We start from the raw sequence: 72,089 nt of genomic DNA, 5'->3' as shown, positions 1-72,089 counted from the left end.
AAACAGGTCCACGAGCTGGGCGTCATTTAGCGCTCCCAGATGACAACACGCCAAAAAGTCCCTCACATACCTCTCCAAGGGCTGGCCATCTTGAGACAGAGATGATAGGAATTTCCTTAAGGCCTGGTTGCTAACAACTGCTGGATCCATTGGTGGTGAGTTCTTCTGTTATGATGAGGTGGAAGCAAGGAGGAAGCAGGATCCAATTGCAGCACACTTTATTTAATAAACTCAAACTACATAATAAAGACTCTGGCTAGGGCACAAGACTCAGGAACAGAACCACCAACATCAAGGTACAACAACACAACATTAAGAACTCACAAAGACTGAACAAGACACAGGGCTTAAATACATACTGGACTAACAACGAGACAAGGGACACCTGTGAACATTTAAACAATCAACCAATGACACAACAGACAGGGGAACACAAGGCAAGATCACATGACTAGAACAGGGGATCACATGACAGACAAGAACCAGGAACAAGAAACAAAACCCAAACTGTGACAGTTCCAATGTCAGCTATTTCAAACTAATGATTCCTTAACTTTAAAATATGTATGATAAAATGTATTGGCCTACTTTAAAAAATAATACTTTATAATAAATTTATGGAAAAAGACTATTTTCTTTTCAAGATGTTTCCAACTCTAACTTTGAACATATTCTGTAGAATGGCCCATATAGCCTATTCGAACAGGATTTGTTTCCAGGTATGACTATGTACTAAAATACACACACACACACACACACACACACACACACACACACACACACACACACACACACACACACACACACACATATATATATATATATATATACTGCTGTTGAAAAGTTTGGGGTCGGTACGATTTTTAATATTTTTAAAAGAAGTCACTTATGCTCATCAATGCTGTATCTATTTAATTAAAAATACAACAAAAACAGTAATATTGTGAAATATTATTAGAATTTAAAATAACCATTTTCGATTTTAATATATTTTAAAATATCATTTATTCCTGTGATCAAAGCTGAATTTTCAGCATCATTACTCCAGTCTTCAGTGTCACATGATCCTTCAGAAATCATTCTAATATGATGATTTGATCCTCAAGAAACATTTGTGATTATTATCAATGTTGAAAACAGTTGTGTACCATTTTTTTTAGTATTCATTGATGAAAACAAAGTTAAAAACAACAGCATTTATTTGAAATAGAATCTTTTGTAACACTATAAACGTATTTACTGTCACTTTTGATCAATTTAATTCCTCCTTGATGAATAAAAATACTGATTTATTTTATTTATTTCCCCCAAAAATTAAAATAATTTTTTTACTGACCCCAAAATATTGAAAGGTAGTGTATAATGTTATAAAAGATTCTAGTTCAGATAAATGTTGTTCTTTTGAACTTTCTATTCATCAAAGAATCCTGAAATAAAAATTTAAATAACTGTTTTCAACATTGATAATAATGTAAAAGGTTTCTTGAGGATCAAATCATCATATTAGAATGATTTCTGAAGGATCGTGTGACACTGAAGACTGGAGTAATGATGCTGAAAATTCAGCTTTAAAATCACAGGAATAAATTATATTTTAAAATATATTAAAATCGAAAACAGTTATTTTAAATTGTAATAATATTTCACAATTCTGTCTCTCTGTCTCCGTGAACCTTTTTTCTGGAGCACGTCTCTAAACTTAAACAAAACTCAGCGAATACTATTCACCCAGGCATGAGCAATGTATCTTATAATTATTTAAGTTTGTACTTTTAAATGATCTAACTCAAAACTAAAATGAATATTCTCTGTTTATGTAATCTATATAAAAAGAGAGAGATGTCAGCCGTTCTCATTATCGTTCCCTTTCAAGGGAACTTCGAGCTGCGTCAAACGCTGCGGGAACGCCCCTGCGTTGTGCGTCATGAAGCACGTATGGAATCAGCCCAATGGAGAGATGAAACGTCATAGGCGGGTGACGTCATCGACCAGGAAACTATAAAGCACCCCAAAAACACAAGCGCATTAGCTTCTGTGCTTTCAGTCGCGCTACATGTGAATCTGTCCCTGTGTGATATTGTCTGTCTTACATACCCTGCACCACACAAACAATTTATCCCTATATATATATATATTGAGAGATTATGGCGGACGAACAGCAGTTTAGAAAGTGTGTTCCTCCCTGCTCGCGTTATTTAACGAGCGGGGATACACATGATCTTTGTGTTGTTTGTTTGGGAGTTCAGCATGCCCAGTTTGCTCTCGAGGGAGCAGACTGTGAGCATTGCGAGCGTTTGCCGTTAAGGACGCTCCGCTCCCGCCGGTCGCTCTTTGAGGAGAGCGGTTCGGTGCGCGCTCCCCGCGGTTCGGGTCCCGCTTCTGCCGAGGCAGAGCGGCGGCGCTTATCGTGGGGATCGCAGATGGATCTCACAGCGGGGTTTGAGACGGGCTCTGCCTTATCTCTCCCTTCACCTGTGAGATCCAGTGCCTCAGTCCCGGGTTCGGAAGCACGCGCTGCGGTTTCTTCCGCTCGGGCTGAGGCACCAATGCTGCAGCTATCCAGTTCTGAGGAACTTGATGTTGTTAGTGTTGAGGGAGATGTGGAGGATTCGCCACCCCACACTCCTAAGAGTGATGAGCTTATGGAGGTGTTAACAAGAGCTGTTGAAAAACTTAATATTGAATGGCCAGTGACTAGACAGGAGTCTGTTTCTAAATCAAAGTTGGATGAGAGATTTTTGCCGTCACGTGTGCAGCCTCCACGCCGGTGCCTGCCGTTTTTCCATGATCTCCACACCGAGGTGTCGAAATCATGGAGAAAACCGGTGTCATATAGAGTGTTTAGTCCCCAGACTTCAACATACGCTAATATTATGGGAGCCAAGGCTCATGGTTATGGTGCTTTGCCTCGTGTGGAAGAGACGCTTGCGAGCCATCTCTCCCCCGAAGCAGCATCATCTTTTAAGGCACCGGCATTACCCACCAAGCCTTTAAGAAACACTTCGGCTTTAGTGGGTAAAGCATATTCGGCAGCAGGTCAGGCTGCGTCATGTCTGCATACTATGTCAATCTTGCAGGCATACCAGGCTGATCTGCTAAGGGACATGAGTGAGAGTGAGGAGGTCAGTACTGACGTAGTTCGTGAACTGCGTCAGGCTGCTGATTTATCCCTGCGTGCCACCAGAGAATCGGCCAAATTAATGGGTCGTTCTATGGCAGCTCTGGTGGCCGCAGAAAGACATTTGTGGTTAAATCAGACTAATATTAAAGAGAGAGAAAAAGCTTTTCTTTTAGATGCTCCTCTTTCTCCCATGGGGTTGTTTGGTGATGCTGTGAATTCAGTTATCGATAAATTCCAAGAAGAAAAGAAACAAACTGCAGCTTTTAAAAAGTTTCTTCCCCTTAAAGTTCATGTCCCTGGGGCTGCTGGGCGGGAGCAGCCCCGGCCGTCTTCGAGCTCATCACATAGAGCGCAGCAGAGGCAGAGTGTCGCGTCTCGTGCTCCCCCTGCTGGACAGTGGGCTCAGCCGCGACACTCTCAGCCGAAGCCTTCTCCCAGTAGAACTGATCTGAGGACAGTTATATTGGCTAAGAAGGCTTCGGCTAAGAAGAAGTCCTGACGCCAAGCCGTTCAGGATGCTGAGGGTGGTCCCCACCGAGGCGGAAAGGTGTTCACCTCTTTTTACGGTGCCCATTCCTCCTCGGTGCCCTCAGGGGCTCGTTCTGCCAACCCCGCCTTTATGCCGGGGCACAGACGATCCCAGCGAGCGCTTTCCCGAGGGACGCTCGCTCCCTCTGAGGAGGGTCTCAGAGCGGTCAGACCAGTTGTTCCCTGCCGGTGCGCCGTTACAGGGCGCTGCGTCTGCTGCTCAAGTTACACCAGAGGCCAGTCTCGAGAGGCTGGTACCCTTAGTAGAATTTCTGGCAGAGTGGAAAAGCCTTCCAAAAATATCTCATTGGGTCCTGCAGACAGTAGAAAAGGGTTATGCTATCCAGTTCAGGTGTCGTCCACCAAAATTCAGAGGGGTTCTGCACACAGTGGTGGGCCCCGAGCAGGCTCTGGTATTGGAACAAGAGGTGAAAACGCTCCTTCAAAAAGAGGCTATAGAACGGGTTCCTCCTCCCAGTTTGGAGTCAGGTTATTACAGCCGATATTTCATCGTTCCAAAGAAGGATGGGGGGTTGCGTCCAATTTTAGACCTGCGCATATTGAATCGCTCGGTAGGGAAGCTAAAATTCAAGATGCTCACTATCAAGCAGATCGTGTCTCAAATCAGGTCCGAGGACTGGTTTGTCACGATAGATCTGAAGGACGCATACTTCCATGTGTCCATCCTTCCACAACACAGGAAGTTCCTGAGGTTCGCCTTCGGGGGCGAGGCGTACCAGTACAAGGTTCTTCCGTTTGGCCTAGCTTTATCTCCCCGCACTTTCACGAAATGCATGGATGCAGCACTAGTGCCTCTGAGGCTTCAGGGCATTCGTATTCTCAATTACATCGACGATTGGTTGATTTTAGCTCAGACCGAGCAGATGGCGGTTCGGCATCGAGATGTCGTCCTCGCTCATATCAGAAAGTTGGGGTTGAGGCTGAACGCAAAGAAAAGTGTATTATCTCCTTCCCAGAAGACCACTTTTCTGGGTGTCGTTTGGGATTCGGTATCGATGCGGGCGCGACTCTCTCCGACCCGCATCGCTTCGATTCTCTCAGCTGTGAAACAAGTGAAGCTAGGCCAGCTACTCACTGTCAAGCAGTTTCAGAGACTGTTGGGTCTGATGGCAGCAGCGTCCAACGTTATACCTTGCGGCCTGTTGTACATGAGACCGCTACAGTGGTGGCTCAGGACCAAGGGATTCTCCCCGAGGGGAAATCCGCTCCGCACGTTCAAAGTCACGCGGCGCTGCCTTCGTGCTCTGGTCATGTGGAGAGAAACTTGGTTCCTATCCAAAGGTCCTGTGCTGGGGGCTCTTTGTCGTCGCATAACGCTAACGACGGATGCTTCCCTCACAGGGTGGGGGGCGGTCATGAGTGGTCGCCCAGCCCAAGGTCTGTGGCAGGATCATCATCTTTCGTGGCACATAAATTGTCTAGAGATGTTGGCTGTGTTTCAGGCTCTGAAACACTTCCTAACAGACCTGAGAGGCCATCATGTGTTAGTTCAATCAGACAACACGTCGGTGGTCTCTTATATAAATCATCAGGGGGGCCTGCGGTCTCGCCGGCTTTACAAGTTGGCCCGTCAGATCCTCCTGTGGTCCCAAGGGAAGCTACTATCTCTGAGAGCAATGTATCTCCCTGGGTATTTGAATGTGGTAGCAGACTCCCTGTCGAGGCAGGGGCCGAGGCCAGGGGAATGGAGACTCCACCCCGAGGTGGTGGAGCTCCTTTGGTTGAGTTTCGGTCGCGCCGAGGTGGACCTATTCGCTTCCAAGGAGACCACTCATTGTCATCGGTGGTTCTCCATCACTCTTCCAGCCCCCCTGGGGTTGGATGCTATGGTGCAGCCGTGGCCGAGGTCACGTCTGTACGCCTTTCCCCCGATTGCTCTGTTACCAGGAGTTCTGGAGAGGGTCCGCCGGGACGGGGTCAGTCTACTACTAGTAGCCCCGTTCTGGCCGGCCCGAGTATGGTTTGCGGACCTGATTTCTCTCCTGGACGGTTCTCCTTTGGAGCTCCCGGTCAGGAGGGATCTACTCTCCCAGGCGGGGGGCACGATACTTCACCCCCGCCCAGAATTGTGGAAACTGTGGGCTTGGCCTCTGAGGGGGCCCAGCTCATAGACTCCGGTCTCTCAACCGAGGTTGTTGAGACCATTCTTAACTCCAGAGCTCCATCCACGAGGAAGCTTTATGCCTTGAAGTGGAAACTTTTCACTTCTTGGTGTGGAGAACACCTGCAGGACCCAGTTAACTGCCCAGTGGGTGCAGTGCTGGAATTCCTGCAGGAGCGCTTCTCCACAGGGTTATCCCCCTCCACACTAAAGGTGTATGTGGCGGCACTAGCTGCTTACCACGTCCCTTTCAGTGGAGTTTCTCTTGGGAGACACCCGCTTATAACTCGTTTCCTCCGTGGCACTTTGAGGCTGAGGCCAGCAGTTCGTACGAGGGTGCCGACTTGGGATCTGGCCATTGTATTAGAAGGTCTTTCCCTAGCTCCTTTTGAACCTATCGAAGAAGTTCCCGAGAAGTTTCTCACTTTTAAGACTATCTTTTTGCTTGCTATCTCTTCACTAAAAAGAATCGGAGATTTGCAGGCTCTGTCGGTTTCACCCTCGTGCCTGGAATTTGCACCTGGCATGGTTAAAGCTTTTCTGCATCCTAGACCAGGTTACGTTCCTAAGGTTCCTACTAATATTGTTAGACCTACGGTTCTGCAGGCTTTCTGTCCTCCTCCATTTATGTCATCGGACCAGGAGAAACTTAATTCACTCTGCCCTGTTAGGGCATTAGACGCTTATGTCCACAGAGCTGCCCTGTGGAGGAAATCAGAACAACTTTTTGTATGTTTCGGGCCACCCAGGAAAGGGTGTCCGGCGTCTAAACAGAGAATGAGCAAGTGGGTGGTTGAGGCTATCTCACTTGCTTATGAGTCGGCTGGCCAGCCTTCACCTTTGGTTGTCCGAGCTCACTCTACCAGGAGTATGGCTGCTTCTAAAGCTCTTTTGTCGGGGGTTTCCCTGAGTGATGTTTGTGATGCGGCTGGATGGTCTTCACCGCATACTTTTATTAAGTTCTATGACCTAGACTTAAGCTCTACCCCTGGGGCACAGGTGCTCTCGTCCTCTGTGCGCTAGTCTCACATGACGGTCATTTGGTCCTATGGCGACGTGGGTATTCGCGTTCCCGCAGCGTTTGACGCAGCTCGAAGTTCCCTTGAAAGGGAACGTCTCGGTTACGTATGTAACCCTAGTTCCCTGATAGGGAACGAGACGCTGCGTCGCTCCGCCATACTCCCGGCACTCCCGTTAGCGCTTCCTTCAAGCCTATCAGAAGCTAATGCGCTTGTGTTTTTGGGGTGCTTTATAGTTTCCTGGTCGATGACGTCACCCGCCTATGACGTTTCATCTCTCCATTGGGCTGATTCCATACGTGCTTCATGACGCACAACGCAGGGGCGTTCCCGCAGCGTTTGACGCAGCGTCTCGTTCCCTATCAGGGAACTAGGGTTACATACGTAACCGAGACGTTCTCACAGCTCATTAATCTGCTAATGTGACACGCCCACAGAAAGCACGCGCTATTCAAACGCAAATGATCTGAGGCAACACATGCACACGTGTAAATGCCCACATCAACTCGATAACACACCAAGTTTAATCATCAGATCAATGTACTATGTCGTCTTGCAAGGCTGTAAGGAATATCATGGGACATTTACCTCAGAAAAAGTGCTGGTTTATTTTCATTTCGAGGAGCAATGGATCTAGCCGAGAATTGTGAATAGTATGTTTTTTATTATTGTGCTTTGTTCTAATCGCGATATGGAATAGTGTCTGTAAACGCAAAAAGACTGTTTAAATTTGAATCAATTTTCTATGTGTGAATGAATTAAGGGCACATATGGGCGCTGTTGATTACTATGTTACAGATGAAATATGAAAGACAACATTTCGTAGTTTTGGATAGATTATAAAGTTTTAATTCTAAAATAGACATCAAATAAGCTTTTGTTAGCCAGTTTCTGCTCATATGTTAAATATATAGTATGTTCTGTCAAAAATAAACTCATAAACTAAAATGCTATTATAGTGTTTGTTCCAATGTCAGCTATTTCAAACTAATGATTCCTTAACTTTAAAATATGTATGATAAAATGTATTGGCCTACTTTAAAAAATAATACTTTATAATAAATTTATGGAAAAAGACTATTTTCTTTTCAAGATGTTTCCAACTCTAACTTTGAACATATTCTGTAGAATGGCCCATATAGCCTATTCGAACAGGATTTGTTTCCAGGTATGACTATGTACTAAAATACACACACACACACACACACACACACACACACACACACACACACACACACACACACACATATATATATATATATATATACTGCTGTTGAAAAGTTTGGGGTCGGTACGATTTTTAATATTTTTAAAAGAAGTCACTTATGCTCATCAATGCTGTATCTATTTAATTAAAAATACAACAAAAACAGTAATATTGTGAAATATTATTAGAATTTAAAATAACCATTTTCGATTTTAATATATTTTAAAATATCATTTATTCCTGTGATCAAAGCTGAATTTTCAGCATCATTACTCCAGTCTTCAGTGTCACATGATCCTTCAGAAATCATTCTAATATGATGATTTGATCCTCAAGAAACATTTGTGATTATTATCAATGTTGAAAACAGTTGTGTACCATTTTTTTTAGTATTCATTGATGAAAACAAAGTTAAAAACAACAGCATTTATTTGAAATAGAATCTTTTGTAACACTATAAACGTATTTACTGTCACTTTTGATCAATTTAATTCCTCCTTGATGAATAAAAATACTGATTTATTTTATTTATTTCCCCCAAAAATTAAAATAATTTTTTTACTGACCCCAAAATATTGAAAGGTAGTGTATAATGTTATAAAAGATTCTAGTTCAGATAAATGTTGTTCTTTTGAACTTTCTATTCATCAAAGAATCCTGAAATAAAAATTTAAATAACTGTTTTCAACATTGATAATAATGTAAAAGGTTTCTTGAGGATCAAATCATCATATTAGAATGATTTCTGAAGGATCGTGTGACACTGAAGACTGGAGTAATGATGCTGAAAATTCAGCTTTAAAATCACAGGAATAAATTATATTTTAAAATATATTAAAATCGAAAACAGTTATTTTAAATTGTAATAATATTTCACAATTCTGTCTCTCTGTCTCCGTGAACCTTTTTTCTGGAGCACGTCTCTAAACTTAAACAAAACTCAGCGAATACTATTCACCCAGGCATGAGCAATGTATCTTATAATTATTTAAGTTTGTACTTTTAAATGATCTAACTCAAAACTAAAATGAATATTCTCTGTTTATGTAATCTATATAAAAAGAGAGAGATGTCAGCCGTTCTCATTATCGTTCTCACAGCTCATTAATCTGCTAATGTGACACGCCCACAGAAAGCACGCGCTATTCAAACGCAAATGATCTGAGGCAACACATGCACACGTGTAAATGCCCACATCAACTCGATAACACACCAAGTTTAATCATCAGATCAATGTACTATGTCGTCTTGCAAGGCTGTAAGGAATATCATGGGACATTTACCTCAGAAAAAGTGCTGGTTTATTTTCATTTCGAGGAGCAATGGATCTAGCCGAGAATTGTGAATAGTATGTTTTTTATTATTGTGCTTTGTTCTAATCGCGATATGGAATAGTGTCTGTAAACGCAAAAAGACTGTTTAAATTTGAATCAATTTTCTATGTGTGAATGAATTAAGGGCACATATGGGCGCTGTTGATTACTATGTTACAGATGAAATATGAAAGACAACATTTCGTAGTTTTGGATAGATTATAAAGTTTTAATTCTAAAATAGACATCAAATAAGCTTTTGTTAGCCAGTTTCTGCTCATATGTTAAATATATAGTATGTTCTGTCAAAAATAAACTCATAAACTAAAATGCTATTATAGTGTTTGTTCCAATGTCAGCTATTTCAAACTAATGATTCCTTAACTTTAAAATATGTATGATAAAATGTATTGGCCTACTTTAAAAAATAATACTTTATAATAAATTTATGGAAAAAGACTATTTTCTTTTCAAGATGTTTCCAACTCTAACTTTGAACATATTCTGTAGAATGGCCCATATAGCCTATTCGAACAGGATTTGTTTCCAGGTATGACTATGTACTAAAATACACACACACACACACACACACACACACACACACACACACACACACACACACACACACACACACACACACACACACATATATATATATATACTGCTGTTGAAAAGTTTGGGGTCGGTACGATTTTTAATATTTTTAAAAGAAGTCACTTATGCTCATCAATGCTGTATCTATTTAATTAAAAATACAACAAAAACAGTAATATTGTGAAATATTATTAGAATTTAAAATAACCATTTTCGATTTTAATATATTTTAAAATATCATTTATTCCTGTGATCAAAGCTGAATTTTCAGCATCATTACTCCAGTCTTCAGTGTCACATGATCCTTCAGAAATCATTCTAATATGATGATTTGATCCTCAAGAAACATTTGTGATTATTATCAATGTTGAAAACAGTTGTGTACCATTTTTTTTAGTATTCATTGATGAAAACAAAGTTAAAAACAACAGCATTTATTTGAAATAGAATCTTTTGTAACACTATAAACGTATTTACTGTCACTTTTGATCAATTTAATTCCTCCTTGATGAATAAAAATACTGATTTATTTTATTTATTTCCCCCAAAAATTAAAATAATTTTTTTACTGACCCCAAAATATTGAAAGGTAGTGTATAATGTTATAAAAGATTCTAGTTCAGATAAATGTTGTTCTTTTGAACTTTCTATTCATCAAAGAATCCTGAAATAAAAATTTAAATAACTGTTTTCAACATTGATAATAATGTAAAAGGTTTCTTGAGGATCAAATCATCATATTAGAATGATTTCTGAAGGATCGTGTGACACTGAAGACTGGAGTAATGATGCTGAAAATTCAGCTTTAAAATCACAGGAATAAATTATATTTTAAAATATATTAAAATCGAAAACAGTTATTTTAAATTGTAATAATATTTCACAATTCTGTCTCTCTGTCTCCGTGAACCTTTTTTCTGGAGCACGTCTCTAAACTTAAACAAAACTCAGCGAATACTATTCACCCAGGCATGAGCAATGTATCTTATAATTATTTAAGTTTGTACTTTTAAATGATCTAACTCAAAACTAAAATGAATATTCTCTGTTTATGTAATCTATATAAAAAGAGAGAGATGTCAGCCGTTCTCATTATCGTTCTCACAGCTCATTAATCTGCTAATGTGACACGCCCACAGAAAGCACGCGCTATTCAAACGCAAATGATCTGAGGCAACACATGCACACGTGTAAATGCCCACATCAACTCGATAACACACCAAGTTTAATCATCAGATCAATGTACTATGTCGTCTTGCAAGGCTGTAAGGAATATCATGGGACATTTACCTCAGAAAAAGTGCTGGTTTATTTTCATTTCGAGGAGCAATGGATCTAGCCGAGAATTGTGAATAGTATGTTTTTTATTATTGTGCTTTGTTCTAATCGCGATATGGAATAGTGTCTGTAAACGCAAAAAGACTGTTTAAATTTGAATCAATTTTCTATGTGTGAATGAATTAAGGGCACATATGGGCGCTGTTGATTACTATGTTACAGATGAAATATGAAAGACAACATTTCGTAGTTTTGGATAGATTATAAAGTTTTAATTCTAAAATAGACATCAAATAAGCTTTTGTTAGCCAGTTTCTGCTCATATGTTAAATATATAGTATGTTCTGTCAAAAATAAACTCATAAACTAAAATGCTATTATAGTGTTTGTTCCAATGTCAGCTATTTCAAACTAATGATTCCTTAACTTTAAAATATGTATGATAAAATGTATTGGCCTACTTTAAAAAATAATACTTTATAATAAATTTATGGAAAAAGACTATTTTCTTTTCAAGATGTTTCCAACTCTAACTTTGAACATATTCTGTAGAATGGCCCATATAGCCTATTCGAACAGGATTTGTTTCCAGGTATGACTATGTACTAAAATACACACACACACACACACACACACACACACACACACACACACACACACACACACATATATATATATATATATACTGCTGTTGAAAAGTTTGGGGTCGGTACGATTTTTAATATTTTTAAAAGAAGTCACTTATGCTCATCAATGCTGTATCTATTTAATTAAAAATACAACAAAAACAGTAATATTGTGAAATATTATTAGAATTTAAAATAACCATTTTCGATTTTAATATATTTTAAAATATCATTTATTCCTGTGATCAAAGCTGAATTTTCAGCATCATTACTCCAGTCTTCAGTGTCACATGATCCTTCAGAAATCATTCTAATATGATGATTTGATCCTCAAGAAACATTTGTGATTATTATCAATGTTGAAAACAGTTGTGTACCATTTTTTTTAGTATTCATTGATGAAAACAAAGTTAAAAACAACAGCATTTATTTGAAATAGAATCTTTTGTAACACTATAAACGTATTTACTGTCACTTTTGATCAATTTAATTCCTCCTTGATGAATAAAAATACTGATTTATTTTATTTATTTCCCCCAAAAATTAAAATAATTTTTTTACTGACCCCAAAATATTGAAAGGTAGTGTATAATGTTATAAAAGATTCTAGTTCAGATAAATGTTGTTCTTTTGAACTTTCTATTCATCAAAGAATCCTGAAATAAAAATTTAAATAACTGTTTTCAACATTGATAATAATGTAAAAGGTTTCTTGAGGATCAAATCATCATATTAGAATGATTTCTGAAGGATCGTGTGACACTGAAGACTGGAGTAATGATGCTGAAAATTCAGCTTTAAAATCACAGGAATAAATTATATTTTAAAATATATTAAAATCGAAAACAGTTATTTTAAATTGTAATAATATTTCACAATTCTGTCTCTCTGTCTCCGTGAACCTTTTTTCTGGAGCACGTCTCTAAACTTAAACAAAACTCAGCGAATACTATTCACCCAGGCATGAGCAATGTATCTTATAATTATTTAAGTTTGTACTTTTAAATGATCTAACTCAAAACTAAAATGAATATTCTCTGTTTATGTAATCTATATAAAAAGAGAGAGATGTCAGCCGTTCTCATTATCGTTCTCACAGCTCATTAATCTGCTAATGTGACACGCCCACAGAAAGCACGCGCTATTCAAACGCAAATGATCTGAGGCAACACATGCACACGTGTAAATGCCCACATCAACTCGATAACACACCAAGTTTAATCATCAGATCAATGTACTATGTCGTCTTGCAAGGCTGTAAGGAATATCATGGGACATTTACCTCAGAAAAAGTGCTGGTTTATTTTCATTTCGAGGAGCAATGGATCTAGCCGAGAATTGTGAATAGTATGTTTTTTATTATTGTGCTTTGTTCTAATCGCGATATGGAATAGTGTCTGTAAACGCAAAAAGACTGTTTAAATTTGAATCAATTTTCTATGTGTGAATGAATTAAGGGCACATATGGGCGCTGTTGATTACTATGTTACAGATGAAATATGAAAGACAACATTTCGTAGTTTTGGATAGATTATAAAGTTTTAATTCTAAAATAGACATCAAATAAGCTTTTGTTAGCCAGTTTCTGCTCATATGTTAAATATATAGTATGTTCTGTCAAAAATAAACTCATAAACTAAAATGCTATTATAGTGTTTGTTCCAATGTCAGCTATTTCAAACTAATGATTCCTTAACTTTAAAATATGTATGATAAAATGTATTGGCCTACTTTAAAAAATAATACTTTATAATAAATTTATGGAAAAAGACTATTTTCTTTTCAAGATGTTTCCAACTCTAACTTTGAACATATTCTGTAGAATGGCCCATATAGCCTATTCGAACAGGATTTGTTTCCAGGTATGACTATGTACTAAAATACACACACACACACACACACACACACACACACACACACACACACACACACACACATATATATATATATATATACTGCTGTTGAAAAGTTTGGGGTCGGTACGATTTTTAATATTTTTAAAAGAAGTCACTTATGCTCATCAATGCTGTATCTATTTAATTAAAAATACAACAAAAACAGTAATATTGTGAAATATTATTAGAATTTAAAATAACCATTTTCGATTTTAATATATTTTAAAATATCATTTATTCCTGTGATCAAAGCTGAATTTTCAGCATCATTACTCCAGTCTTCAGTGTCACATGATCCTTCAGAAATCATTCTAATATGATGATTTGATCCTCAAGAAACATTTGTGATTATTATCAATGTTGAAAACAGTTGTGTACCATTTTTTTTAGTATTCATTGATGAAAACAAAGTTAAAAACAACAGCATTTATTTGAAATAGAATCTTTTGTAACACTATAAACGTATTTACTGTCACTTTTGATCAATTTAATTCCTCCTTGATGAATAAAAATACTGATTTATTTTATTTATTTCCCCCAAAAATTAAAATAATTTTTTTACTGACCCCAAAATATTGAAAGGTAGTGTATAATGTTATAAAAGATTCTAGTTCAGATAAATGTTGTTCTTTTGAACTTTCTATTCATCAAAGAATCCTGAAATAAAAATTTAAATAACTGTTTTCAACATTGATAATAATGTAAAAGGTTTCTTGAGGATCAAATCATCATATTAGAATGATTTCTGAAGGATCGTGTGACACTGAAGACTGGAGTAATGATGCTGAAAATTCAGCTTTAAAATCACAGGAATAAATTATATTTTAAAATATATTAAAATCGAAAACAGTTATTTTAAATTGTAATAATATTTCACAATTCTGTCTCTCTGTCTCCGTGAACCTTTTTTCTGGAGCACGTCTCTAAACTTAAACAAAACTCAGCGAATACTATTCACCCAGGCATGAGCAATGTATCTTATAATTATTTAAGTTTGTACTTTTAAATGATCTAACTCAAAACTAAAATGAATATTCTCTGTTTATGTAATCTATATAAAAAGAGAGAGATGTCAGCCGTTCTCATTATCGTTCTCACAGCTCATTAATCTGCTAATGTGACACGCCCACAGAAAGCACGCGCTATTCAAACGCAAATGATCTGAGGCAACACATGCACACGTGTAAATGCCCACATCAACTCGATAACACACCAAGTTTAATCATCAGATCAATGTACTATGTCGTCTTGCAAGGCTGTAAGGAATATCATGGGACATTTACCTCAGAAAAAGTGCTGGTTTATTTTCATTTCGAGGAGCAATGGATCTAGCCGAGAATTGTGAATAGTATGTTTTTTATTATTGTGCTTTGTTCTAATCGCGATATGGAATAGTGTCTGTAAACGCAAAAAGACTGTTTAAATTTGAATCAATTTTCTATGTGTGAATGAATTAAGGGCACATATGGGCGCTGTTGATTACTATGTTACAGATGAAATATGAAAGACAACATTTCGTAGTTTTGGATAGATTATAAAGTTTTAATTCTAAAATAGACATCAAATAAGCTTTTGTTAGCCAGTTTCTGCTCATATGTTAAATATATAGTATGTTCTGTCAAAAATAAACTCATAAACTAAAATGCTATTATAGTGTTTGTTCCAATGTCAGCTATTTCAAACTAATGATTCCTTAACTTTAAAATATGTATGATAAAATGTATTGGCCTACTTTAAAAAATAATACTTTATAATAAATTTATGGAAAAAGACTATTTTCTTTTCAAGATGTTTCCAACTCTAACTTTGAACATATTCTGTAGAATGGCCCATATAGCCTATTCGAACAGGATTTGTTTCCAGGTATGACTATGTACTAAAATACACACACACACACACACACACACACACACACACACACACACACACACACACACACACACATATATATATATATATATATATACTGCTGTTGAAAAGTTTGGGGTCGGTACGATTTTTAATATTTTTAAAAGAAGTCACTTATGCTCATCAATGCTGTATCTATTTAATTAAAAATACAACAAAAACAGTAATATTGTGAAATATTATTAGAATTTAAAATAACCATTTTCGATTTTAATATATTTTAAAATATCATTTATTCCTGTGATCAAAGCTGAATTTTCAGCATCATTACTCCAGTCTTCAGTGTCACATGATCCTTCAGAAATCATTCTAATATGATGATTTGATCCTCAAGAAACATTTGTGATTATTATCAATGTTGAAAACAGTTGTGTACCATTTTTTTTAGTATTCATTGATGAAAACAAAGTTAAAAACAACAGCATTTATTTGAAATAGAATCTTTTGTAACACTATAAACGTATTTACTGTCACTTTTGATCAATTTAATTCCTCCTTGATGAATAAAAATACTGATTTATTTTATTTATTTCCCCCAAAAATTAAAATAATTTTTTTACTGACCCCAAAATATTGAAAGGTAGTGTATAATGTTATAAAAGATTCTAGTTCAGATAAATGTTGTTCTTTTGAACTTTCTATTCATCAAAGAATCCTGAAATAAAAATTTAAATAACTGTTTTCAACATTGATAATAATGTAAAAGGTTTCTTGAGGATCAAATCATCATATTAGAATGATTTCTGAAGGATCGTGTGACACTGAAGACTGGAGTAATGATGCTGAAAATTCAGCTTTAAAATCACAGGAATAAATTATATTTTAAAATATATTAAAATCGAAAACAGTTATTTTAAATTGTAATAATATTTCATAATATTACTGTTTTTTGTTGTATTTGTAATGAAATAAATACAGCATTGGTGAGCACAAGTGACTTATTTTAAAAACATAAAAACCGAACCGACCCCAAACGTTTGAAGGCATATATATATATATATATATATATATATATATATATATATATTTTTTTTTTTCATTGCATTCTTTCTTGTGTGACACACCTGTGTGAAAGGCTCATTATGCAGCTCATTATGCGAGTCATTGTCTTCTTAGGTGTGAATCACATAATTATTCATGATCAGGTTGGAACATTCACGCCCACATGCATATTGCCTTACCAAACAAAACGTGTTTTACAAAGTTTAAATCATTGTATTGTTTTATGTGAATGATTAGGTAGGATGATTTTCAGATAATTTTGAAGCAAAAACGTCTCGGTTACGTATGTAACCCTCGTTCCCTGAGTAGGGAACGGAGACGTAACGTCGGATGACGACGAATGGGGTTTCGCTTAGAAAGCCTATCAACTTTGAGTATTACAAAACGAGCCAATGGCAAAGAAATGCCATGGGTTTGCAGAATTTGCATAGCGTAACTCCGCCCTACCTCGTGGGTATAAAAGGAGGACGCTGGCAACATGCAGATATGTTTCTTCGCTGTGGAGCCAAGACTGAGCTCAGGCGATCCCCGCGGTACAGCGGAAAGTGGCAGGAAGACGTAACGTCTCTGTTCCCTACTCAGGGAACGAGGGTAACATACGTAACCGAGAAGCTCCCTTTCATTGTAACTCCGAGTTACGTCGGATGAGACGAATGGGGTTACCAGTCTAATCACGCTACCTTCTCGGCTGTCTTCCAGTGCCCTGCTTAAATCTGAGATCAATCTGAGACAACCTTTGCTTGGAGAGAGCCTTTCCCGTCAGCTTCCCACCATAACAGACAAAGGTCCTGATACACTGCGTTCTGTCTACATAGGCGCGGAGAGCAAGTACTGGACAGACCATTGCCAAGACTGGGTCTGCCTCATCCAGGGGCAGCGCTTGCAGGTTCACCACCTGGTCCCGGAAGGAAGTGGTAGGAACCTTGTGCACATATCCAGGCCGGGGTCTCAGGATCACATGAGAGTAGGCCGGCCCGAATTCCAGGCACGCTTCGTCAACGGAGAATGCTTGCAGGTCCCTTACCCTCTTGATGGAGGCCAATTCAACCAGGAGCGCTGTCTTCATTGACAGGAAGTTAAGCTCCACTTATTGCAGAGGCTCAAAAGGAGCACTCTGCAGGGCAGTTAGAAGCACTGAGAGGTCCCAAGAGGGAACGAGAGGAGGCTGAGGAGGATTCAGTCTCCTCACTCCTCTCAGGAATCTGACGATCAGGTCGTGCTTTCCCAAGGACTTACCTTCGACAGGGTCATGGTCTGCGGAAATAGCGGCAACATAGACTTTCTGGGTGGAAGGAGACAGCCTTCGCTCCAACCCTTCTTGAAGGAAGGAAAGCATGACATTGATCGAACATCTCCGGGGGTCTTCTCGGTGAGAAGAGCACCAATTGACGAAGAGGTTCCACTTCAACGCATAGGCGTGTCTCGTGGACGACGCTCTAATTGAAGTGATGGTAGCCACCACCGCTGGTGGTAGGGTACTCAAACCTGCCTCGTCCCGTCCAGGAGCCACACGTGGAGGTTCCAAAGATCAGGATGAGGGTGCCATAGGGTGCCCGGTCCCTGAGAAAGGAGGTCATTCCTCAGAGGAATTGGCCAAGGAGGTGCTGTCGCGAGGAGTACAAGTTTGCAGAACCAGGTCCGGGTGGGGCGTTACAGCGCGACCAGAAAGACCTGCTCCTCGACCTCCCTGACCTTGCGCAAGGTCTGCGCAAGAAGGCTCACTGGGAGAAACGCATATTTGCGGCCCAGCAGCTAGTTATGCGCCAGTGCATCTGTGCCAAGCATGCCCTCGTCAGGGAATAATACAGGGCGCAATGGGTCGAGTCGTGAGAGGCAAACAGATCTATCTGTGTGTCCCCGAACTGGTCCCAAATCAGCTGAGCCGACTGGGGATGGAGTCGCCATTCTCCCGGGAGAGGCTGAAGCCGTGAGAGCTCATCAGCTGCACAGTTCAGCAACTCGAGGCAATTGACATGCCATAGGCGCTTGGGTCCTGTCCAGGAGCCCGCGGCAGCACGTCCATTGCACATGGCGCCCCAGCCCGTGGTGGAGGCATCTGTCGTTACTACAACATGCTGGGAAGCTCGTTCCAGGGTCACTCCGGCTGGTAGGAAACTGAGGTTCGACCACGGGGTGAAGGTCTGACGGCAGGTCGGAGTAACTGGTACTCGGAGGGTGCCGTGTTGCCATGCCCACCTCGGGACTCGGTCGCAAAGCCAAAGCTGAAGCGGTCTCATATGAAGCAATCCGAGTGGCGTTGCCGTGGCTGCAGATGCCATATGCCCCAGGAGCCTCTGAAATAGTTTCAGTGGAACCACACTCTTACCTGTCTCAGGCATGTCAGCAGTGACTGCGCGCGTTCGCTCATAAGCTGCGCGGACATGGCGACCGAGTCGATTTCCATACCGAGAAAAGAGATCCTCTGCATGGGGCAAAGTTTGCTCTTCTCCCAGTTGTCCCAAAGGCCCGGACGAGCTAGGTGCTGGAGCACTAGGTCCCTGTGTTCGCAAACCTGGTCTTGAGAGTGAGCTAGGATCAGCCAGTCGTCAAGATAGTTCAGGATGCAAACCCCGTGTTCCAGTAAAGGAACAAAGGCTGCCTCGACGACCTTCGTGAAGACGCGAGGAGACAGGGCTAGCCCGAATGGGTGAAAACGCGTACTGATATGCCTGCCCCTCAAAAGCAAACCCCAGGAACGGTCTGTGTCGAGTAGGGCTGGGACGGTTACCGCATTACCACGGTCACATTACCATGGATTCAAGGTTTTCTAAACAAAACTTATCATCAAAAGATGGATCAAATCCGATCTTTCGCGAGTTGGGGAGCGCAATGTTCCGTGACACATCATAACATTCCATTTGTATTAGAGATGTGCGGATGGGCTATTATTATTTCATCCTCAACCGCATCAAAAACTCATCATCTATCCGCACCAACGTTTTTTTAAATAAATTTTCGAAACCGCATCCAAGGTCTGACTGTTTTAAGGTCTGAGTGATGTAAGGCGCTGCTGCCGCGAGGCTAGAAAGATCTTGGCAGTTTTAGAAAGGAGAATGATCCAATGCAGCAAAGATATTTAAAGGCTAAAGTCCCTGATATAGCCTATTGGCTATGTTGTATCCCCAGAATATCAGCAGTGAACTTCGCCTCCAATCGGCGCACAGGGATAAAAAATAAATAATAAATAGCCTATAACGCACATCGGCAAACCTGACTAGGCTAAGGTAGCCTAAAATTGTATCATTTCGTTTTGAATTTTGTTTAAAAGTAGACATTTTAAGCTTTCTATTTATTTCTCATGTCTGTGACGCATAGCCGAGCCTGATCGTTCTTGCGATACACGGCTCTGGGGCGGCGCACCGTGTCGTCCGAGAACTCTGTGTACTCAGGGATGAACATGTCAACTCTTTCTTTAACCACTTTAGGGTGATGCTCACCTGGAGGTGAGCAGCAGGGAGTGGGGAACAAAATATTCTCCCCCGGCCCTCCATCCGGGGAAGGAGTGTTCCTGCTACCATCTCCTGAGAAGTGACCATCATCCCTGAGCAGCCCGTGTCAGGAGCGCTGCTTGGCCCGGCGTTTAGCGGGGGGCGGGCCGGAGAGGACTAGGGCACCTTCTTTCGGCTTCTTCCGCGACCGGGCCCGGGTGGAGGCTGCTGCTTGGGCCGGGTGGAAGGGGCGGGAGCCGCTGGAGAGCGGCCTCGAGAGAGAGGGCAACGTGAGGGCACGGACGGATAGTCGGCGCTTTGTTCCACACAATCACCCTCAGATCACCCTGGCCACCAGCCGAAGTAGAGCCTCTCATGGAGACGCTAGATCGGGGTGTGGATGAGGGGACTCTCACTCTTGTGAGATCACTGAGTCTCGATCGTAGTGTTGCGATGGTCATGTTCCCACAGAGAGAACATGAGTCATCCACGAGCGCTGCTCTAGCGTGATCAATGCCCAAACACACTAGACAACGCTCGTGCCCATTAGAGTCAGACACAAGTCGACCGCAACCAGAAGTGCACGGGCGAGGCATCTTTAAAAAGATGTGCCGCGTGCAAGCTCTTTTGTGAAAGGAAAAACTCAAGTGTTGAAGCGCACGGGGAGAAAACACACTCACTGGCAAACCACTGCACAGATAAGCAGGAAGTGTGCACTCACCGGGAGATCGCCATCAAACCAACACCGGAGAGTCTCGCTCGTCTTGTAAAAGCTGACAGTTCAGAGATGGCTTGTGGAGTGAAGAATTTACTTTGCTCCGAAGTGAAAACATATCTGCATATTGCCAGCGTCCTCCTTTTATACCCACGAGGTAGGGCGGAGTTACGCTATGCAAATTCCTCAGACCCATAGCATTTCTTTGCCATTGGCTCGTTTTGTAATACTCGAAGTTGATAGGCTTTCTAAGCGAAACCCCATTCGTCGTCATCCGACGTAACTCGGAGTGACAACGAAAGGGAACTCTAGGCGACAACACCCATTAGTCAATAGTCTTTTGGACACATATTTAGTATGTGTTTTGTGGCCTTATTTCAGAAACTTTAATTTCTAGTTTTTTCAATAACCATGGATTAACAATATTTTTTCAAAAATACAAACATGTACAGACATGTTGCTCACATATTATGGTATTCCTGTTTGTGCTGAATAGAGTATAATTACACCTTTTCCATTAATATGTTTATAAGCAACTGAAAAAAGCACAAATGTCAGGGCATTTCAAAACATCTCAAGGACCCCAAAAACACCTTAGACCCCAGAGGGTTAATGGCTGTGTTTCATCTTTATGGTGATCTGGACTGGATAAGCATGCAAAAATTTGACACATTTAGCTGTTAGATTCACATTAACCTGGGTGAGTCATATGACCAAAATCTTATATCATGATATGAGCGATTTTATTTCACGATAGCTATATTGATCACAATATAGTTATTTTTGCTTTAAATAAGGTTTTTATCATATAAAAATGTTTGATATCATAGAAATTTTATTATTCTTCTGACCAATTTTAATATCACCAAAAAAAAAACTACAACAGAAAAGACAACTGAAATCAACTTACCTGAAAAACTTTTAAGCACAGAAATAAAAATACTACATTGTACAAAGTAATCAAATGTACAAAAAACACTGAGTCTTTACTGTGTAAATTCAACATACATTTATTCATATTAAGGTTAACAAAGTGATTCATTCAAGGCCAGTGAGTGATTTCCTTTCTGTTGTTTGATTAACATTGTCACAGAGCGCTCATTTACCAAAAGGGGTTCTCCTCTGCTGTTTATTGCACTTGAGTGATTAAAAATCAATTATTTTTAAACTTCAAAGCTTAAAAAAAGCATTCAAATAATAAGCTTTCATCATCACGGCAACATCACATGTGGGTTACTGCGATACGACAAAAAAAAAAAAAAAACTCTACAGGACCGATTGATGAATATAGTTTATTCAAGTACAAAATACAAAATGCAATATACATCCATCAAGTTCCACTCCGTCATCAGCTTTAGTAAAATAATCGTAGCTTCAGGATTAGCTCTGTTATTTGTCTTTTAAGTTTTTATGTTTTTTGAGCCCCAATCTCAATTTTTTTTAGCTGACATTATAGAACAAGAAGAAGAAGAAGTTTTATCTATATAGCGCCTTATCTATATAGGCTCGGGACTGGACAGGACCAGCGGCAAGGACTCGGGACTGGACGGGACCAGCGGCGAGGGCTCTGGACTGGACGAGACCAGCGGTGAGGACTCTGGGCTGGACAGGCTCTGGCTGAATAGGCTCAGGCTGGACAGGATCTGGAAGATGGGACCCAGGAACGACGGTTTTCTTGGCCCTCCGCACCGACATCAGCGGCAGCTGTGCCACAGTGGACATCAGTCCTGGATGCCCATAGACCGATGCCATGGCTAGCTTGATGGCTGAAGTGACGAGAAGAACAGGCTGAGGGGGTCCTGCAGGTTCACTGAGCTCCTTTTCCTCCACGCCCACAGTAAACGGAGAACCGCTCAATAACAGGGCCAGGTCTACATATTGTTCCAACGTCGGGCATCATAGGCCATCTCTGCATTGGTGTGGTTCTGATAATCCTCCGTGGAAAAAGATTCAACAGGAATTCGGTGCTCATTTGCACAAATGTGCCAGTTCTACAAAATCTGCGACGTAGTCCTCAATGGATCGATCCTCCTGACGGAGACGCAAGATTTGGTTGTCTAGGCACAGGGTTGGCATGGCTGCTGGATCTCGGTGCGGTGAGTTCTTCTGTTTTGAAGAGTTCTTCTGTTTCTCTTGCTGCAGAGTTCTGAACATACTGTAATCTTGCAATGAGTTTTTTTGGAAAGAACAAGAAATAAGGCATTGCAATAGTCCGGGCGTGATGTGATTAATGAGAGAAGATCGTACACGAGCAATATTGCGAAGATGGAAAAAAGAGTTTTTAACAAGAGAAGAAATATGAGAGACAAAAGATAGAGTTGGATCGAATAAGACACCAAGGTTACAAATCGATGATCTCTTCACTTCTTGGTGTGGAGAGCACCTGCAGGACCCAGTTAACTGCCCATTGGGTGCAGTGCTGGAATTCCTGCAGGAGCGCTTCTCCACAGGGCTATCCCCCTCCACACTAAAGGTGTATGTGGCGGCACTGGCTGCTTACCACGTCCCTTTCAGTGGAGTTTCTCTTCGGAGACACCCGCTTATAACTCGTTTCCTTCGTGGCACACTGAGGCTGAGGCCAGCAGTTCGTACGAGGGTGCCGGCCTGGGATCTGGCCATCGTATTAGAAGGTCTTTCCCTAGCTCCTCTTGAACCTATCTAAGAAGTTCCTGAGAAGTTTCTCGTTTAAGACTATCTTTCTTCTTGCTATCTCCTCACTAAAGAGAATCGGATATTTGCAGGCTCTGTCGGTTTCACCCTCGTGCCTGGAATTTTCGCCTGGCATGGTTAAGGCTTTTCTGCATCCTAGACCAGGTTACGTTCCCAAGGTCCCTACTAATGTTGTTAGACCTACAGTTCTGCAGGCCTTTTTGCCCTCCTCCATTTCTGTCGTCTGACCATGAGAAACTTAATTTACTCTGCCCTTTTAGGGCGTTAGACGCCTATGTCCACAGAACTGCCCTGTGGAGGAAATTTGGGCCACCCGAGAAGGGGTGTCCCGCGTCTAAACAGAGAATGAGCAAGTGGGTGGTCGAGGCTATCTCACTTGCCTATGAGTCGGCTGGTCAGCCTTCACCTTTGGCTGTACGAGCCCACTCTACCAGGAGTATGGCGGCTTCTAAAGCCTTACTGTCAGGAGTTTCCCTCAGTGACGTTTGTGATGCGGCTGGATGGTCTTCACCGCATACTTTCATTAAGTTCTACGACCTAGACTTAAGGTCCTCTCGTCCTCTGTGCGCTAGTTCTCACATGGCGGTCACTTGGTCCTATGGCGACGTGGGTATTAGCGTTCCCACAGTGTTTGAGGCAGCTCAAGTTCCCTTGAAAGGGAACGTCTCGGTTACGTATGTAACCCTAGTTCCCTGATAGGGAACGAGACGCTGCGTCATTCCACCATACTCCCGGCATTCCCGCTAGCGCTTCCTTCAGACCTATCAGAAGCTGTTGCGCTTGTGTTTATGGGGTGCTTTATAGTTTCCTGGTCGATGACGTCACCCGCCTATGACGTTCCATCTCTCCATTGGGCTGATTCCATACGTGCTTCATGACGCACAACGCAGGGTCGTTCCCACAGCGTTTGACGCAGCGTCTCGTTCCCTATCAGGGAACTAGGGTTACATACGTAACCGAGACATTATTGAATTTATACCCAAATGGGTCGATGTAATCATTACGAGCGCTGGATACTCCAATGTAATGTGTTTTCAATCCATACTGGCAGCCTGAGGGCGCCCTGTGCACATGCAGTCCATATATGGAACACACGAAGAAGAGCCATAAACATGTGACATCCCAGTAAATCCCTGGCATAAACAAAGCTTCCAGAGATCGCTGTAACATGAAGATAAAGACATTTTGAAGACAATAAACATGATTGCTATTATATTTGATTTACTTGTGTTCTTCGAGCCATGTCAGGTTTTTTTTTATAATAATAGGTTATATTTATAATTTAATGCTAATCGATATAGACTTTATCATTGTGCAGAATACTATAAAATAATATATTTTCTGTCAGATTTTTATATATGAAGCTAAATTAGATCACAGAAGGTTATTTAAAACACTTGACTTGCGCTATAAAAGTAAGTTTGGAGGACAAACATGGTTTTAATCTCATAAATTGTCGTGTATTGATGTTGTGATAAGCTAACATGCTAGCTAGGCCTAGGTGCACCTGCCACCTAGCTGTTATTTTTAGGATTTTTTCTAAATAAGAATGCTTACTGAAATGTTTCTTTTTTCAAGTAGGTCATTTGATACAGTTTCAAATGTGAACTGAGAAATTTGAAAAAAGAAATTAGGGATTAAAACAGCGTGTATAGCCAGTCGTTAGTAATTATAATGAAGACAAAAGAAAAACATATTTAGAGCCATAACAAGGCCGGATAGGTGTGAATGTGTGCAGGGGAGACTGAGACTGAATGGGGCTCGTTTGCACCACAAAACAATATAGACAATAGACTGAATAGATGCTTAGAAGATGACAATAAACATCAGTTTGCATTTTAGAGTCTAATCAAAATAAAGTCATATGACATGATCTTGAAAAACATTTAATTAAATACAGAGTTTTAGACTCGTCATCTTCAGATTTTAAATATAACATGGTCAGACATGTGGCTTTAGCTGCAGTGCATTCATAGATTGATACAATGCCAACTTCAATATTATTTTTATGAAGATATTTCATAAAAAATAAATTTCTAATAACTTTACAAAAATTTGAAGCTACTTATAACTATTTTTTCATTATGACAATAATTAATTCTACATTTACAATAAACTGCCAGGTCTCAGCTTTCAAATGAGATCATACTTGTGCTTTTAGTACAAAGGGTTCATGAACTGTATGTGTTTTAGTTTGGGTATGCCATTCCTGGGGATTTTTCAAAAGTGGGGTTGCAGGCTAACAGGTTAAGCAAGTGTTCTTTAAGAGCCAATGAATGCACGATTAGTCTAGTTTTCCTGTATAGTCTTTCTAGGCGGCGACCCTCAGTTTTTATCGTTAGTAGTTCAGGAGTGAACCAGGGTGCGGCACGAGTAGATGGAACCAGTCTAGTTCTAAAAGGAGCATGCATCTCAAGTGTTTGAAACAAAGTATTATTGTATATACAGCAGAATTCTGACGGACAGTTAGATAGTAGACATTCTTACAATGTAGAGGCCCTTATTGAACCAGAGAAAGAAGATGGATTCACATAATTGATAATACGATAAGTCAGCATTTTCTTCTGTGGTGATATAGATATTGGAACACTAAAACTGAAGTTTATGAGTTTATGATCTGAGAAAGCAAAATCAGAACCATAACAGAGATATTATTTAAGCCAGATGTACATTTGAGATCCAGTATATGACCTCTGGAGTGAGTAGCAAAAGTTACATGTTGAGTTAGGTTAAAACAGTCCAGTACAGACATCAATTCATTGCATTGTGCAGTATTTTCATGTATATTAAAATCACCGAGCAGAATAACAGATGAATAAGCACCAATTTTGTTTTTTTTTGCCCCTTTTTGTACTTTGTAGGTCAGCTATGTCACCCAAGGAGAAGAAAGGGGACATACAAAGCTTTTTCATAAAGCAGAGTGTAAGTAGGCAAAAATAACTAGCCACACAAATAACTAGGATTAGTAGTGACTGACCAGCCTTTCAAATGCAGATTCTTCTGTGGAAAATAGTATTAACTGGTGATCCTGGTTACCCAGGATATTGTTACAGTTAAACCTAGCTTCTGCAATCTTTCAAGGTTAGGAGCATAAATTAGGGGTGTGCAGCACGGATAGACTCATAGAAGGGGCGCTATCATGATAGAATGCTACGTTAGCAAGTCACTGAATGTTAATTAGCCTACCTTAACTTAGAATCTTGCAGTCATAAACAGTGGATCATCTGAGACATTTTTTGTTTCTGCATTCTGTTTATGTAATGTATTTGTGAGTGTAGCCTACTTGCTAGACACATGTGCTGGAAAAACATGTTGGCAATGTTAAAAAGGCAAAAGTTAACACTGTTGGATATTCAAATATAATGAATCATTATTTGATTGATAATATCCAAATAACAATATCTGGTAGGTCGGTTAAACTTGCTAGCCATAGGATAGACTACAAAATGAATGTCCCCACCAGAGCTGAGACCAAACCTATGCCCATGCAATAGAGCTTAATGGCCAGGCAGTGCATAAAGACAAATAGTGATAGTCTCAGTGCTCTGATAAGTTTAACTTACAATAGAGAGAGCAGGGCAGACAGGAACAGGCAGGTTTGTGACATCAGATGAGAAGTAACAAAAAGATTAATGTCCTGTGTCTCAAAATGGTAAACACTTGTGTGAACTTTCTCAGTTAAAACACTGTTGAACCTAAATTAAAACATTTAATAAATTTGTAACACTACACATTCCACAATAAACAAGTATTTACATGATCTAGACATTCTAACAATCACAAATATATATATATATATATATTTCTGGGGTTTTACTTACTTCAATGTTGAGATATCCAGTCCAATGAAACAAGGAGATGCACTTCCAGGAAAGTTTTCAGGTTGTATGAGTTCATGGCCTTATGGCAAGACATATGCACATTTATCCAATGGCAATGCGAGGCTAAACAATTTGGCCCATTGGCTATGTAAATGTGGACTTTCAAAAAAAAATGCAGATCTAACAATCACAAATATATATATATATATATATATATATATATATATATATATATATATATATATATATATATATATATATATATATATATATATATATTTCTGGGGTTTTACTTATGCAGATGTGTGTTTGTAAGAGCTAAAAGTGATGTAATTTTACAACCACGGGTCTTACAGGGCTGTGACAATATTATTGACAGGCCAAGTTTACAGTGACAGGATGCATGTAACTACAGTCTGTTAAAGACACAAGTTAATTATGTGATAGTGTGTTCCAAAGCTTGTCTACTCTTTTGCAACACACTTAAAATTATGTAATATTTCTTCACAAAAAGAGTACATACCTTTAGGGCATAGTATAAATAGGTGAATTGGGATGCAGCAAGAGAGAGAGACGCTGAACAGATGCAGGTAATTAATTCACACACGCATCTATTCTCTCTCTCTCTCTCTCTCTCTCTCTCTCTCTCTCTCTCTCGATAGTTAATTCAAATTAATGCTATAATTCATTCATTCAAATAAATGTAATCGTTTGCCCTTTTTTTATCTCTGTGTCTGATTCAAAGCGGGCAGAATGCAGGGGCCCTATCATACACCCAGCACAATGCAGCGTCAGGCACGACGCAAGTGTTTTATGCTCATTTCAGCCTGATGCAGTTATAATTTTTACGTCCTGCGCCGCGTTGTTTAAATAGTGTAATGGTAATTTCTTTTGAATGTATCTTTTGAAACTTATATGTGCTTGTGTGTTTTACAAAACATAGATGTGTTGAGGAAGTTGCAGGATGCATTAATCTCCTTTGCAAATAGTTCAATAGTGTCTTCTTTGCAAAGAGGTCAAAGGGACAGTGGAAGGGGACAGAATGATTTGTTTTTCGTAGCAATAGATAACTTAGAGTGCATCAAGAGTGAGACATGTTTGGTTAGGTGTTTCTTAAAGTGACATTTGTGCTGACTGTGGAGATGCATAGATAATGGGTGTTAGAGAATAGGGGAACTGAAAACTGTCCATGTGCAGGGGCCTTAGTCCAAAGATCTTCAGAGGAGGGGTGATCTTTTGGGTATATAAAGGAGCCCGATCCTGTTGGCGGCCCGGGAAAGCATGGCCATCATCTCCGGGTCCGACTCGGGCACCGCTGGCACACCTGAAGGAGGCAGCGGCTCCGAGCCGTCGTCCGCGGAGAGGTCTGACCCACCCTCCGATGCAGCGATCGACATCTGGTCGTCGCAGGGAGCGCCGAACGAAACGACCGGTCCACATCTCGAGGACGGTCCAGAACGTTCCGTTGGCAGCTCAACTGGTTGCGGAGCATGAGAGGAGTGAGGGTTCCTAGGGGGTTGGTTCCCCGAAGGAAGCGCGCTCACTGTAATCCTCAGGTCACCCGTGTCACTGCCCGAAGCAACCCGCGAAGGGGGGTTGGAACGAGGTGCAGGCACGGGGACTCCGCCCCTTTGCAGGAACGTGAGTCTCGACCTCAGCTCCGAGGTGGTCATCTTCCCACAATGGGTACATGACTCATCCACGAACGCTGCCTGTGCGTGTTCGAGGCCCAGACACACAAGGCAGCGATCGTGACCATCCCGCGACCCCAGGTAACGACCGCATCCAGAAACACACAGATAGAATGTCATCTTGAAAAAGACGCAAACTATCTGTGTAAGCTCTTTTAGAGACTGCTCTCCTTGGTGCTGAAGCACGCAGGGGAACGGTCACAGCGAACACAGACAGGAATGTGCACCTGTCTGTGCGCGATTCTCTCTCGCTGGTCTTACCAGCCGTAAAAACGGCCGTTGAGCGCTTTAATCGCGCACCTTACCAGCCGTAAAAACGGCCGTTGAGCGCTTTAACCGCGCACCTTACCAGCCGTGAAAACAGCTTTTTTGTTTGCTCAGTTTTAAAACAACAAACAAAGAAGAGAGAGAGAGAAGAGAAAAAGACCGCTCGCGCTGTTGTGCCGTCACGCCCGCACCAAAGTGGAGAGATCCAGAAGAGGCTTGCTTTCAAATTCACTCTGTTCAGCATACGAAGTGCTTGGCTCCGAAGCAAAAAGCTAGTGTGCAATCACACCAGCTGCTCGTTTATACCCGCGCTAACGAGGGCGCGCAGCTGATGCAAATGATTGCACGCCAATGTGTATTGGCTTGTTTTAGTTTCACTCGAAGTAGATTGGCCTCTAGCGAGATTCCTATTGGTCAGTCATGACCTACGTTGTAGTGACTGACCGATAGGGAACCCCTGATATGATTGTAAAGCGCTTTGGGTGTACAGTAGTACATATGAAAGCGCTATATAAATGCCTCATTCATTCATTCATTCATTCATTCACCCCAAAGACAAAAAGTCTATGAATCCAAACCCCCAACTTTGAGGGACGGGAGAATTGTGGACACCAAGGAAGGCCTAGGTGGACGCGATCTTGACTAAAAGAAATCACGCTGCAAAAAGCACGGTGAGAAATTTTTTTTACATTAATAAGATATTTCTAAAAGGGCCAGTGAGACGTGCACATTTCCCAAAAGGGCCAGTGAGACGTGTGAGTCTCAGTAAAGACCAATAGTGTAAGGTCCACCCATTGGCCCAACACCGGAATCCAATGGTATGGTCGAAGGAATAATGCGTGTATGTCTTTTCAGCGCTCTAGTGAAGTTCACTTAATTTATTGGAATTTAGTTTAAATAATACTTTAGCTCTACGCTTAATCTGACTCCAATTTCAAATGTTAATCAAATTTACATTGTGTTTCTTATTAGAAAACAGTCATAAATACTGATTATGATTTAATTTAGATCTTTGATTATTCTGGCCATTTCATAATTTCAAATATTCGTTCATTAAGGACCTGGTGTCGCTTTGAGACGTCACGTCGCGAGTGTGCGCTCACGATCACAAACTAGCCAGTCCTAAAATAGTCAGAGGGTGCAGTGCAAACTATCTTACCCTACGCGGCCGCTCACTGCTGACTCATAGGTGTAATTTTCTCAATAGTTGCAGCGTACAACATGCTAAGTTAGGAGATAGTCAGGAATCAGAAGGTCTAATGATGTGCCCCATGCTCCATTCATTAGTGCCTTAGGTGTGATCTATCCTGGACAGAGATTTGCGGGAACAACAGACTACACATAATCTACTAGAAATAATGATTCCAGAAAACTTCAGAATAATCAAGGTTAACATTTATTTTTGTCAGGAAAAATGTACCGTGCCAATTTCACAAGTAAATGATTAAAAGCCAATTCAGAAATAATAAATGCATGACATCAATTACTCAAAGATGATTCTAAAAGTAAGCAATGCATTCCTGACAGAGACACACAGTAGTGTGTGAGAGCTTTCCAAGGGGATAACACTGACACATTACTGCATGGGGGTTTTCCTGGTTACAGGTCCCACAGATTGCTCTGTTACCTAGCCTTAAATACCCAGACCAGAAAAAGGGTTGTACCAATATTTTCCCAGTGTGTTTTGGGTCAGTTCCTGTACCCCAGGGGGTAGCACCTGGTCTCGGGGGAGAGGGGAGATGTCTTGAAGAAACATCACCCAAAGAGGAACACAGGATTCTCCTAAGTCCTCAATCCTTCTCATATTACCAATGACTGCAATGAAATTAAGACCATTTTACCAATCGCACCGAGACACTTACAATGATACCAAACACGAAAAGGAAAAACAATAGATTCCCAAGATACATCATATATGATATATAAGCATTCTTAGTGAACTTTTGGTGACTTGACTCAGGGGGAGAGGGAGAGGGGGATGCAGAGATAAGATAGGAGAAACGTTTGGACAAGACAATGTCCTGTGCTCTGTCTTTGCGATCTTCTGTCCAGGGTGCGTTTTATTGCTATATGGTGAGTTTTATCTCAGCTTTTGTCTTAGCAGGAAAATCGGTTCTTACAGACGACCCCTGGCCCCTTGGGACAGATTAAAATCAGACCTAAGGGGACATTTTTGGACATTTTCCTGTTTCCACATTCTCAGTGAAGTCGATGGGTGCAGGAATCAAGTAGTCACCTGAAATAACAGCATTAAGACAGGTTGAAAATTAAAAGGAATACACTGCAGAATACACCTCTGTGACACAGTCCCTTTAGGTGTAGGCGTACTGTGCTGAGTGGATGCTGCAGCAGCTGGACGGGGTGTCCCATGATCCTCTTGGCCGGGTTTGCTTTCACCTGCACTTGGTTGCGGTGGTATCCAGTCTGTGGAATGACTCGTTGTATCAAGTCTGTTTGCGTTGGTCAGCATGATCAGAAAGTGTCAGTGGAAAGTGTCATTTTAACGCTCTGAGGAAACATCCGTGTCCTCCCTAGGATGTTTTAACTGACCCTTTGAGGTCCTCGTTCACCTTCAAGCAGAAGGTTTTGTTTGCCGGGCAGGGCAGAACTTCATCGTTGAAGGAATCTTTTCACTGATGACACTCCATTGCGTGTAAGACACCTGAACAACTTCTGAATGACCATGCAATAATTGAATACTGATGTATGTGTGGTCATGAGAAAAATTTATTGGATAAACACAAGAACACAATATAACAAGACATGATGTACTCAAAAGTGCGAAAGACAAAAGTCAGAAGTGCGAGTGGTAAATTAGGTCTCTTTTTCAGAATCATATATTTATTGACCAGGTCTCATTTGTTCACCAAATTCTTCACTACCACAGTGATCTGGCAGTGGAATTTAGACTTGGTCTGGATAAATTAAGAAAGGGCAGCATAAAGTCCGTATAACTATATTTACCAGCAGTATGCATAATTGAAGTATATCACATAATTAAATATGGAAATACACAATTTCATAATGATAAAATTGTCTATATTAGCTATTTTAAGTGCAAATCATTAATGAAACCTAAGGTTTTAATATGTTCCATTTAGAGAATAAAATGTACAGAAACATAGATTTAAACTTTGTAGCTTAACTTTTGCAATCATCCTCTGTGCATTTGATGTACAGGCTATGTCACACTCAATAATGCAGATCTGACTGGGAATTGTATAGTTGACCAATAGAAATGGCTGCATTTTAGATCTGTTTAGATCATTTTTTATTGTCATTAGTCATTTGTAGAAAACCAGGGGGCCCTCCTGGTTTGCAACAACGCTAATGACTGGACATAATAAACATTTTGTCCAAAGACCAGTTGTATTGATACTTAGGTCTCAGTTAGATTTTATCTGTGGAATTTTAACTTATTGATGTGTGACCATAGCCATGCCCATTATGCCCATCAGTGTTTACATTCAGGAAAATTCTTGAAAGGAAATTATTAAAATAATTTCCCTGGTCCTATATGTATGAAGGTGAATTTTGTATTATAGATTTGCATGATGTGAATAATTTTGGCCTGGATAGTCTTATGATCTATGCCAGGAAGAGATGTTCTAAAGGGTTGTGGTACTGATAGTGTTTATTGTGTATGTTTGTATATAGGAGATGGGTGGTGTCTATCCTACCATAATCTGTGTTGCATAATTTAGTTCCGGTGCTAATCCGGGAGGCCACATACAGTAGCTACTTCTGTAGTGTTATGATGTGTGAGCGGCCCCTTGAAGTTTCTCCACCCCCATCTCCTACATGTAAAGTTGTGTGTCCTGCTTAATGCAGGCTTGACCAGATCCTTGCAGAATCTGGTTCTGAAGAACGGCAGTTGTCACCCTGTAAAGGAGATAGACCTAGAGAGGAAAACAGTTAATCTTAAGCCTTTAAACAAATTGCATTGAGATAGATGGTCTATCACAATATTTGTTTGATGGCCTTAACCAGAAAGTTGTTACTGGTGGCTTTGATCTGTTAAGATTTTATGCCATTTGGAGAAAATTTGTTTTAGTTTACAAAGACATGTGTCATTATCATGATCCTGTTTTTGCAAAGAAAAGGTCAATTAAACTGTGTGATAATGGTCAGATCTGACTACCATTGCAGTTAAACTCATACAGTCTGCTGTGTTGTGTTTATTTACACTAGCCAGATCTGTGTTCAGAGCAATTAGATCACCAGTGGTGCTCTGTTTGTTTGTTTGTTTGTTTAGCCTTTGGAATTTATGGTGCCATTCAAACTCTTGACCATGTGGATCTCTATGGTCCATACTGTAGATTCTCTGCCTGATGTTTACATTTCACACAACTTTCCTTACATGTCCAGTAAAATACCTTATTTGATCAGATCCCATGTGAGCTGACACTCTTAGAGAGGAGTTAAACACTTGCACCACTTTGTTTGTGGTTTTTGTTGCAAGAGAAAATTAAAACTTGTACCTCCCATTGTTGTTGGGGTGAAGATATATTCGATCAAATTTAAATCCTCCTGTGAATTTGGACGCATTCAAGACATGGCAATCGGGTTGATAATTTTAGTTGGTATATACTGGGCATTGTAATTTTTCTCATTAAAGATTCTTGCACAAATAGAAGGTAAATAAGTTCTTTCTCATTCATTCTTCTCTTCAGTTTCCTTCCTTACCAATACTTTCTCTAACCATCTATTATTTCCTTCCTCCCAACACTAGAAGTGTTCCTGACTTCTTGCTCCCTACATGCACATACGATCTCTCTACATTCTGATTCTTTTCATTCTCCGTCAACATCTTCTCCTCTTCTAAACCAATGCTGAATCATCAAGAGACTAAAGCCATTCCTGCCCATTATAATATAATATATATCACAATCTGGTCATAATATAAATTATATTATATAAAATTGTATAAATCAAACCAATTTCATTTACTGGTCTCTGGGGTCTCTACTGAGTAGATGTCCAGGCTGACTTGTTATTATCTCCCTGATCTTTTAGAAGGCATTTGGCCCTGCAGCTCCAGCTGTGCTGGCATGAGCATTGTGTGGACAGCAACAAACTAAACTGGAAACCAGTTATAGCTGCTTTGATGCTGTGAACATTAAATGTACTGCAAGCACTGAGAAACATGGGTCAAATAATTGCTCACTTCAAAGATTTCTGTGTCTACAATATAGAATTGGACACAGTTATCTTGTTTTAGGCTGAGATGTTATCAATTGCATTCTTTTAAGAATCTATTTGAATATGAAAAAAGGGTTGGACAAACAGGTCTGATGGAGGGCGCCAAGATTGTTTTTTGGTTTGTTAGTTTTGTCTGTCTCTTTTGAGACATCGAAAACATACAAGAGTGCAGTGATTGCAAAGTCTGATATAAGACCAAATTAAAAGCTATGTTTTATAAGACTGGGTCTTAAATGGTGTTGTTTAAACCATATTCTGGGACATCAGTCATGAACTTTTTAGCACTATTGAAAGATTTTCGAAGAACAGCAATTAATTTGAGGTACTTCATATTGTGCTTTGTCTCAATTCTCTTATGAGACAACGACAAGCTGCACATGTGCTCTGAAACTATCAGGCCTGGCTACAAGCCTCTTAGTGACACAATAATTGTCATTATATGCATCAGTTTTAAACGACAAATATCTCAGAATTTAAGTTTTTAGTTTAAACTTTACAGCCCTTTGTTGAGTACCAGAATAAAATTTGAATGAAGTTATTCCAATTAAGGTTACATCACTTGTTGCGTGGGCAAACAAGGAGGTATTTAAAGTTAAAGCAAGGGAATATAATTTCTCATCTACACTGCCGCTATCATGTCCCTGGCATGTGGTTTTATCTAATTCTCAAGCCCCACCGGATTTTGCGTTCTCCGGTCTAACTGGGTATGCCGACCCATTCTATAAATGTGTCTATATGAGGTGTGTCTGAATTTTCCCTCAACACTTTTAAAAAGGCAAAAATAATTGACTTACCACAATGGCTGAAGAAAGAGAAGGAGATCCCAATATTTCGCTGAAAAGACACTCACAATCTGGAGAATCACGGAGGGACTGTCACCAATTTGTAAGGTCCACCCATTGGCCCAACACCGGAATCCAATGGTATGGTCGAAGGAATAATGCGTGTATGTCTTTTCAGCGCTCTAGTGAAGTTCACTTAATTTATTGGAATTTAGTTTAAATAATACTTTAGCTCTACGCTTAATCTGACTCCAATTTCAAATGTTAATCAAATTTACATTGTGTTTCTTATTAGAAAACAGTCATAAATACTGATTATGATTTAATTTAGATCTTTGATTATTCTGGCCATTTCATAATTTCAAATATTCGTTCATTAAGGACCTGGTGTCGCTTTGAGACGTCACGTCGCGAGTGTGCGCTCACGATCACAAACTAGCCAGTCCTAAAATAGTCAGAGGGTGCAGTGCAAACTATCTTACCCTACGCGGCCGCTCACTGCTGACTCATAGGTGTAATTTTCTCAATAGTTGCAGCGTACAACATGCTAAGTTAGGAGATAGTCAGGAATCAGAAGGTCTAATGATGTGCCCCATGCTCCATTCATTAGTGCCTTAGGTGTGATCTATCCTGGACAGAGATTTGCGGGAACAACAGACTACACATAATCTACTAGAAATAATGATTCCAGAAAACTTCAGAATAATCAAGGTTAACATTTATTTTTGTCAGGAAAAATGTACCGTGCCAATTTCACAAGTAAATGATTAAAAGCCAATTCAGAAATAATAAATGCATGACATCAATTACTCAAAGATGATTCTAAAAGTAAGCAATGCATTCCTGACAGAGACACACAGTAGTGTGTGAGAGCTTTCCAAGGGGATAACACTGACACATTACTGCATGGGGGTTTTCCTGGTTACAGGTCCCACAGATTGCTCTGTTACCTAGCCTTAAATACCCAGACCAGAAAAAGGGTTGTACCAATATTTTCCCAGTGTGTTTTGGGTCAGTTCCTGTACCCCAGGGGGTAGCACCTGGTCTCGGGGGAGAGGGGAGATGTCTTGAAGAAACATCACCCAAAGAGGAACACAGGATTCTCCTAAGTCCTCAATCCTTCTCATATTACCAATGACTGCAATGAAATTAAGACCATTTTACCAATCGCACCGAGACACTTACAATGATACCAAACACGAAAAGGAAAAACATTAGATTCCCAAGATACATCATATATAATATATAAGCATTCTTAGTGAACTTTTGGTGACTTGACTCAGGGGGAGAGGGAGAGGGGGATGCAGAGATAAGATAGGAGAAACGTTTGGACAAGACAATGTCCTGTGCTCTGTCTTTGCGATCTTCTGTCCAGGGTGCGTTTTATTGCTATATGGTGAGTTTTATCTCAGCTTTTGTCTTAGCAGGAAAATCGGTTCTTACAATAGTGACGATTATTGGCGGGGTGCGGTGGCCGCACTGGGAAAGTCTCAAAGTAAAGACCAAGTAGTGACGGACTACTAGGCGGGGTGTGGTGGCCACACCGGAAAATTTCCGGAACAGTATACTCTGGAAAAAGAGTATTAAATTACGGTAATTGAGAACCTGACAAATAAAATTTAGATGAAATTTGAAACATTATTATTTTTATAAAAAATAAATAAGTTAAGCAAAAGCAGTGTTACAGGATTAACAGTTGCTAAATGTAAAATGCGTTAAAAAAAGATATTTGATTAAACAAAAGCTTGTTAGTGTTGACCATGAGAGAACTAGAAGCTGATTTGTTGATTTAGAAGATAAACTTGTGATTGGGTTGAAACAATTGGCTTATCTGAATGTGTATGTGTGCTGTGGCTGAAGCTGCCATGTGACACAGGGACTCAATCTGAGTGGAAATTTGTAATGTCTAAATTCCCTGTATGGGCAAGAGAAAACTATTAAAAAAATGATGCTTGTATTGAAAATACATGTAATTTATGGAAAAGATGCCTTAAGCTGGGCTAGAGTTAAAAGATGGTAGATAAAGCCTGAAGTTAGAAGTTTATGAAGGTGCAAAGGTACCTGTCCCGAATTTTAGAAGAGTCTCTCTCTCTCTCTCATTCAAAGTCAGCTAAGAGCTGTTATCTGAGCCTGTGTCATAAGGGATTAAATACTGTTGTTGTTGTTTTAGGACACTCCTACTGACTGTGATGGTTCTTGAATGTCTTCTCACCCACACCCAAGAAAGAAGTTTGTATATCATATTGCCAAATTTTAGAAGAGTCTCTTTGATAATTCTGCCCAATTGGATGGAGCTGTAACCAGTGTGAATGAGGCGGCACCGCCACTGGGCACCTGCCCACCAGGCAAGGTAGGTGTAATCTGTGCAAAGGATATGATGCTACTTTGGGCCAAGAGCATCAGAGACGGGACTATAAAATTTTAGTCTGTCTCGACCCAGAGTCCACTCCCATATATACTTTTTGGATGAGTTCATCCCCAAAAAGGCTTAATTACCATAGCGATGAAGAAAGTGAAGTTATATTGTTTCTTCATCATTTGCATTGATCACATCCTGAGCAAATGGTAGTCAATTGTAGAATGGGACTGGGTGTGGGACACAGAGAACCTTAACAGGCAATGGGGTGTCTAAACTTCATTAACATACAGACCACAGCTGCAGTAACAAAACTTTTTATGATGTTAGTTGCCTTAAGGGCAAAGAAAATGCAGAGATGTCAGGGTATCTGGCATGACAAAGGACCATTGTAGGACATGATGGTGGCTAAAAGTCTGAATAAGAATGGTTCAAGTATAGTGTAAGGAATTTACATTCTGTCTAAAATATGGTCTTAGGAGGCTGATTGAAAATATTATTAGTTTGTTCAAGAGAGAAAGAGAGAGAGACTGTCTGAGTGAAGGAAGGGATATGGGTACTCTGCATTTCTGTTATCTGTCAGCCAAGGCAAACTGAAGCAAAGTAATGATAATGAACCAAAGTAACACAGCTGACTTTTCTAAAATCAAATGAGTAATAAAAAAATAAAAGAGGCCATTTAACAAAATTAGATAAAACTTACAGGAAAATGCTAGGTTTAAAATATAATTTAAAATGTAAAATCTTTTTAGAGAAAAGATATGAATAAGAAATGTGCGCGGTTCATAGTCAGATGCATGTGCCTGTGTATATGTGTGTGTGTTTGATGGTGACTGCATTTTATGTCTTGGTAAGTGCGAGTTTAGGGAGGAGCTATTCTGTCTGAATAGTGTGTGTGTGTGTCATTAACCTCTGGAAAAAGTGTTTTAGCATTATAGATGGCTTAAGGCAAATGACAAATTCGAAAGTAAGCTGAGAAATTTGAGTCAATCTGATGAGAAGGCAACACAGAACATAGGACAAGCTTTAAGTTGATTGATCATTGAGCTCTGTCTGTTAATTATTGTTTTGGTCATTTATGATGTGCAGTAGATTTGAATTACTTTCTGGACAGGTTTAACCCTCTGGGGACGGATTGGGCGGTACCGCCCAAAATGACATAATTTTACAAATGTGTAATTATCTTAAAAACTATTAATGATAGAGAGGTGGGGTCTTTTTGCCGTCTTCCTCAGATTCTGCTGTAAACAGTGATAACAAACTTACCCGGCTTGCATACACACTTCCTTGTTGCGCAATACCACTTCGTCAAAGTCCAATGAAATCGATGTTGTTTGGCAGATTCACGAGCAACAACCAATGGAAAAATTGCCGATGGAGGAATATTTTTCTTACCCAATCAGAGGAAGGTTACCATGACGTATTCTAGCAAATCGGAGGACTCTGTAGCCTTGCAAGGGGTGGTACTATATACTATTACAGCGTTGAGTGGCAGAGATGACAGAAAGCAAACGGACGCGTCTAGTATAAACAAGGCTTTACGGAGCGAAAGCGCACAGAGATATGAGAGAGAGACAGAACAATTATAATATATATATATATATATATATATATATATATATATATATATATATATATATATATATGGAACAAGCTCTGGAACAATTCCCGGAGAGTGACGAGGAGAAAGCATTGCTTAGAAAATTCTAAGCATTCCTAAGAAAAACGCCTGGCACTATTTGTAAATAAAGTTAAATTTTTCAATGTTCTTTACACATTTTATTTAACAATTACACATGTCTGTCAAGCAAAGGCTTTGACAAATTATTTTTTGTTCAAAAACTGTTCACTATTGTTGTGTGATGTGTGATTTACAGAAAAATAAATGCCAAAAATTTAATTTCCGTTTTTGAAATTCTCTAGTTTATAGTACATTTTCACTCATACTTCCTTTATAAACATATTACATGTGTGCTTATGTTAGCTTAGGGTCTTCTGAATCCATAGATACAAAACACATAGTGTTCCATCTCCATTACATATAGTTTATAAGCCCAAATGTAAAAATAGAGAAAACGGACCAAAACGAGCTTAGTCCCCAGAGGGTTAAGTATTGATGCGTAAATTAGAATTGTGAATTTGTAGATAGACGTCAGTCAGGTGTTGAGAAAATGTTATAGATTTGACAGCAACAAACACGTAGGCTAAGTAAATATCAGATTATCCAGAGAGCCCTTAACAGTTATGTATTGTAAAAAGGGGGAGATTGTTGTTCGACTGACGTTGACGAAGTGTGCACACCACAACCTGACCTGACCAATTGATGACGTGGAGAATGTTTGTAGATGACTGAATTGCGAGACCAACAACAGGCCTGAAAAGCAGGATACGCTGTGAGACGGGGCCGTTGCCTTAAAACAATTTGATAAGAAGATAAAGTTATATTTTTGTTTCAGAGGCAGAGAAAGATGTCTAAAGGAAATTTGGCTGAAGGACAACATTTGGGTTAGCAAACTTTATCCAAACAAATATTAACAAATATTGCAGTTTTTTCCTGTTGCTCAAACAGTATTGGCGCTTGTAACGGCAAGGTCATGGGTTTCGATTTCCTAGGGAAAGCAAGAACTGATAAGAAAGTAAATGTGTACCTTGAAATGTAAGTCGCTTTGGATAAAAGCGTCTGACAAATGTAACAGAATCTTATTATGTTTGATTGATGCACGAGATGTGTCGTGCATCAAGAGGAGGATGATAATAGTTGCCAAATATGGTTTACTAAGGGATTCACATTTGATGAAAGCCATCGTACAGGTGGGAAGATAAATTTTGGAAGGACACTGGGTTTAATTGGGTAAAGTCCTGTAAGAAGCCATTCTTCCCCCACTCAAAATTGCTGTCTGCAAGTATGCTAATAACAAGAATTGTTTCGACAGGAAGCGCCAGGGCAGATACGGCAGCACAGCAGGCGAAAGAAACTATGTGTACTTAAAGGGTTAGTTCACCCAAAAATGAAAATGATGTCATTAATGACTCACCCTCATGTCGCTCCTAGCCCGTAAGACGTCCGTTCATCTTCAGAACACAGTTTAAGATATTTTAGATTTAGTGCGAGAGCTTTCTGTCCCTCCATTAAAAATGTATGAACGGTATACTGTCCTTGTCCAGAAAGGAAATAAAGACATCATCAAAGTAGTCCATGTGACATCAGTGGGTTAGTTAGAATGTTTTGAAGCATCGGAAATACATTTTGGTCCAAAAATAACAAAAACTAGGACTTTATTCAGTACTGTATTGTCTTCCGGTTCTGTTTTCCTTTTTCAAGGACAGTATACCGTTCATACATTTTTAATGGAGGGACAGAAAGCTCTCGCACTAAATCTAAAATATCTTAAACTGTGTTGTGAAGATGAACGGAGGTCTTACGGGCTTGGAGCGACATGAGGGTGAGTCATTAATGACATCATTTTCATTTTTGGGTGAACTAACCCTTTAACCTCAAAATTTGTTTTTCTTTAAAGAGCATGAAGATTTTGATACAGGGAATTCGCCCAATAAAATAATGGATGAATTTGGCTAACTTTCCTGGCCTGGGTTAATACTGTGGCAGAAAGCTGCCACACCTGCGCAGAGCCTAACTTATTTTATTTTATTTTATAGGATGTCAGGATGGATTGCATCAAACAGAACTGATTCTGTATTGTGTTGTTAACAGGAGTAAAATGGGTTGAGTGTTTTTCAGGGGAAAACGACCCTGAGTGCTATTCAATGAGCAATAAATTATCCGGTGATATGTTTCAGGTTGAAAATTCCATAGGTCACACCAAAAAGGACGAAAAGAAAAGCGGTCACAAACAAAATCATTTAAGGTCTCCATTCGCAGGTGACAGCAGATGACTCATTCCAGTGGGGATGCGATCGTGATCTAAGGAAAAATTTTGTAAGGATTTGAAAATGATTGGACAGTGTTAGACCTGGGTCCAAGCATCTCACCTTAGACTATGCCGACAAGCCTCAAATCAACCATCAGATCATAAAGTGAGGGATCAAAGGCTTGTGCTAGTAGCCTCCCTCACCGACGATGGAAAGACCATTGCTACGGCGCGCAAAGTGTCAAAATGGCGAAGATGGAATGTCTGTGGGACGAACGAGATAATCATCACACCTGGAGGAGGATGTGCACCAACTAATGATTTGAGTCTAGCAAAATAATCTGTTTTTTTTTTTTTTGTGATGATTTTGATGATTTTATTTGATTGGGTCAAACTAGGGCTTAGTATATACATGACAGATGGTAAACAACAACCCAATGACAACCGCAGGGAGAAAAGAGCAGTGTCAAAGATAATGCTTATGATGTATCAAGGAACAAAGCTATGGGACCTATGGACCAGCAGAGTAGCAATGACAGGATGGTCTTTCTTACCAGGGGGAGGAACTGCTGCAAGTCTGTTAAAGATTAATGGGTTAGGATGGCAGGTTTTAAAACTAGCTAACGATACTGAAGATGCTTTAAATTTGTTAAATGAAGAATTACATGGAATTAGAGAAGCTGTAATCCAGAATAGGCTTGTCTTGGACATGATTACTGCAGAAAAAAGCGGAGTTTGATAAATGCTGGGGACATCATGCTGTTTCAATTTACCTGATGTGCATAAAAATGTGTCAGATATTATTCAACACATGAAAGACACCATAGCCACTCCACACGATATGGGAAGCTTTCTGGATGAGTGGTTTTTGGGGCTAGAAGGGTGGTCCAGGTGGTTAAAAATCCGTATGTGCGCCTGTACTGGGTATAAGTCTGATAGTATTAATTTCAATCCCGTGTGTAATTTCTTGTACTAAATCAATAATTTCCAGGATTGCAACAAATAGGATGATGGAAATAGACCTGGGTGGTGAATATGTAACAATGAGAAAATTCAGGCCACGAAAACTGATTAATACAGAAATTCACGTTGCTGCGGTTTTGGATAGTGTGGAAGTGAATGCTCATGAGTTTGACTAATGAAAATGTTATAGGAAAGGTCGGACTGGCAAACCATGACGATGGATGAATATCAAATAGTGTGGTGTTTTCTTTCATCTATTTTCTTTTACTTAATCAAATAGTGTGGTGTTTTTCTTTCATTTCTTTTACTTCATTTTTTATTTTTGTATTATGATTACTTTTATAAAAGAAATTTCTGTTTTGTATTTATTTTCAAGATATGAAAAAGGGGTGGAATGTAATGGTAATTTCTTTTGAATGTATCTTTTGAAACTTATATCTGCTTGTGTGTTTTACAAGACATAGATGTGTTGAGGAAGTTGCAGGATGCATTAATCTTCTTTGCAAATTGTTCAATAGGGTCTTCTTTGCAAAGAGGTCAAAGGGACAGTGCAAGGGGACAGAATTATTTGTTTTTCTTAGCAATAGATAACTTAGAGTGCATCAAGAGCGAGACATGTTTGGTTATGTGTTTCTTAAAGTGACATTTGTGCTGACTGTGGAGATGCAGAGATAAGGGGTGTTAGAGAATAGGGGAACTGAAAACTGTCCATGTGCAGGGGCCTTAGTCCAAAGATCTTCAGAGGAGGGGTGATCTTTTGGGTATATAAACTCTGTGAAAAGAGAAGACTTTTGCCCTTCTCATGTCAGACTCTGTCTGTGTATGAACTGCCTTTCTTGCAAGAAATAAATACTAATACGTATAACTTTCGAGATCTTCATTTCTTCTTCAACTGTTGTATAAGGTGTTGATAAAAGAATTTCCACGACAATCGCAAATCCATTTGTGCGCACATGGGTGAGCTGGTCTGAAAATGAGGTGTGTTCAGGCACATTGTTGGCGCGTTGCTATTTTGTGGCAACTGAAATAGACTTTGCCATGGAGCAACTGAAACCTGGTTTAAAGTCAATGGCGAAATATATATATATTTTGTTATTTAAAGAGCGCGTTAGAAATATGCGCCTATAGGCGGGTCCAATATGCACACACACTGCTTATTACATACACAGGGACATGCAGCAGCAGACAAACATGCAAAATACGAAAAATAAAATGATTACATTGTAAAAGATTATTATTGTGTACATAAAGATGGAATCCGGCTTGTCCGGTAGATGGTCTGCTTACGCGCTTTAACCTCATGCACAAGCAGATCCATTTGCTCTCCGTAGACACGTTCAGTCTTTCAACTATCAAATTCCGCCATGTAAATAGCGAACCTGCCATGGCGCGAGCGCAACTTGCTTTCAAAGGGAATGGGAGATGAGTCTCTGATTGGTTTATTGCACGTAAATCCCAAAACACACCCATTACTTATTAAAGGGGTCATATTATGCCATTTTTGTAGAAGTTAATATGAATCTTTAGGGTCTAAATGAAAACTTTGAAATATACTTTTATTAAAAATTCTCATTAGTATTGTAAGAAAACACTCATTTTACCTGGTCAAAACCAGCTCTGTTTTCAGCACGCCGTCTCAGTGCATATGCCTTTAAATGATAATGAGCTTTGCTCACTCCGCCCATCTGTTCTTTGGGGTGTTTTGACAACGCATGTGGAGTGTTGCCTTGACATCAGTTGAGGGTATATTTTAGAGAAAGAATGGCAGCGGGAGTCTCTGTGGACACATCTGTGCAACCGTATCAATTTGAACCGAAGTCGGCCCAGAAGAAGTTTGACAATTAAGGCTCGAACAGGACGTTTCTGAATGGTTGGTTAACGTAATGTCTCTTTGATATATTTTTGTATGTACTGGCAGGATTTTTAATAACACATTAACCATAACGCGTTGTTCATTATAAACGTGGGATTATGAATTATATTGAGAACGTTGTGACGTTACATAGAAAACATGCTGTAATATACCCTGAGTGTAAACATCAGCGCATTCATCGTGCAAGCGATTTGCAAAGATTAATATTTAAAGGTTAATAAAACGTTACACTCACTTCTTCTGGAGGTGCAGCAGGAACACGAAAAGTTGGTACCAATTCTTTTTTCAGGACCAGCTTCTTAGCAAAACCAGATTTACACTGACCCTCGTTTAGAAAGCAGTCTGGTGAGAAATGAACAGCGCAAACATAAAAGCATTTACGTAGATCGTTGGGAATATTCCCTTAAAAAATAAAACTCAGCCACTTCACTTCCACTACCAAATCAAAACTCGCGTCTTCAGCGGTTCGAATTTAGGAACACCAAAATGACTGCTGTGTTCCTTATTACAGCCAAGATCAGAACACCACAATCGCTTAGACGCCATTCTGCTCCAGTGTATCAACAATGGCGGACTACGATGACAGCTCGCTCAGGGCGGGTCTGTGTTGAAATGCTGCTGTCAATTATCAATCGTGGGAGGGGCGTCCAATTTAGTGACGTCACAAATTTGAGGCTCAATTTGAGGCAGGGGAAAACATATAAGGAGATTAAAACAAAAACAATGGATGGATTTTTATCATTATATCATGTTTGCGTACAGGCACTGCCAACACACATTTCAGTACAATCAACTTGTAAAAGTGCATGTACCATTATATGACCCGTTTAAGTGTAAAATACCGAACTTGTCCTTTAACCCTCTGGGGACTAAGCTCTTTTTGGTCCGTTTTCTCTATTTTTACATTTGGGCTTATAAACTATATGTAATGGAGATGGAACACTATGTGTTTGGTATCTGTGGATTTCAGAAGACCCTAAGCTAACAAAAGCACACATGTAATATCTTTATAAAGGAAGTATGAGTGAAAATGTACCATAAACTACAGAATTTCAAAAACGGAAATTTGATTTTTGGCATTTATTTTTCTGTAAATCACATATCACACAACAATAGTGAACAGTTTTTGAACAAAAAATATATTTGTCAAAGCCTTTGCTTGACAGACATGTGTAATTGTTAAATAAAATGTGTAAAGAACAATGAAAAATGTAACTTTATTTACAAATAGTCCCAGGCGTTTTTCTTAGGAATGCTTAGAATTTTCTAAGCAATGCTTTCTCCTCGTCACTTTCCAGTAATTCTTCCAGAGCTTGTTCCACCGTAAATCGTTTACTGCTTGCCATCATAAAAGTGCTAAAACAATAAATAATGCTATAATTGTATATATATATATATATATATATATATATATATATATATATATATATATATATATATTATAATTGTTTTGTCTCTCTCTCATATCTCTGTGCGCTCTCGCTCCGTAAAGCCTTGTTTATACTTGAGGCGACCGTTCGCTTTCTGTCGTCTCTGCCACTCAACGCTGTTTGCCTAATAGTATAGTACCACCCCTTGCAAGGCAACAGAGTCCTCCGATTTGCTAGAATACGTCATGGTAACCTTCCTCTGATTGGGTAAGAAAAATATTCCTCCATCGGCAATTTTTCCATTGGTTGTTGCTCGTGAATCTGCCAAACAACATCGATTTCATTGGCCTTTGACGAAGTGGTATTGCGCAACAAGGAAGTGTGTATACAAGCCGGGTAAGTTTGTTATCACTGTTTTCAACGGAATCTGAGGAAGACGGCAAAAAAGACCGCACCTCTGTATCATTAATAGTTTTTAAGATAATTACACATTTGTAAAAGTATGTCATTTTGGGGGGTACCGCCCAACCCGTCCCCAGAGGGTTGAGCAGTGAGGCTGTGCAGTTTGACCAGCGGGCAGTATAACTATTATCATGTATAACTATTATCAGACCGGCCCAACATGAAAAATCCCGACTCTCCCGATTGCCACTCCGCCCCTGTATATTGCAGTGCATTTCACTGTAAAATGACCCCTTTAAGAGAATAGGGACAACCCTTTTAGACCATGCGCTGGGCACACCGACCATTTTTCCCGTCGTTAAACTAGCAAAAGTGGATTCGAATTTGTGCACTAAGTGCACTTGCGCCGTGTGCTTTAGACCATGCCCTTAGATCGTTAAAATAAGGCCCCAAGACTCGAATGAGCCTTAACTGAGGAAAATAACCTTAATTGTTTTACCCTTCCGGGGTATAAATATTGCGGTGCAAACATCAATAACAGCATTATGTTCCCCTTCAGGGACTACCGCTGCGTGTAATCGCAGTGGGAACGCCCCCCAGCGTAGCGCGTCTGAAGCATGAATGAAATCAGTCAATGGAGCGTCACAGCGGGTGACGTCACCGACCAGGAAGCTATAAATATCCCCTAAATACACAAGCCACCAGCTTCTGTTACTTCAGCAGCGCTCTGTGTGTAACTGATATCTTTCGATTGTGTTTGTCTGATTTTGTCAGGAGTTTTCACTATATATATATATATATATAAAAAAACCAAAATGAGCGAGCAGTATAGAAAGTGTGTTCCCCCCTGTACACGTTACATCACGGGTAGGGATTCTCACGAGTTATGTGTAGCTTGTTTGGGAGTTCAGCATGCCCAGTCGGCTCTCGAGGGAGTCGATTGTGAGCATTGCGAGCATTTTCCTTTGAGAACTCTGCGCTCGCGGCGATCGCTCTTTGAGGAGAGTGGTTTGTTGCGAGCTCCCCAGGGCTCGGGTCCCGCTTCTGTTGAGGCAGAGCGGCGGCGCTTGACTTGGGGTTCGCAGATGGATCTCACCGGCGACGCTGAGACGGGCCCCGCCCTATCTCAGCTTTCTCCGGCGGGATCCAGTGCCTCTCACCCGGGTCTGGAAGCACGCGCTGCGGCGGTTACTTCTGCCCGGGTGGAGGCACGTGATGATGTGGAACTTAGATTATCCAGTTCTGAGGATCTGGATGTCGAAAGTTTGGCATCAGAGGAAACTAGCTCACTTCATTATACTGCTGAAGAAGGTTTAATGGATGTGTTATCTCGGGCTGTTGAAAAACTCAGTATTGAATGGCCAACTGATAAACAAGAATCTAGAAATAAAAGCAAACTAGATGATAGATTTCTCTCTGCACGTCCTCAGCCTTCTCGCCGGTGCTTACCATTCTTCCCAGACCTTCATGCTGAGGTTTCAAAGACCTGGGTTAGACCGGTTTCGAGCAGAATATATACCAATCAATCCAATGCTTATGGTAATATTTTTGGTGCAAAGTCTGCTGGATATGTGATGATGCCGAAGGCGGAGGAGACGCTCGCGAGCTATCTCTCTCCTGCCTCGGCATCTTCGCTTAAAGCACCGGCTCTTCCTTCTAGACCACTGAAAAATACTTCTGTGCTGGTGGGGAAGGCTTACTCGGCGGCTGGGCAGGCGGCTGCATGTTTGCATACAATGGCCATTATGCAGGCTTATCAGGGCTGACCTGCTCAAAGATGTGTGTGAGGGGGGAGAAATTTCGGCAGATATGATCAATGAGCTCAGGCAGACTGCTGATCTCACTCTCCGGGCCACCAGGGAAACAGCTAAATCTGTTGGCCGGTCTATGGCAGCCATGGTGGCCACAGAAAGGCATTTATGGTTGAGTCAAACCTCTATGAAAGAAAAAGATAAATCTCTCCTATTAAATGCTCCTGTTTCGCCTGCGGGCCTCTTCGGTGACGCTCTTCACTCTGTCACTGAGAGGTTCCAGGAAGAGAAAAAACAGGCGGCTGCTTTTCATAAGTTTATCCCTCTCAAAGTGCGCGTAACTGGGGCTGCTGAGCGAGGGCAGTCCCAGCCGTCGAGTTCGTCTTCTAAAAGAGCACAGCAGAAGCGGAGTGTCGCGTCTCGTGCCCCCCCGCAGACAAACTGGAGGGACGAGGCGGGGCGCTCTCCGGCGCGGCCTTCTCGGGGCAGGACTGATCTGAGGTCAGTCATTGTCGCCAGGAAGGCCGCGTCGAAAAAGTCCTGACGGGCTGAACGTCAGGACTCTGAGGGTGGTCCCCATCGGGAAAGACTTGAGTTCGCCGCTCAAAAACACGGCGCCCTGTCTTTCTCGATGCCCTCAGGGGTCTGTTCTACTAACCCTGCCTATACAGGGCGTAGAGAGACTCGGCGAGCGATTTCCCGAGGGACGCTCGCCCCCTCCGAGGAGGGTTGTGGAGTGCTCAGACCAGCTGTTTCCTGCCAGTATGTTACAGGGCGCTGTGTCTGTCACTCGGGATGTTCATCCAGAGGCCAGCCTCGAGAGGCTGGTTCCCTTAGTAGAGTTCCTGGCGGAATGGGAAATGCTTCCCAATGTTTCTCAGTGGGTCCTGAATATTATAAAGAACGGGTACGCTATTCAGTTCAGAACGCGTCCACCTCGGTTCAGAGGGGTTCTGCCCACGGTGGTGGGCCCCGAGCAGGCTCTGGTATTAGAACAGGAGGTAGAAACTCTGCTGCACAAAGGGGCTATAGAACGGGTTCCTCCGCCCAGCAGGGAGTTAGGATACTACAGCCGGTACTTCATCGTTCCGAAAAAAGATGGAGGGCTGCGTCCCATTCTAGATCTGCGTCTCTTAAATCGCACTGTAGGGAAGCTCAAATTCAAGATGCTCACTCTCAAACAGATCGTGTCACAAATCAGATCCGAGGACTGGTTTGTCACGATAGACCTAAAGGACGCCTACTTCCATGTATCCATCCTCCCTCAACACAGGAAGTTCCTGAGGTTCGCTTTCGGGGGCGAAGCGTACCAATATCGGGTTCTTCCGTTTGGCCTAGCACTGTCACCCTGCACGTTCACGAAGTGTATGGATGCAGCTATAGCCCCGCTGAGGCTGCAGGGCATTCGTATTGTGAACTATATAGACGATTGGTTAATTCTAGCTCAATCAGAACAGCAGGCGGTTCGGCACCGAGATGTCGTTCTTGCTCACATCAAGAGGTTGGGGTTGAGGCTCAACGCCAAGAAGAGTGTTCTTTCTCCATTACAGAGAACCACTTTTCTCGGTGTAGTGTGGGATTCGACGACGATGCAGGCACAGTTGTCACCTGCTCGTGTTGCTTCGATTCTCGCCGCAGTAGATCAGGTCAAGCTAGGCCAGTCGTCCACTGTAAAACAGTTCCAGAGACTGTTAGGTCTCATGGCAGCTGCGTCCAACGTGATACCTTTTGGCCTCCTGCACATGAGACCGTTACAGTGGTGGCTCAGAACCAGGGGATTCTCCCCGAGGGGAAATCCGTTTCGCATGATCATGAGTTCGCGACGATGTCTTCGCGCCCTGGTTATGTGGAAAGATCCTCGGTTTCTGTCCCAAGGCCCGGTGTTGGGAGCTCCTTGTCGTCGCGTTATGCTAACGACAGATGCCTCTCTCACGGGGTGGGGGGCGATCATGAGTGGTCGCCCAGCTCGGGGTCTGTGGGGGGACCATCACCGTCTATGGCACATAAATTGTCTAGAGATGTTGGCAGTGTTTCAGGCTCTGAAACACTTCCTCCCAGACCTAAGGGGCCACCATGTTCTTGTTCGAACAGACAACACATCGGTGGTCTCTTATATCAACCATCAGGGGGGTCTGCGTTCTCGCCCACTTTACAAACTGGCACGTCAGATTCTCCTATGGTCCCAGGGGAGAATTCTTTCTTTGAGAGCTATTTATCTCCCAGGGTACTTAAATCAGGGGGCAGACATCCTGTCGAGGCAGGGGCCGAGGCCCGGGGAATGGAGTCTTCACCCCGAGGTGGTGGAGCTCCTATGGGAACATTTCGGTCGTGCCGAGGTAGATCTATTTGCTTCCAGAGAGACATCACATTGTCCACTGTGGTTCTCTCTCAGCCTGCCAGCCCCACTGGGGTTGGACGCGATGGTACATCCGTGGCCGAGGTCACGTCTGTACGCTTTTCCCCCGATCGCTCTTCTCCCGGGAGTTCTGGAGAGGGTTCGCCGGGACGGGCTCAGTCTTCTGCTAATAGCCCCGTTCTGGCCGGCCCGAGTATGGTTTGCGGACCTAGTGTCTCTCCTCGACGGCTCTCCCCTAGAGATACCGATCAGGAGAGATCTACTCTCTCAGGCGAGTGGGTCGATCTTTCACGCCCGCCCAGAACTATAGAGGCTGTGGGCTTGGCCTCTGAGGGGGCCCAGCTCATAGATTATGGTCTCTCGACTGAGGTCGTTGAGACCATCCTCCAATCCAGAGCTCCCGCCACAAGGAAGTTATATGCCGCGAGGTGGAAACTTTTCACCTCTTGGTGTGGAGAGCGCCAGCAGGACCCAGTTAACTGCCCGGTTGGTACAGTGCTGGATTTCCTGCAGGACCGGCTCTCCACAGGGTTATCTCACTCCACACTGAAGGTGTATGTGGCGGCCTTAGCTGCTTACCACGACCCTTCGAGTGGAGGTTCTCTCGGGAGACACCCACTTGTATCTCGCTTCCTTCGTGGCGCCTTGAGGCTGAGGCCTGCAGTCCGCACGAGGGTACCAGCTTGGGATCTGGCCATCGTCTTGGAAGGTCTCTCCCTAGCTCCTTTCGAGCCCATCGAGGAAGTTTCGGAAAAGTTCCTTACACTAAAGACTATCCTTCTTCTTGCTATCTCGTCTCTAAAAAGAATTGGAGATATTCAAGCACTTTCGGTGGCTCCCTCGTGCCTGGAATTTGCTCCTGGTATGGTAAAAGCTTTTCTCTGTCCGAGACCAGGGTATGTTCCTAAGGTACCAACCACTTCGGTTAGATCTATAGTTCTGCAGGCTTTCTGTCCTCCGCCTTTTTTGACGTCAGACCAGGAGAAACTTAATTTGCTGTGTCCTGTTAGGGCTTTAGATGCGTATGTCCACAGAGCTGCCCTGTGGAGGAAATCAGAACAATTGTTTGTCTGTTTTGGGTCACCTAAGAAGGGGTGTCCAGCATCTAAGCAAAGGATGAGCAAGTGGGTGGTCGAGGCCATCTCGCTTGCTTACGGTTCGGCCCATCAGCCTTCACCTTTGGCTGTAAGGGCTCATTCCACCCGGAGTATGGCTGCTTCTACAGCTCTTCTTTCAGGAGCTTCTCTTCAGGACGTTTGTGATGCGGCAGGCTGGTCCTCACCGCACACTTTCGTCAGATTTTATTCCCTTGACCTTAGCTCCACTCCCGGGGCTCAGGTTCTCTCGTCGGCTTGTGTCTCCTTATGACACACGACGGGGATTTGGTCGTATGGGGATGTGGGTATTGCGTTCCCACTGCGATTACACGCAGCGGTAGTCCCTGAAGGGGAACGTCCCGGGTTACGTATGTAACCCTAGTTCCCCGAAGGGACGGACGCTGCGTGTCCTGCCATACTCTCGGCATCCCCTTGGATCGCTTGCTTCAGTAACATTAGAAGCTGGTGGCTTGTGTATTCAGGGGATATTTATAGCTTCCTGGTCGGTGACGTCACCCGCTGTGACGCTCCATTGACTGATTTCATTCATGCTTCAGACGCGCTACGCTGGGGGGCGTTCCCACTGCGATTACACGCAGCGTCCGTCCCTTCGGGGAACTAGGGTTACATACGTAACCCGGGACGTTTTCAGTGCTGGCAAATGACCATGGAATAGGATAATCTATGGCTAGCTGTGCATTTAACTTACTCAATCATTAATTCTCTCTTAATTTGATGACATTTATTTCCAGAATAGATTTACAGCTCAAACAGCTCATAGATTTAGCATATTGGCTTGTAGCATGTTACTGACATTTCAACAAATATTTATTTATGGATGATTTATATATGGATAATCCATTTATTTCCATTTGGATAATTGAGATTAAATGTAAGACCATACAATATATATGAAAGAGATTGTTGTCAGGAGAATTTATACTGTACTGGGAAAATATCCTTTTTACACAGGAATATCATACTACATGTATTCGTTTCATTTTTTTTCTTTGACCATGAAATCTTTTTTTTATTTTTTTACAGAATTTATTATAAATGTTTTATCCATGCACATTGTTATAAAAAACAAAAATCAACAAAAAAACAACAGTGTGCTCCATATTAGCCAAAGCTGAACAATAATCCCTGTCCTCCAGCAATTAGCAAACAACAATCCAATCAATTTGCAATCAATGGACAAAATCAAGTCCCATCGTAAAAAAAAAAAAAATATTGTTCAAGAAGATGTTTCATTTCATAATAGGGAAATAAAGATAAAGATTTTAAAGAACTTTTAACCAAGAATAAAAATCACAGACCCTACCTTACTCTTCTGATGCAATTTGCTCGTAATGTATGTCATTGTTAAACTGGGGACATCATGTACAAATGAAACTATGTAATCATATGGTCAGCCTTCTCTTTTCTGCATGAATCACAACTTTGAGCAATGTGATCTTTCCTTTTTCTCTTCTGTCAATTGGATATCACTTTATTGCTGCAGGATACTTAAGTGTTTAGTTTAACACTTTTTCAATATAGTTATTTTATTACTCAATACGACTTGGTGATGGTACTTTCCCCATAATATGTTGTTTTGTGTTTTTTTCTGGCTTAAACAGGACGATATGACATTTAGGTGCAAATATGCATAACAGTTACCAAAACTTGATGCTAAAATGGCAAATATCTCCACAGCTACAGTAAACTTTCCAGGAGAACTGACATAAGCTGGGATAAACGTGACCCATAAAGCACAGAATATGAGAATGCTAAATGTGATGAATTTGGCTTCGTTGAAATTATCTGGTAGTGTGCGGGCCAGAAAAGCCAAAATGAAGCACATGACACCAGAAGACCAATATAACCAAGAACAGCAGAGAAACCTATAATCGAACCCAGACTGCACTCTAGAATAATTTTTTCATGATAATATTTCATATTTTTATAGGGAAATGGAGGAGATATTGTTAGCCAAAGCACACAGATAAGAACCTGTACAAGTGTAAAGGCAAGAACACTGAGTCGTTGTTGTGAAGGGCCGAACCATTTCATGACATTACTTCCTGGAAGTGAAGCCTTGAAGGCCATTAACACCACTAACGTTTTCCCCAGAACACAAGAGATACAGAGGACAAAGGTGATCCCAAACGCTGTGTGATGCAACATACAGGACCACTCAGTGGGCCGACCAATGAAAGTAAGTGAACAGAGGAAACACAGAGTCAATGAGAAGAAAAAAAACTAGCACTATACCCATAACTTCTGTGAATGAAAGAAACTCTACAGCCTTTAACACACATTTATTTTTCTCAGCATTAGACCAGTATTCCACTGGACACTGCTTGCAGTTATTTGAATCTGGAAAGGAAGTTGTGTTTACTATAGTTAGAGATACAATTGTATTTATGAACTCCTTTGATAAAAAAAACTGCACCATGAACAGTAAAAGAAAAACACAAAAGAACAATTAACCAATTTTCTTTAGACCTTTGAGATGGACTGAAGATTACCTGTCGCAATGCTGATTTCTCCTTCTGCACATGGAACACAGTCATAACAGCAGACAGGGCGTCCTTTCTGTGCAGCCTTCCTAGTGCCTGGAGGACAGCTCTCACTGCACACAGAACTTGGCTTCTATATAGAAAAATAGTTTATAAAGTTATTTATACAATAGTTTGTATAAAGTTGTTTATGTTGATTTTGAAGAATGAAGATAAAATAAATAGCAACAATGGGTCATTATTCAAGTCAGCTTTATATTTTTTATAAGAATCGACAGAAGCAATTTTCCAAATCAAAGTAAGGAAGAAACAAAAAGGAAAATTTATAGATATAACCCCGAGTGGAAAACGGAAATACCAAATACAAAAGATTGGCCAGCAGACATGCCAGATCTGTGATACACACTATGCACTAAACTAAAGAAAATATGCAACTGATGACAGTATTAGTCTCATAGAGGAGTGTCATGGGATAGTTAAGTGCTGGTTTGCAAACAAGAGTTTTTATTTAGTGATGTCTGCCCACAGATCTGTTCTACTTTGATGTGTAATGTTAAGGTGTAAGAGATGTTATGTTTCTGCACTCTTCCATTTTTAGCAAATAAATAAAACGTACTCGGTTACTAACGTAACCTCGGTTCTCTCTAGAGAGGGAATGAGTACTGCGTAATATCTTACGCTATGGGGAAAACCTCTTTTCCACGAGATATTGAAGCCAAAAATTATCCTTTAATTTTGATTAATGTAAAACGCTGTGCGGCAGCGTGCAGACATAGGCAAGACGGCTCGCGCGCCTATTGGCTGCCCTGCGGCAACAGCAGCAAGCCTATCGAGAGAGGCCCTGCGTGACGTTACATCCAATGGGGGTGCTTCGCGCCCATTTCGTCGCGTCCCGCCAGAATAGGCGTGGCCTTGGCCTATAAATACGCTCGACAGGCTGATACAAACTGGTTTTCAACGCTGAAGCGAACCAGCGCTGTTGTATGCACGGCAAGATACGCAGTACTCGTTCCCTCTCTAGAGAGAACCGAGGTTACGTTAGTAACCGAGTACGTTCTCTTACGAGAGTATCTCTTGTACTGCGTAATATCTTACGCTATGGGGAACACAATGTAAGACGCCGTGCGTACTGGGATCCGACACCAAAGTCCCAAGGGCAGTAGCCCGGGGCTCATATAGTGCATAATCACCGTAGACTCACAGAGAGTCGGAGAAGAGAGGCTACCAGCATCATTCCCCACGAAATAGCATCCCATAGGAGCTAGTTATGTCAACAATATATCCCGCAGACAGGGTGAACGCGTTCAGCCTGAACTGGGCAAAAATACGGGCTATTCAACACCCATGGAGCTGTTCCATCGATCAGTGAGCGATACTCAATCAAAACTCAGCATTCTGCGCCGGCGCAACGGGACAGATAGTACTGAATTCTAGACCGACAGCAGCTTGGCCTGTAAGGCGGGAACTTCTAGGTTATAGAACCTTATAAATGTAGACGGTGAGGCCCAGCCCGCCGCCATACAGATATCATGCAAGGAAATCCCACTAGACCACACCCACGAAGAGGCCACGCCTCTCGTGGAGTGCGCTCTGACACCCAAAGGACACTGCAGGCCCTTAGAAGTGTAAGCCAGCGCTATGGCATCGACTATCCATCTGGATAGGCTCTGTTTTGATGCGGCCAGTCCCTTGGAGCGTCCGCCAAACAAAACAAAGAGCTGCTCGGTCTGCCTGAAGACAGACGAGCGGGACACATAAGCCCTCAGCGGCCTGACGGGGCAAAGGAGATTAGCATCCGCTTCCTCATTGTTCACCGGGAGGGCGCACAGGGAAATAACCTGGGCCCTGAACGGTGTGTTGAGGAATTTTGGCACGTACCCGTGCCTTGGTTTGAGTATGACTTTTGAGTCATTAGGCCCAAACTCAATACAGGACGCGCTTACTGAAAGCGCTTGCAAGTCCCCCACGCGCTTCATTGAAGCAAGAGCCACAAGAAATACCGTTTTGAAAGACAGGTGCTTCATGTCTGACAAATGGATTGGCTCGAATGGGGCACCTTTCAGGGCTTCCAGAACCGTAGAAAGGTCCCACATAGGGACTGAGGGAGGTCTGGAAGGATTCAGCCTCCGAGCTCCCCTGAGGAATCGCACGACGAGGTCTTTCTTCCCCAGTGACTGGCCAGACGTCGGTTTTGCAAACGCCGCTATGGCCGCCACGTATACTTTGAGCGTGGACGGGGTTCTACCCTTATCCAGCAGCTCCTGAAGGAAGGAGAGCACTTCCGTAACCCCGCAGTCTACGGGTGAAAAGCCCTGAGCTTGACACCAGGTAGAGAACACTGACCATTTCGAGGAGTAGAGCCGTCTAGTAGACGGGGCCCTAGCCTACGTGATCGTGTTTAACACTCCCTCCGGGAGGTTAGCGGGTACCCGTTGATGGCCCACACATGTAGGGACCATAACTCCGGGCGAGGATGCCAAATCGAGCCCTTTGCCTGAGAGAGGAGGTCTCTCCTCACCGGTATCGGCCACGGGGCAGTGCTGGCCAGCTGCATCAGGACTGGGAACCAGGTTTGGTTCGTCCATAGCGGAGCCACGAGCAGCACTGGGCATCCATTTTCCCTGATTCGTTCCAGCACTTGAGGCAGGAGCGAGACGGGGGGAAAAGCATAGAGGGGGCGTCGGGGCCATACGTGGGCCAGTGCGTCCCTGCTCTTGGAGAAAAAGTTCGGACAGTGAGCGTTTTCCTGGGACGCGAACAGGTCCACCTGCGCTCTGCCGAATGTCTCCCACAGCAGTTGGATCGTCTGCGGGTGCAGCGACCATTCCCCTGCTGGGACATTGTTTCTGGACAGTCTATCTGGTCCCAGATTCAGGTGACCAGGCACATGCGCTGCTTTCAGTGAAAGCAGGTTGTGCTGAGCCCAGCCCAGGGAAGCGTTTCGTCAGCCTGTAAAGGCTTCGGGACCTGACGCCGCCCTGGTGATTTATGTACGCCACCACTGACATGTTGTCCGACCGGACTAAGACGTGGCGGCCTTTTATCTGGGGACAAAAACGCCTTAGCGCGTTGTCTACTGCCAGCATTTCTAGACAGTTTATGTGTAGGAGCTTCTCCCGTTCTGACCACTGGCCAAAGAACGGTCTGCCCTCGAGCAGCGCTCCCCACCCCGAGGTGGAGGCATCCGTGGACACCACCATCACACTCGAGGGAGTCCCCAGACTCACGCCTGACTGGTACCAGTCGGCTTTTTTCAAGGTTTCAGAGCCGAGACGCATTTCCTGTCGACCCTGAGGCGAAACAGACCAGCGGCCCAAGCCCCGGGCGGAACTCGTGCTTTCAGCCATAACTGCAGTGGGCGCATGCGAAGCAGGCCCAGCTGAAGTACTGAAGATGCTGAGGCCATGAGGCCCAGCATTTTCTGAAACCGTTTGAGCTGGACTATAGAGCCGCGGCGGAAGGATTTCACGGCGCGCTGAATGTTCAGTCCTCGCTCCGGCGACAGACGTGCTGTCATAGACAGCGAGTCCATCACTGTTCCCAGAAAGGAGATTTTCTGGCTGGGAGACAGCGAACTCTTCGCCCAATTGACTGTGAGACCCAAATTCTCGAGATGCTCGAGTAATGCGGTCTTGTGTTCTATAAGCTCTGATCGTGATCGAGCTAGAATCAACCAGTCGTCCAAGTAGTTCAAAATTCGCATGCCCTGAAGTCTCAGGGGTGCGAGAGCCGCGTCCATGCACTTCGTGAATATACGGGGTGCTGGAGACAGGCCGAACGGTAGGACTGTGTATTGATATGCCTGGCCCTCGAAGGCGAATCTCAAGAATCGCCTGTGACGTGACGCAATCTGTATTTGGAAATAGGCGTCTTTCAGATCTATTGACATGAACCAGTCTCCCTGGCGCACGTGCGCGAGGATTTTGCTGGTTGTCAGCATTTTGAACTTGCGTTTCAGAAGCGCTTTGTTCAATTGTCGCAGATCTAGAATGGGTCTGAGACCCCCGTCTTTTTTCGGTACCAGAAAATATCTGCTGTATACACCCCCTTCGCTCTGAGCCTGAGATAAAGGTTCTATGGCCCCTTTGCTCAGTAGTTTCGCTATTTCGGTTCGAAGTAGATGAGATACTTCATTGTCCACCGTGGTTTTGACACGCGCCGTGCAACGGCGGGGACGTCGAGCGAACTGTAGCGAATAGCCTCTCTTTATAGTGTTCAACACCGATTCTGATACCCTGGGAAGCATTGCCCATGCATTCGCGTGGATAGCTAGAGGCAGAATGATATCCGGGCTCTGGCCGCGGCACAGCGGCGGCTGCAGAGCTTCGGTGTGCTGAGACATGAACACTGTGTTTAAAGTGCGCGAGGCGGGGGGCGCGCCGATCACCGCGGGCAGCCTGTTCGCACTCGCTTTCTCTATGACAAATTGTGGAGAGAGAACGAGCGGGACAAACCCCGTAGGGTTCAGCGTGTCTGTGAGTGAATGTGGGCGCGGGACAGCGGGCACATTTACTGCACTGAAAACACCGTCGGCTTGCGCTGACTGAATATGTGTTGGTTTCGTTTTTACAGAAACCATGGGACACGCACTGTGTAGTGTTTGTGGGCACTGTGTCGTGGGCACATTCACTACGTTTGCACAATCGACATGAGTCGATTTTATTTGTGCTAGCCCTGAACTATGGCGGGCTGTGTCTGTGTGTGGGAATGGGCACTGTGACGTGGGCATTCTTACAACACTCATAACACCATCGGCTATGGCCGGGACACCAGAAAATACACTCTTTATTGGATTTATCTGGGTCATGTGCAGTTAATGTGCAGGCAAGCGGGCTGTGGTACCGGCTTGTTTACTGAGAAATACACTGGAACAGTCACATTGTTTGGAACTGAACGAGCGAGAGGTTTCGGTGGAGTCTGGCCGCGGCGAGACTTAAACACCGTGGGTCTTAGCTGACTGTATGTGTGTTGGTTTCGTTTTACAGAAAACGTGGCACATGCAGTGTGTAGTGTTTGTGGGCACTGGGTTGTGGGCACATTCACTACATTTAATGCACAATTGACATGAGTCGATTTCATATGTGCGAGCCCTGCACTGTGGCGGGCTGTGTTTGTGTGTAGAAATGAACACTGGGCTGTGGGCATTTTTATTACACTCAAAACACCATCGGCTGTGGCCGGAATACCAGACAATACATTGCTTATATGATTTTTCTGGGTCGCCGTGGAAACAGCATTTGTGTGCAGGCAAGCGGGCCATGGTACCGGCTTGTTTACTGCAAAATACACTGGAACAGTCACATTTTCCTGGAACTGAACGAGCGAAAAGTATCAGTGCAAGTCTGGCCGCGGCGAGACTAAATTTTATCTGCTGCGAGAGCTGGGATCGAACACGGGTCTCCCGTGCGATGGCTGTAAGTTTCGCCACTGAACCACAGGGGGAAACGACAAAAGCCTAAAATAGCTCGAGCAGATAATAGAGCGTCATCACAGTTTTGTGTGTGTTGGCGTTTGTTTGCATGCGTGCGTGTTATACAACAGGCTCATTGCTGCAATATTGACATTTTCAGCCGCTCAAAGAGGAACTGAGAAATGTTTGAGAAATGGAGATTGGTCCGGCCTCGGCGGGACTAAAAATACACTCTATCCTCATTTCGCCGATGACGCATGCCCACGGGGGGCGGGGTAGCTTTCTTATAACGTAAAGAAAGCTAGCCGCGGTTTAATGCTGGCCCGTTTCCCTGACGACTCGCGGGCAGAAGGGGGAGATCCACAGAGCTCGCCCAATCCTCACTGTCCGACGCGGGGATATAGCAGCTGGCCTCCTCTACAGATGCAGCTATCTCGTCGTCATTAATGGCGGAAGCGGCGGCGCGCGGCGGCCGTTGTCCGTCAGTGAGCGACTCGATTGAAGCTGGTGAAGCTGGCGGGCGAACCGGCGAGCTTTCACGGCTGGAGAAGGATCGGGGACCCGCTGAGTACGGCGCTTTGCGGCGCGGCACTACAGCGGGCGGGAGTCTCACTCACCATGGCAATAGCTGGCCTCCTCTACCGATGCAGCTATCTTGTCGTCACTAATGGCGGAAGCGGCAGCGCGCGGCGGCCGTTGTCCGTCAGTGAGCGACTCGATTGAAGCTGGTGAAGCTGGCGGGCGAACCGGCGAGCTTTCACGGGCTGGAGAAGGCTCGAGGACCCGCTGAATACGGCGCTTTGCGGCGCGGCACTACAGCGGGCGGGAGTGCAGACTCGGAGAGAAAATGCCAGGCAAGTCCTCAGAGTCACCAGGCAAGTCCTCAGAGTCACCATCTTCAAAAAGACGCTTGCTCTTTTAGAACAGATACAAAACAGAGATAGAGTGTGAGTCGCAGCGGCGAACACACACTCAGCAGTGAAAAGGATATGAACGCCGGAAAGCGTAGCAGGTACGGCGGCTGAAGGCGGCGAGGTGTAGGCCAGCGACTTCAGGCTCGAAGGCTCGTCCCGCAGAAGGCTTACAATCAGACGGCGCGGCTTCTCACTCCGGATCCAGCGATGCAGTAGTGCTTCGCTGAAGAGTTGAAAATCAGTTTGTATCAGCCTGTCGAGCGTATTTATAGGCCAAGGCCACGCCTATTCTGGCGGGACGCGACGAAATGGGCGCGAAGCACCCCCATTGGATGTCACGTCACGCAGGGCCTCTCTCGATAGGCTTGCTGCTGTTGCCGCAGGGCAGCCAATAGGCGCGCGAGCCGTCTTGCCTATGTCTGCACGCTGCCGCACAGCGTTTTACATTAATCAAAATTAAAGGATAATTTTTGGCTTCAATATCTCGTGGAAAAGAGGTTTTCCCCATAGCGTAAGATATTACGCAGTACGAGAGATACTCTCGTAAGAGAACAATTAGTCTAAAAACCATTTTTGTGATGGTTTGTATTTTGTGTGCACTTTATGGAACATCAATGCCTCGATGAACTCCATTACTTGTGTTTGTTTTCAGAGATGATAACAAACGTTGTATACTTGTGCTACAACTGTTTGGCCTGTGCTACAAAACTTTCAACCTCTGTAGCACCAGTGCTATGTGCAAAAAAAATTTAACGTACAACCCTGACTTACACATTGAAGTCACATTAATTTGTTGACATTAAAACATCAATAAGGCATATATTTTGCTAATGCAAATTCTGAACACTCTGAACAGAATGTAGAGCATTGACAAGCTTTGGAGGATACTATTTTTCCTAATAAGTCAGCCATTATAATGTTCTCCTTTTTTGAATAATGTCCTTGCATTATATCTTAGATTTCAGTGCTAGCAGTTTCCTTTTTTAGATTTTGCCACTATGGTAACCTTTTTTAAATGTTGTCATTATGGTAACCCTTTTAAACTTTGAACAAAAAAGTGCTGCTTGCCTTCAGCTTTCCTCCAGCCCAGATTATGTTTTCAGTGTTAACCACAAAGCGCTGGTCAGGGGGAAGTGAGGCATCATAGTATCCCACTGGTTTAAACTGAATTAATCCACCAGAGTCCTGCTGCCAGTTCACAACTTCATATTGGGCTATTGTGGCACCAGGGCTGTCAAACCACACACGATCACCCATCTTTACGGTGAAATTTACCTTCTTCAGAGCCTCAACCACCTAGTAAAAAGACAAATGAGCTTTTATTGAGAAAGTTTAAGTCATTGTTACCCTGAAAAAATCATCTCTTTGATATCACTTTCTAACATTTTAGCACTGTTCTTTTTTACCTGCTGTGGTTGTATTATCAGGTCTTTCTCACAACCTTCTGGTACATTGCACTTCAGTAGACTGTGTAGTGAATTAGCAACAGCATAAACTGCTTTATAGACGTTGCTTGAATATCTGTGTTCAGGCACATCTTCATTGTAACTTTTCAGCGCAAGTAGATCATTATATCTGCTGCATTTTAATTTGATCTGAGAATCATTCCCCTCCTTCTGTGAGCATGGAAAAGCTGTGTCCCAGAATGCTTTTAGAACATAATCTGCAAAACCTTCAATATTGATTTTTCTCACTGCAAACCCCAGTGACCCTCCCAGCACATTAATAGTTTTTGGTGTGATTAAACTCTTTGAAGCTATCCACCCCTCCACACCGACAATTTGGAAGCCAGTGATGTTCTGAATACCCAGATGATCAATAAGTAAGCCCATCTCGAGAAATGAAACAAATGTAACAATCACTTTTGCAGTGCTTTTTTAAATTGTGTCTACCACTTCTTTTAGTTTTTCTGGCTCTGTTCGATAGAATTTCACAGAGTACTCCACACAGATCCCCTCCTTCTGTGCTGTTTTCAGAAATATGGCCATTCCATTGTTTCCATAGTCATTGTCACTGTTCACAGCTCCCACCCAAGACCAGCCACAGTGCTTGACTATGTAAGCAAGTGCTCTGCCTTGGTGGTAATCACTAGCAAAAGTTCTGAAGAATGAGGGGTAATCGTTCCTATTACTTAGACATTCACAAGAGGCTGAATGACTTATCTAAAAGAAAGAAAGGAAGAAAGAATAAACAATGAAATAAGTTCACTGTGTGTTGATCTTGTCAGATCTATTTTTAAATTTCCACTTACCACTGGAATTTTAAAAGGTCCTGTAGTTCTGGACAGAATCACTGTGGCAGAAGACTCAGTTTCTCCAATGATGGCATGTATAGGAGATTGTCCATTACATCTGTATAGGCATGTATAGGAGATTGTCCATTACAAAACAAACCTGGAGCATGATAGAAGTTGAGGTTTTCGTGTAAACTCAAATGAAGGTAATGTCTCTATGCTGTGGATTGGAAGAAGTGCCCCATTAGTAAGATCTCCATCCTTGAAAAACAGCGGGTATTTTGGGTCTCCAATCGTTCGGCAAGGAACGTTGTCTATCTTTGCATGAAGCAGACTGAAATGCAAGAGTGTGTAAAGAATGAGAAGCATCCCAAAGATTGAGCTCAACTGCAGCTGCCAAATGTATTTAACCTGATGCAGTATTTGCACTTTTATAGACATTAGCATTATGAATGATTGTAAATGTAGCCAATGACCTCATAGTGCACATGAGGAAGGTCAACGGGGACGTGCAGAGAGTTCTTTAAGGGCAGGGGCTTAAATGTAAAAAAGGGGCATATATATATATATATATATATATATATATATATATATATATATATATATATATATATATGAAGTTTCGTTGCAAAAGGAGATATATCCATTTTGAGAAATGTTGGTTATTGTCACGACACACACGGGAGATAGACAGCAGATCCAAGTGCAGTAAGGATGTTTTAATGGGTAATCCGTAAAGGGTAAATCCAGTCCAGGCAAAGGTCAAATACCGTGTAAAACAATCCAAATACAAAAATAACAAAACACAAGGAACAATCAGGAACAGACCAAGAAGTGTCAGACATAACAACGACTCCGTAACACATACTGACACAGACATGGAATATATACACACAGATCTAACAAGACTAACAATGAACAGCTGGGACAATGATTACAGGGAACAGCTGATTGTAATGAACAGTGATAAGTGACAGAAAGAATGCTGGGAATTGTAGTCAATGTGAAGGACACCGTGAAAACGAGGATCTCTAGTGACACCCAGGGAAACACAAACCAGACACTGTGACATAACCCCCCCCCCCCCCCCCCCCCCCTCTACGGAGTGGCAACCAGGCGCTCCATGATAACAAAACGCAAGGGTTCAGGAGGGAGGTGGAATGGTGGAGGATCAGGGTGATGGTGGACCAGGTCCATGGAAGGGAACCGAAACAGGGGGTGATGGTTTAACCGGGGACCAGGGCAAAACAGAGAGTCTATCGGGCGGCCAGGACGAAGCAGACAGTCCATCGGGCGACCAGGGCAAAGCACTGGCTCCGGGTCAGGAACAGACACTGGCTCCGGCTCTGGCTCTAGAACAGCCACTGGCTCCAGCTTTGGAACAGACACTGGCACTGACTCAGGAACAGACACCGCCTCAGGAACAGACACCGGCTCAGGAACAGACACCAAAACTGAAAGAGCCACAAGAACAGACACAAACACAGAAACAAACACTAGTTCAGGAACAGATGCTGGCTCCAGCTCAGGTACCGCAGACACTGGCTCCTGCTCTGGAACAGCAGACATGGGCTCCGTCTCAGGAACAGCAGACAGCAGCAGGTTCCGAGCCAGACGCTCCAGATAATCCAGGTCCAGGAAGGCAGACGGAACGTGAACAGTCTCTGACTGGGCAGACGGAACGTGAACAGTCTCTGACTGGGCAGACGGAACGTGAACAGTCTCTGACTGGGCAGACGGAACGTGAACAGTCTCTGACTGGGCATACGGAACGTGAACAGTCTCTGACTGGGCAGACGGGACGTGAACAGTCTCTGACTGGGCAGACGGGACGTGAACAGTCTCTGACTGGGCAGACGGGACGTGAACAGTCTCTGACTGGGCAGACGGGACGTGAACAGTCTCTGACTGGGCAGACGGGACGTGAACAGTCTCTGACTGGGCAGACGGGACATGAACAGTCTCTGACTGGGCAGACGGGACGTTAACAGTCTCTGACTGGGCAGACGGAACGTGAACGGTCTCTGGGATAACAGCGGACTGCACTAGGACGGCCTCTGACACTACCGCACGCATTTTTTTTTTTTTTTTACAAAACGCTATATATCCACCTTAGGCTATATTCTACTGTGATACCATTAAGAAAAGCTAGTGAGTCAATGTTTTGTGTGTGTGTGTGTGTGTGTGTGTGTGTGTGTGTGTGTGTGTGTGTGTGTGTGTGTGTGTGTGTGTGTGTGTGTGTGTTTGTGTGTGTGTGTGTGTGTGTGCGTGTGTGTGTGTGTGTATTTTCTTGAGTGTCACATGGGCTTCAGATGCCAGTGTGTGCCTTTTAGTCTACTCTTCCCCCCTGTGGACATCACTGGTCACATCCAAAGCGTGATTGTAGAAGGCCTCGACGTTTGCTGGGGCACCAATGGCTTTAAGCAGGCTGATGATGTCCTTCTTCTTCACAGCCTTCACTGTGGTCATCATGGGCAGGGGATCTGCTTTATACTAGCCCCAGTTGTTGCCATTTGTCTGGCAGGAGGATGGTGTACTGCTTACGAATATCCTGCTCAATTCTTCCAAAAACTCTGTCAACAGGGAGAAAACTATGGCCATGGACAGGGAAGAAGCACTCCATTTTCACATCTTTAAAGATAGTGCTTCGTAGGCTGGACAGCATTCCCACCATTATACTGTTCTTGTTCTGTCCATAGCAGGAATCGCTGAAGAGCCTCAAATGGCCAGCCTGTTGGACATCTTCGGCTAGACTGGTTCTCAGGCAGTGGTCCAAGGCAGAGGCGGTCATGTTGCTGTCTTTTCTATTTTGATTTTCAAGCCACACGTAGAAATGACGGTCACTCAGTGCCTGCAGACTCCTCTCTCCATGGTGGACCACAACACCAAACACATACATGTAAAGCTGCCTAGAGTAGTAGGTCTGGCCAATGGGAGATTTGGGCCGAGAGAGGTTCTGCATCATGTCAAATATGCACAGTAACTGTGTCCTCCACTGCATTTAGCAATGTGTGGAACACCCGGGCTCTGCGTCGGTGGAGCATGACAGACACGATGGCTGCCTTCCTCTCTTCCTCAGTAAGGTGAGGATCTTTCATACAGAGTCTCGAGCTCATACAGGTGGCACAGCAGTCCTTTGCTGGATGCCCAAATCCCAAGTTGAATGAGGTGCAGAAAACATTGTAACACAGGGAGTAGCTGATGTCCCTGTGGTTCTGCTGCTGGAACAGCCGGTGCATTTTGGTTACTGACATGTCACTTGGGAGGTACTTCCATCCAGGTGCACCACGACAGGCGTAGTGGCTGGCCGTGCACATGAATAAGGACACAAATGCTGAACTACTTCCTGTCTGTTCTCCATCTTCTCATCAACATTTCTGGTTCCACCCCTGCACTCTGGTCTGGCTTCACCATGTTGACTGAAGTATTTCAACACTCTGGAGACTCTGTCTTTACTAACACCTGTGGAGTACAGAGAATGTATTAATAAGGTTGTCTGTGTTTTTTTCTGGAACCTGAAAATCATAAATCAATTGAATAAAAGGCTACACCTCTGGCTTCTACCCAAGATTGAACAGGCCATCTTAGTTTATGTTTATTGCACCTGGGTTAAGGATGGGCATTTGAAGAAATCTTTTGGATCATCAGTGGGAAAATTAACAATAATTCATCAATTAATCGTAAATATTCATAATATTCAAGAACATAATGCCATAATAAACATAATGTGACTATGGCGTGTGCCAGTAATCCAGGGCAGTCCCTGAATGAAAAGGTCGGATAACAACGTGCGGACATCTGTGTGCTTGTGCTTCACATAGGGACAGTGGACATTAAAAACAAAAAACAAACAAACAAAAAAACACTGTTGCGCTGCCTGGCTAGTTGAGCTGTCAGAGCAAACAAACTGCAGTAAATCTTCAGATAGGCTACTCAGCTACATGTAAGAAATTATTTAAAAAATAAAATTACCAAGGACACTTAGAAATGTAGCCTTGCAAACAGGTATCTTGTGATGGGGAGGAGCGCGTTAGCTTGACTCTGAAGCTTTGATTCTCTGACTGACAGACAGCTGTTGATCAGTGACGTAGCCTACGTGACTGACAGCTCGTGACTGACAGTATAAACAATGCAATGGTAAACGTTTTTTAGTTCGCCTATTGAATCCTCTTTTTAAAAATATGTTTTTTGTTTTGATATTATCGTTAAATCACTGGGCAAACTAAGAGCACTTCTCCGGCGGTGACTCTCTCCTCGCGTGACATTCTGAACGTTCTTTATCCTAACCGTTATATCGCACTCTGTAAAGAAACTGGGCTGGCGGATATCGCGTTTTGTGAAAAAATACATTTTGTAGTAGGCTTAAAATGTAAATTTTTAAATCTTATTAATGGCAGCAATTCACACATAGATTAAGGTACATCTGAACAGTGATTTCCAATAATAAAATCCAAATGTCAAAAAATGGCATTTATCGCGTTTTGCAACCGAACTCTTCATATATATATATATATATATATATATATATATATATTAGGCCTGGGGGAATTAACGCGTTAAATCTTTGCAATTAATTTGAGATGTTTAACGTATAAAAAAAAAATAACGCAATTGGCGCAGCACTTTTTTTGCCTTGTTTTAATGACTTCCTGTTGCGGCTGCTATTGTGAGTGTGCCGAACTGAGTCACTCTGTCATGATGGAGAAGGACAAGGATGGAGTTTTATTCATTTTCACTTTCATTTAAAAAGTTGCCTGATGGCACGTTTGACAAAAAAAAGATGTGTGTACAATTTGCAAAGCTGTACCATTTAAAAGAAAAGCACCCAGGTGCTAGCAAACTCAACTAGCAAGGCTACATGAGGGCCTCGCCAATCCATGTTACTCCAGTACAGTAATCGTGGCAGGCCATTGACCAAACCTGTAACTGAAAGATTGACTGATGCTTTAGCTAAATGGATAGCTAGAAACTGCCGCCCAGTTAGAACATTGGAAGACGAGGGACCAGGGACGTGCACAGGGGGGTTGCTCAGGTTGCCCGGGCAACTGCCCATATGCCCTTCTCGACTCAAGTTGCCCTTCCGAGGAAAAAAAAAAATCGTACAATGGCTGCAGAATTTCACATAGGCCTAGATACATTTTTTATTTTTATTTTTTTAAATCGCAAAGCCTCATTCACTTCCATTCGTGCACCGAACTTGAAAGTCAGTAAGGGAAGGGCAAACTGTTTACGTGGCTGCAGCGCTGCACGCGACCGGTGCGTAAGACCCCACAAATTACTTAAGGCCCCGCCTCCATCTCGTGTCCGTGTCAGTTAATGTGTACAACATCCATGACAAAATGAAGCGAAACTATCCTTCTGGTCACGAAAAGAGGAAGAAGAAAAAACCCATGAGAGTGAATTGCGGGAACAACAATCAGGTAAACTTGTGTTCTCTCCTCTCTAAGTTTGATGTCAGCAAAGTTTGATGTTTTTCGGTCTTGCTAACCTAGCTGGGCAGGCAGTGCATCTCTTGCATCACTTTGTGCCTGACAAAAGTGAGAGTAAAATAAAAAAATGTATTACGTTTGTTTTTGATAAACGACAAAGTGCAACGGTGTTTGTTTACTGCGCGTGCACGAAATGAAACTCGCATTTTTCAAGCAGAAATATGTGGAGACCAGACATACTGTACAATACATGCACGTGAATGATGGCACTCCCAATCAAAGTCACATTTATAAAACAAGAAACTGATTATCTAGTCTCAGTGTAGTTAAAAACTCTAAACAACTGCACTAATTATGCAAGATAGAAAGCAATGTATTGACAATTTGACATTGATTGACTGTTGATTTATAGGCTATATTGAATTTAAAATGTTGATTAGCTGGACATACTGGTCAATATGGATGCACATCCCTCAGTAAATAATAACCATAAATCAAGAATTGCTTCAACATGCATAATAATAAATAAAAAAAAATCATACTGATGCAGAAAATACCCAGGCTGTAGAGAGAACCAAAGTTAATCCCAAAAGCCAAAGCTCAGGGTTATAATTTATTATTTTCTTCTTATTTATGTTTACGTTAATATTCACTTGTTATGTTAACATTCTATAGAAAATACTCTATTCAATAAATATTGTTTGTTTGAACCTCATTCTGTTCTATATTGTTGTACTTATTCTTTGACTGTTTTGTTTAAAGGAGGGAGGATTGTATTGGGAGCACTGAAGTGTCAGGTGTGATTGTGTGGCAATGGCAAATGGTTTACATAGCTCACGGCGTCACAGGTCAGGTAGAGGGCCCCTTTTGCTTAGGGCCCCAGGGGGAGTTCAGGATCGGCCCTGGTTTTAGCAGTCGATTCTGTTGCCTACCGGAATTCCTGTTCCCTTTACGCAAACATACTACAAATCATGCGTAGTTGCCAGTAGCCTACCATCAGAACTGAATACGAGCAAGAAGCACAACTGAATGTAGGGGAAGCCCCTTTTTCAGGTCAGAGCAACTGCCCCTCATAATTCCTGTGCACGTCCCTGCGAGGGACTGAGAGAAATCATTCAAATTGTATCGGGAGACAAGTCTTACAATCTACCCTAGAGAAGAACGATTATGTCAAGAAAACACAGTTTGTATGACAGCGAGAGATCACGGAGGATGGACATATTGGAATTAAACATTCTGCTTTTGTTATTCATATTGCTTAGACGTATGTACCTTTGAAATTCAACTGGCACTTTAACATTTTGTTGTTTTTTAATATTGTTGGTGCATATAAAGAAATTATGGTAACACTTTAGAATACGGTTCCTTCGTTAATGAATAACTACACAAGAACCAATGAGTAACACAACATTAACAATCTAGTAACTACTATTAACTAACAAGAAACTCTGATTAACGAATTAGTAATAGTGCACAGATGAAAGTGGTTGTTCACTATTAACTAAGCAATAACTACTATTTTTTTAATGCTTCTCAGAGAACTACTGAAAATTTTTAACAATCTAGTAACTACTATTAACTAAAAACAAACTCTGATTAACGAATTAGTAATGCTTTTTTTTAATGCTTCCCAGAAAACTACTGAAAAAGTTTCATAATTGTGACCTGATCCAGCACAATGAGTCACAGTGACCCAAAATTCAAAATTGAGATTTTGGTATTAATGGAAAGATGAGACCATAAGCTTTCAAATGATATCCTAGTACAAGTCGTACATTGAATGGTTGTAAAGATATACACATTTGAATTATGGTTGTCCGCCATCTTTTTCCAATTGAAAACCTGAGAAAATTGCTTTTAAAGTTTTTTGCCCGTTTTTTGTTGATATCTTTCAAAATCCACTGCATTTAAAGGGATAAACTATTTATTTTACAGCTTAATTTGACCAAAGACATTAATATATATATATATATATATATATATATATATTAATATACCAGGCTGAAGCTCAAATTATTGTAAATTTTTCTTTATTTGAATAAATAATTTAAAAGTACCTTTCACAAAAATGTACTAAAATCAGAAAGATTGAACAGAGGTGCTACATTTTTGCTTGAGAGAGAGAGAGAGAGAGAGAGAGAGAGAGAGAGTGTGTGTGTGTGTGTGTGTGTGTGTGTGTGTGTGTGTGTGTGTGTGTGTGTGTGTGTGTGTGTGTGTGTGTGTGTGTGTGTGTGTGTGTGTGTGTGTGTGTGTGTGTGTGTGTGTGTGTGTGTGTGTGTGTGTGTGTGTGTGCAAGAGAAAGTGAGAGAGGCAGAGAGACAAGGAAACAGAGAACAAATAATGCTAGTCTATGCAATCATATATTTCTGTAGGCTAGTTGACAATAACAGTGTAACAAATTCATAACAGAGATACCAACAGTTAACCCTTTAGGCGCCAGAGGTTTTTCCTAAAACGTTCGATTTTGACATCTTAATTTCAAAAGGCTGTATCTTAAAAGTGATAAAAAAGATAGAGACTTTCAGTAAATTAGAGAAATATTAAGGATGACCCAAAGTTTATGTAGGGATTACATTTTCCCATCTAATTTGCATATTATGACGTCATATGGTGGTTCAATATTCCACCTTGGATTATAGAATTTTCAAGAAAAGTCATGTTTAAATTATAAAATTCAGAACTTCTTTCCCCCAAAAATGTCCCTCACCTTCTGTATGCTATATTGCACAATACTGAATGCTCAGGTAAATAGTAAGTAGAGAACAAACTGTGTAAATCATTACTAATAAATGGTAGAAACAAACCATATGCATGTATAGGTTGGCCTTTTGCTCTAGAGATTATCCATTTACTACATAGAGTAGGCACTCTGATTCCATGTATGGGACACATATATATTATTCATATGCTGGTGTTTTCAGAGCCACCGAATCACGAATACGAAAAAACGCAGCTTAGTGTGCAATGGCCAGGGGGCTTGATGACGCTTTGGCTACTTTGCTCTCTTTTGAAAGCGACATTTCTCAAATTAATAACATTTAATCTTTCTGAGGAGATCTGCTAGCTTGTTTATTATTACACAGAGCGCTCACTGCAAGTCTGACAGGAGGGTGGCTGGACCAATAGCGTGCCGGACTGCCGGTCAGTGGAAACGGCTTCCCATAGACAAATGATCAGCATTTGTGTACATTTCTAAGCTTTTTGATTGGTTCTATACAACGTGTAACACCATTTGGAGAGCAGAGATAGTGACGTTTCAGGGGATACCCGGGAAATGCTCAGAGGTGAGATAGGAGTTGAGAAAAGCAATGGTCATTTCCAGCGAATTTAGTAAAACTTTGTAAACTTTAATAGTAATTTAAATACGTTTACTCAATTATCTGGACTACGAAACTTTGGGAGATTATTTTTGAATGTCTGTTCTTTGAAATTAGCAACAAAAAAACAAAAATCTATTATTTCATTGTTTTTCCACATAATCGGCCCATATCTTAAAATGGACCATTGCGACTTCCGACTCATTTCGCCAGATCGGGTCTCAATTCATGCAAAACTAATCAATAACCAATGCATGACAAATGACTAGCACTACATTAACATTTTAACTGCTACTGTAAACGAATACACAAGAGTGTTTAAATTATCAATATGTAATAGCTTAGCAGACTGATGATTTGGGAAAGCTGTTAATAATTGGCATATGCTGTCTATTTATCAACTGAATAATTTTACAGAAATGGATTTTTAAATGCAGTTGTCGGGACCTTGTCCTGTGGCCAATTTTCCGGCATTCCTCTGGACTGGCATTGAATCACTAGAGTCATGGTGAGTATTGGAACATATTGAGTCATTAACCATCCAAATACCATATTGTCATGGCGACCCAATGGAAAACAGGAAGCAAATGCGAGTAAACAACTTTTAATAAGTAAATAGGAACAGTAACGGGACAGATGACGGGAACAGTACAAGCCGATGGTGGTGGATGACGCAAGGACTTCGATGGTCAGGTCCGGTGAAAAAGTGCAGTGATGAGATGACGGTGAGACAACAATAAATCCACAAGGTGACGAATAATCCACAAGACGACGAGGAACAGGAACACAAGGCAGGAACACGAAGACTGGATCACCAACACGGACGACATCAAACAACGATCTGACAAGGATGAGAAAACAGCGGTGAGAATATATATCGTGGTGAGATAGCCTGCAGCTGGTGATGCAATGATGATCAGCTGGAGCGGATTAGGTAATGACATACATTCACACTACACACGTGTACACATACAACAACATAAACAGAAGACTAGAAAGGACAGTGAATGTGTCTACCGTGACACATATACAGTGAATTTAATATTTAACCTAACT

The 72,089-nt window shown here is 42.0% G+C and overlaps 1 pseudogene; it reads right to left on the bottom strand.

The window, feature by feature from the left end:
* Positions 1–52,776: 52,776 nt before the first annotated feature.
* On the bottom strand, positions 52,777–64,756 carry LOC143697159 (extracellular calcium-sensing receptor-like; annotated as a pseudogene).
* Positions 64,757–72,089: the final 7,333 nt, after the last annotated feature.

Source organism: Siphateles boraxobius, unplaced genomic scaffold (assembly GCF_051911475.1).
Source record: "Siphateles boraxobius isolate OS27281-9 unplaced genomic scaffold, OSU_SipBor_1 31, whole genome shotgun sequence".
Classification (NCBI taxonomy): Eukaryota; Metazoa; Chordata; class Actinopteri; order Cypriniformes; family Leuciscidae; genus Siphateles; species Siphateles boraxobius.
The sequence above is the reverse complement of the archived record's forward strand: the minus strand, read 5'-3'. Positions and strand labels throughout refer to the sequence as shown.